Raw genomic sequence first — 72,089 nt, forward strand, 5'->3', positions numbered from 1 at the left:
CTCTTCACCTCTCCAGACCCCACTCCATCAACTCCCCCTGAACCCCTCTCAAGGGAATAGGAAAAGTTCTTATCAAAGGGATGCCGAGTGGGTGTCTCCAGCCTTCTTTGTCTAGATGTGACACATGGCCATTTCTACCCTATGGCCCTTGGGGAGCGTCTTAGTTATCTAGGCCTACTGTAGATCAGATTTCACACAGGGGTGGCTCTAAAGAACAGAAATTTATTGTTTCACAGTTCTGGAGGCTAAAATTCCAAATCAGGTTCTCAGCTATGTGGATTCCTTCTTTGTTGGTAGCCCTGGGCATTCCTTAGTTCCTTGGATTGTAGACAACCTTCACATGGCTCTGTCTGCCCTGTGTGTGTGTGTGTGTCTGTCCATTCTGCTGTTTTTATAGCTCAGAAGGGATGAAATTTAGAATCTCCCTACTCATGAGTTGGATTTGACTCAATGGCAATGGGTTTTCTACTCAGGTATGAGCTAATTAATATAACAAAGAAACCCCTATTTCCAAACAGGCCCATATTTATAGGTACGGTGGCCAAGATTTCAATATGTATTTGGGGAAGGGGGCACAATTCAATCCGTAATAGGAGGTAAGGAGCTATATAAACTTGCTACTTCCTTGGACCCCATCTAGAAAGCAAGGAACAAATCTTATCCACTTTTAGCTATTCCCAAAATTCATCTGGCATTTCCACCCTGCGTGGTCTGTTTTGCCCCCAGGGGCTCACCTGTGGGTGATGGGCAGATACAGGGTACTGCCCTTAAGAATTACCAAAATCTTGGTCTCTGACCCTCCTTCCAACTACACTGTTTCTTGTATCACGTATTTATCTAGTCTTTCATTTAGGGCTGAGAAGTTAGGAAGTGCGGGTTTAGGCTGATCACACATCCCTCCAAATCTTTCTCATCTATCACTGGGACCTGTGTCTTTTGAAAATCTAAAGGTCTGGCTCTTCTGTTCCACAGCTCCATTATATCAGCATTCTCTCAAAACACCTGTGGCCTGCTGCCTGAATGAACGAAGGCTTTAGAAAAAAAATTGCAGTGAATATATCAAAATATTATCCCATTGTACATCATGAAGGAGCTCTGGTGTGCAGTGGTTAAGTGCTCGACTGATAACCGAAAACTCGGCGGTTCAAACCCACCAGCTGCTCCACGGGAGAAAGATGTGGCCATCTGCTTTTGTGAAGATTTACAGCCTTGGAAACCCTATGGGGCAGCTCTACTCTGTCTTATAGGGTCGCTATGAGTCGAAATTGACTCAACAGCAATGAGATTTTTGTTTGTTTGTTTGGTTGGTTTGGTAGTTTTATTTGGGGGACAATGGCTGGAGTGAAAAGAGCAGGAGTCTGGCTGTTCCTATTGTCTCACTCACATGTACTGGTCCCTAAGAAGCAGCTCTGAAATCTGTGGAAGAAGCCTTCCTTGTTTGCCAGACGGTGATGCTCCATTCCAACGTGCCACCGGAGCTGGAGCTGAAACCGTGGAAAAAAGGAGGGAGGGAGATTGCGCTCCCTCGCGCACCCGAGGCTGCCTTGCCACACCATCTGGAGCCAGAAGGGGAGAATGGGGCTGAATAAATATAAGGTGTAAACGCACAGAGCGTAAATGCATGAAATTGGCAATGACTAATTCATCATCTCACAAATCTGTCTTTACAAAGAGAAATAAAAATAAAGTCAGTTTGAGCAATATGGAGGGCACCCAGCTCTCCCGAGAATAGCTAATGAAAGGGGGAGGGGAAGGAGAGGCTCTTTGGAGGATATGCAAATTTAGGAAACTGGCAGATTCAGATGACACTTCGGGTTGATTAGTATGCTGATTGGTGTGCTTTGGGAGCACCAAGGAAGCAATCTATTGTTTTCTTAAAAATAAATAAATAAAGCAAAATAAAAGAGCCCGATGCTTTCTAGGTGGAAGCTGTAGCCTGGCATATCAGTTATGCCTTTGTGAATGGTGAGAAGTGCTTTGTGGGAATGCTTTCTGCCGTCAGAAGTGTCTTAGCTGCAAGCCTGACTTAAGATATTTTCTTTAGGTACTCCTTCATTCAACAAAGGTTTAGCAGCACCTACTCTGTGCCAAGCACTGTGTTAGGTGCTTAAGACACAAAGATGAAGCAGGCACAGTCTCTGAACTTGATGGACTCAGGGTCTAGTAAGGGAGAGATCGTATGTTATGTTCTATGGAAAAAAAAAATAATAAAATGGAAGGAGCATGAAAATACAAGGATGTCAGCCAAGTGCTGTAGCACGGGAGAAGGAAATTCATTAACACAGCAGAATAAGTTGATGATGGGGGCGGGGGAGGAGAGGAGTTGGAGGGACTTCATAAAGAAGGATGACATTTGAACTGAATTTGAAGGGTGTGTTGAATTTTTCTAGATGGAGATGCAAGGAAAGAGTACTCAAAGCAGAAGTAACAGCAATAAGCAAAGGCATGGAAGCATGAAAGTGCTTAGCACATTTTCTGGGACTGGTGAAGTATCTGGTAAATAGTGCTTCTTGAGCTTACTCACCTGAGAGTCATTGCTGGCTTGGCTAGCAGGGCAGGACGCTGGGGCTCCTCAGAGCTCAACAGCCATGATGGGGCAGGAATGGCCATGATGACAGCAGAGCGAGGGCCCTATCAGTACACTGAGAACGTTTTCCAGCTTTCTGGACATCTGAGTTCCTGGGGGATGATGAATGCCACTCTACATTTTAATCTTCCTGCATTGCCCCTAAAAGCCCTATAGACCATTTAGGAGAGAAAATGCTACACCCTAGTCTACAAGTAGGAGTCCCTCTGTGGCAAAAATTGTTCAGTTCTTGACTACTAGTTGAAAAGTTGGTGGTTCGAACCCACCTGGAAGTGCCTTGGAAGACAGGCCTAGAGTTCTGCTTCTGAAAAGTGATAGCCTTGAAAACCCTATGGAGCAGTTCTATCCTGCACATGTGGGGTCACCATGAGTTGGAATCGACTCAACACTAACAACAACAACAGCAACAGTCTACAATGAACGAAAGAGTCTTGGAGGAAGTACAATCAGATTGCTCCTTAGAAGCGAGGATGGCGAGCCTTTGTCTTGCTTACTTTGGACACATCATCAGGAGGGACCAATCACCGGAGAAGGGCATCATGTTTGGTAAAGTAGAGGGTCAGTGAAAACAAGAAAAATCCTTCGTGAGATGGACTGACATGGTGGCTGCAACAATGGGCTCAAACATACCAAATATTGTGTGGATGGCTCAGGACCAGGCAATGCTTCTTTTTTTTTTTTTTTTTCACATAAGGCCTCTATGAGTCAGAGCGGACTAGACAGCAACTAACAACAACAACACTACATTTTAATCTTCCCGCATCTCCTAACAATCTATCAGTAGACTGACAACATTTTCCAAATTTCTGGACATCCGGCTTCCTGGGGAGATAGTGAAGGCCACCCTGTATTTTAATCTTACCACATCTCCTCCTAAAAATCCTATAGACCATCTGGGAGAGGAAATAAAATGCCTTAGACAACTGCAACTTAGCTAGGAGGAAAAGAAGTCCACGCACTTCCAGTTACGTGTGAGTTGAGAATTATTTCCCTGAGTTGAGCAGTGCTTGGAGCTGAGCCTAGACAGTGCAGGGAAAACCGTGGGGGCTAATGGGAGAACAGAGCGTGCAGAAGGGGTCTAGCACCGACAGAGTCCAGAACAAATCAACAAGGCTCACCCAGAAGGAGAGAGACCCTTTCTTAGTGGGAATCTCTGAGAGCAGGTTTGAACTGTAGTGTGTGAGCAAAAGGAAAGGGTTTGGACCGTACGCAGCACCAGAGGGATAGTCTTGGGAAGGCATTGCTTCGGAGGACAGAGAGGAAAGCACCTGGGAATATGCAGTATTCCTTGTAGACAAAACCTGATGGTGAAGGGAAGTAATTGGCCGATAATAAGGGCCCTTCTGAATCAGCTCGTCTTGGTTTGCCCAGGATGTTCTCAGGTATTGCACTGAAAGTTCTGGGAAATCCTTGAGTCCCAGACAAAGCAGGAAGCTTGGTCTCCCTACTTCTGTAAAAAAAAAAAAAAAAAAAAGGAAGGTTGGAGGAAACTAGATCTCAACATGTTATTGTTGTTGCTCTTATTGGATGTTGTTGAATCAATTCCAATCCACAGTGGCCCCATAGGATTTTCTTAGCTGTAATCTTGATGGAAGCAGGTTGCCAGGTCTTTCTCTAGTGGAACCACTGGGTGAGTTCGAACCACCAACCTTTTGATTTGTATCTGAGTGCTTAACTGTCGTGCTACCAGGGGTCCTAGATCTTATCATGTATGTGCCATACATTAAAAACAAAACCAAGCAAACACACAAACAAAAATACCCTTCACTGTAGGAACAGAGAGGGAGTCTTTGAATTGAGAAACCAGCAAAGCCATCCAAATGCTTTTCTCTCCCCTCCACCAACAGCCATAGAAACCACTGCTACTATAGCATTTTCATGAATATAACATGCGCCTTCTACGTTTGTTTGCCAACCACGCCTTTCCCCTGTGAAGTATTTTTATAAGTGCAGCTATGCCAATGTTTTTTTACATGTTGCTATAAAAAATTAGCATAGACCCTTATGAAAATACCTCGCAGGGGGAGGGCTTGGTTGACAAACAAATGCAGAAGGCACACGGTATTTGCGTAAAAACACAGTAACTAGCTCAGGGAAGCCTAATACATTCGAATATCAAAAAAAAACTTTCAAAAAATTTATAATAAAATGAGAATAAAAATATTCCAATAGACAAAAGAACCCCAGAGAAATCTCACCAAGAAGCAGAGGAAAACCCATGCATGACAGTCTAACTTAAATAAAAAATATATAAGCAATTGCAGATATAAAAACACAGCATCGAACAGAAATACAAACTCATAGAAAAATGTGAAACTAAAATTGACAAAAGCTTTGCCAAACATGTTCATTGTGTCAATAAATATAAATGGACTTGTTTGGTATATTAAACTGTTCCTTTTTTTTTTTTTAAAGAGAATTGGAGCAAGTACTGCTGCCTCCTTGAACTAACCCTTGTCTAAGGAATTCTTTAATTTATTGAGTGAGGGTATTCTATAATTCTGGGGAGGAAAAGACATTCTTAGGATGGCAGGAAGTGGCCTTGCGTGATGTGAATATTAGAACCACAGCCTTGTTTTTCACTGAGCTCATAAAACGAGACACACCAGTTAAAGTGAGACTGGGGTGCATTCTTCACCTCCCTTAATTTCATTACTATGTTTTTTCTCTCTCTCTCTTTTTTTTTTTATAGCATGTGTTTTCAGTATTGTAATGCATGCTTATTAATTGAGTGCATTTAAGTTTTTAGTTGGTAATATGGGTTTTGAAATGTATGACCTGGTAATACAAGCCACCAATTAGGTGAGTGGTACTGTGGCGCCATCGATCTGTGGTATGACAATACACAATGAGAGCTAGGTAAGTAATTTATTGTGGGCGCCTTTCCATTAGGTTACATGGTAACCTTGGGTTTTCTTAATATGGTACAGACAAACCAAAACGAACCCAACACGGCTCCCTAACTATTACACGGGAAAGCCACAATTACATTTGCAAGCCTTTTCTGACAGAAATAAAGGGAAGAAAAGGCAAACATTTACAAAAATAACATATGCAGGAAGCATCACCTAATAGAATGCTTAGCCTACACAACAATGAGGCTCCAACTTAGCTCTGCTGAATTTCACACATTTCAGAAAGGACCCACCTTGACGCTAAATGCATCAGAACCGGACTAACACCATACCTCCGAGGTCCAGAGGCCTAAAAGGTGACTGACGTACCATTAATCCAATAGTAACTAAAGAGCTCATTATACGAAGCCTAGTCCTTCTGTCAGCACTTGCCAATCACCACAGGCCCCTCGAGGATTTACAACACATAGGAAAATCACATCAGATGACAAAATGGTAGACAATCACACAAAACTGGGAATCATGGCCTAGCCAAATTGATGCTCAAATTTTGGGGGAGACACAATTCAATTCATGACATAGCATGACTATAATTGGCCAGGCTAGGTCATGTATCCACCCTTGGAGTGGAACAGATAAAGTCAGCCTTACTTGAGCCAAATGACCTGAGAGTGAAGGAATGGTGATCCTCTAAAGAAAAACCAGAGGAAATGAAATGCACGGCTTCTTGGACCTGTACTTGGACCTGAACTTTGGAAAATCAATCCTAAATTTAAATTCTGGCTCTGTTGTTTACAGTCATGAGACCTTCGGCAAGGCACTTTGCCAATCTGAGGCTGAGATTTTCCTTCTGTCAAAAGTAGCAAATATTAATATCTCTTGGAGTTCCTGGGTGGTGCAAACGTTTAACATGCTTGGCTGCTAACTGAAAGGCTGAAGTTTTTAAAGACTGAAGGCACCTCAGAAGAAAGGCCAGGCGATCCATTTCCAAACTATCAGCTATTGAAAACCCTAAGGAGCACAGTTCTACCCTGACACACATGGGGTCACCATGAGTTGAAATTCACTCAACAGCAACTGGTTTAATGTGTCTCTCATTGTTGTTAGTTGCCATCGCGTTGTCTCCTGCTCATGACAACCTTATGTATAACAAAAAGAAATGTTGCCCAGTCCTGCACCATCGTTTTGATTGTTGGTATGCTCAAGTCCATTGTTTCTGCTATTACGTCGTATTTTGAATGTCTCCCAATCTAAGTGGCACATCTCCTAACAATCTATTGGACACTATTCTATTGTGATCCATAGGGTTTTCGCTGGCTCAATTTTGGAAGTAGATCACCAGGCCTTACTTTCGGGTTGCTCTTAGTCTGGAAGCTCCACTGAAGCCTCTCCACCACTGGTGGCATAGTTTCCAGCATCACAGCAACAAGTGGGCCACCACAGTACAACAAACTGACAGGCAGGTGGCGGCTGTCTCCCATAGCTGTTATAATTGGGTCTATGCTTCACCCGTATATGCCAAATGTAAGCTTTCCCCTAGACACTGGCCTCAGGCTCTGTGGTCCCAGCATAAATCTACTCAGGAAATGACAGGAGCTGAGCTAGGTGATGCCTAAAGAGTTAGCATCCTCCCCAACCTCATTGTCCCTGTGGCACAATGTCCCTGTGGTACAAACTCCGTCTACATTGCAATCACTCCCCCTGGTCACCTGGAATTATTTTCATTCTCTATCTGGCAAGGCGAGAGTGTAGATTCACCATCGTTCAGCAAGGTGACAGCATATTTAGCAACATAAGGGAACACTTCTCTGTAAGCTCACACTAACGGGGAAATCTTGTGTTGCCAACATCAGGAGTTAATTAAAGGTCTATCACTTTCAGTCAAGCTGATATCTCTTTGGAGAGACCCACCAAAGATGTTAATTACATAAACTTTGAAGATCCAAGTTTTAATCATTTTTGTAACAATAATAACTCAAAAGGTGAAAGTTAGCATTCTGGTCTGTCCACTAAGCTTTGGCAAAGCATCCATACTCGCGTCAGGGGTGTAAACAGACGAGACCTTCCCAGAGCACGGCGCGTACCTGCCACCCAGGTCAAGGATACACAACAGCCGTTAGTGCCAGTGGGCTTCAGAGCGCGGCTGCTGCTTGCAGAAAGAGCATCACAGACGTGTGCACACGCTTTCAACTTCTTCCTCATTGATACTGGGGCATTATACATGCAGAATTTGTAGAACTGTGTATTCGGACATATTTACTGATGTAAAAAAAAAAGAAGAGAGGCTTTTATTCATCGATGTTTCCCTAGGAGAAAGCATCCTAATTGTTTGCACTTCTCTGAGCCACTTATGATGGCGCTGAGCCCACCGCCCCACCCAGGGCATTCCTAAGCAGTAAAAGACCCTCCCTTAATAAATTTCTCTGCTGTTTTCATCTATAGCAGTAGAGACATTTATTTTGATCCGAAATGGAGATAGGAGAGAATGTTGGCCTACAGAGCAGGAAATGTCACACTCTCCCCACAATCCGCGACACACCACATCTTCACTGATGACTGTAGAGGTCCTCTCACCCAAGTTAGACACCCAATACTGAGACTGCAGGACCTGAGGTGTTGCAAACAATTAATGGTTAATGTGCTTGGCTGCTAACCAAAAGGTTGCAAATCAGAATTTCAAGTCTACCCTGAGGCACCTTGGAAGAAAGGCCTGGTGATCTACTTCTGAGAAATCAGCCATTGAAATCCTTATGGAGCACAGTTTTACTCTGACACACATGGGGTCACCAGGAGTCAGAATTGACTCGATGGCAACTGGTATTTTTTTAGGACCTAAGGCAGAGGGAACCATATGTACATAAGTCTACTCCTTGTTCCCCCTCATCCCCCATCCCAGACTGGCAGAAACCTAATGGAAAAATCTAATCTTCTCAAAGCTGTGGTGGTTCGTGACAGTCTTGGGTAAGACGGTCACAGGCTTGAGACTGCCTGGCTGATGTATGTTTTATCGAGAACAGTAATGACCAAAACAAACAAAAATACAGTCAGTGAAATATAAAGCATGCACAAATATTGCTATCAAACTGGTTTCCACCACCCGCACACGAGTGCTTCAACCCATCAGGCACAGCACTCCCCCTAGTTTGGCAGCACAGACAGGCCGCATCGCTGGGATCAGAGTGACGTAGTTCCGAAGTGGGAGGGAGGAAAGGATGAAGTCAACGTGGATCACCTTGATAAAAAATAAAAATGCATGGCCCCGGTTAAACTCTGACAAATCTACATGAAGGCTGTTCACATCACAAAATGTTGAGGATATAAAGAGAGGATGACAAAGGCAGAAAAATATGACTCAGTTTAATACAATTTTTTTAAAAAACGTAGTTCACAGTGGAAGGATGTGACTAGTGTCTCCCAGGATTTTTGCTCAGAACTCTCTAACCCTGATATTAAAAAAAAAAAAAATAGTGCCATCGATATTAGCTGCTGTCAATTTGGCCCCTGACTCATGGCGAGCCCATGCACAACAAAACAAAATCCTGCCCAGTTCTGCGCCATGATCAGTTGATGATTGATCCAAGTTAGGACCATTGTGACCCAAAGAATTTTCATGGACTGACTTTCAGAAATACACCACCAAGTCTTTCTCCCTGGTCCATTTTAGTCTGGAAGCTCCGCTGATACCTATTCAGCGTCATAGTGACACGCAAGTCTTCAGTGACAGAGCGGTAGTGACCGTGCATGAGAGGCATTGGCCAGGAATGGAACCTGGGTCTCGTTCACAAGGAAGGCAAGGATTCTACCACTGAATCACCAGCGCCTCTCATTAACTCTAGAACCCCTTTTTCTTCTTCTTCTTTTAAACCATAATCTAGCAGTTTTATTTGTATAGGCTGTTCCTCCTCTCTTCCATCTTATCCTCCTACCAAACACTCACTGCCTGGCAGTCCCACTCCAAGCATGAGCTCCTCCCAGAGGGTCTTAGTCATCTAGTGCGGCTATCACTGAAATACCATAAACGGATAGCTTTAACAAAGAGAAGTTTATTCTTTCACAGTTCAGTAGGCTGCAAGTCTGAATTCAGGGCATTGGCTCCAGGGGAAGACTTTCTCTCTCTGTCAGCCCTGGAGGAAGGTCCTTGTCATCAGTCTTCTCTCTGTCTGGGAGCATCGCAGGGGAGGAACCTCAGGTTTAAAGGATGTACTTCGCTGCCAGCGCTGCTTTCTTGGTAGTGTGAGGTCTCCATGTCTCTCTGCTAGCTTCTCTATTTCATATCTCAAAAGAGATTGGCTTAAGACACTATCTAATCTTCTAGACCTCATCAATATAACCGCCGATAATCCATTTTAGTACATCATAGTGATGTACAACACATAGGGAAATCACATCAGATGTTAAAATGGTAGACAACCATACAATCATAAAAGGGAATCATGACCTAGCCAAGTTGACAGATATTTGGGGGAGACACAATTCAACCCATGACACAAAGAAAGGCCCCCTAGGAAGGCACAGAATAGGGGGTATTGGGAGTCTGGATGCCCTTCCACCTCATTTCACTAAGAGCTGGGTGGTTGGGCAAATAGGTAGACAAATGGAGAAAATACCAAAAGTTTTGTCTCTGTCTTACTTTTCTTGCCCTTGAAAAGTAACTTGCTCTGATAAATTAAAGGCTGCAGTTGTGAACCGAATCCCCTATGTGGCAGCCCGGCGGCCTGACAGCTTTTGATGTGTTTCGCTCACTGCACGAAGAAGGCTGCATTGAGAAGGATGGGAGGAACTACCCAACACGGGCATGATCCCTCTGAAACGGAAATGAAATCAGGGAAAAGAGGTCTAAAGAAATCTAAATTTACACCAAGAAGAGAAAAAGGAGAAAAAGAAAAGAAAAAAGTTGGAGAGTGAGCCTGCATTTTGAAAACTGAGGTTCTATGGCAAGTGCCCCTAGTGGTTCTGTTCTATTTCAGCAAAGGGTGGTTGAGGAATACCCACTGCCACCGAGTTGATTCTGACTCATAATTGAGGACTAGGCACTTCTAAGTCTCTGCTCAAACATTCTGCCGAGTAATCCCCACAGGACTCCACCAAGCAATGTGCCGTTTCCCATTTTACAGACGAGAAAACCAAGGCGAAGAGGCTCGTAGGAGCTCCACAGCTAGGGAGGGACAGAGGTACGGGTTTCATCTCAGATTCTCTGGAGCTAAATATTGCCTTCCCTCACCACATTGCTACCAGTCAGTTCTCTCTCCCCATCACAAAAGACAGAAACCCAGTCCAGAGAGGCTTAAGGAAAAGACGCAATTTGTTGACTGGAATGATCGAAAAGCCTATCTTACTCAGCCATCAAGAGAAATGAGGTCCTGATGCATGTTATAACATGGAAGAACTGAAAACATTATGTTGAGTGAAATATGTTAGACACAAAGGGACGATATATCGTACGATCCCACTTATTTGAAATATCTAGAATAGGCAAATGCATAGAGACAGGAAGTAGATCAGAGGTTGCCAGGGTCTGGAGGGAAGGGGCAGTGGCGAATTATTGCTGAAGAGACATTGTGTTTCTGTTTGCGGTGATGAAAGACGTTTGGAAGTTGCGGTGGTGATGGTAGCACAACGTGGTGAATGTAATCATTGTCACTGAATTGTACATGTAAAAAAATGTTGGCAAGGCAAATGTTTTGTCATATATACTTACCACAGACACACACGAAAAATCTGGTCAGAAATACATGGATCTAAATGCTCAAATGATGCTATGAAGGCTGTCTCCATTTGAACCTTTACTTCTCTCTCTCCCTCTCCACTCCCACTCCCATCTGTTCCCCTCTGTGTTCTCTTCATTTTTAAGCAGGTTATCTTTGTGTGATGGCCCGAAGCAACTCCATGCTTCCAATCTATGACAGCAATTTAAAAGGCACCTCAGAAGAAAGGCTGAGTGATCTACTTCTAAAAAATCAGCCATTGAAAACCCTATGGAGTACGGTCCTACCATGACACACATGGAGTTGCCATGAATTGGGGCCAACAGGACTGCAGCTGGCTCTGGTTTTGATTATCTTTCCAATAATAGGTCCAATGGGATCCCAGAGTGAAGTCACCTGGCTGGCTGGGGTCACGTCCTCTCTGGAACCAATCACTCAGACAGGCTAGGGAATGTGGAGGTAGTGGTTCTCCAGGGAAAGTTGTTATTAGACATAAAAAATAACTTCATAGATACCTTCAGAGCATGGTTTGACTTCTAAGCTCACCCACAACCTTCCTTGTGGAACCCTCATTCTTGGAGCTATTCCTCTGAATAAAGCTCCAGAGGTTGTTTTAATGTGAGCAATCTCCCAGGAATCATCGCTGGGTACATTTGACCAAGATCCAGGCAAGGCTTTTGTATTAGTCACCTTTTCCCTTATTTCTATGGCAACTGTGGGGCTGGGAGGCTTGTTTCTACGTGGGCAGTGCTGTTTTTATCTGGCACCACTTCATAGCTATTTAGCGAGAGCCAAATTCAGCTGCAACTAAATTAATGGGCCGAGGAGGAAATTCAGGACCAGCAAAATCACTGTAGGGAGAAAAAGCAGTTCACGTCAGTACCAGTCCCCCAGTGGCTCCCAAGCTAAAGGGAGGAAGAGCATTCCTCCACCCTCTGCTCCACCCTTAATTTTCTGAAACTCAAGACAGCCGAGAACCACAGGAAGGAGGGCATCTGGAGAACATCTCTAAACTCAGAAGTAAAGCAGCCCCCCTTGGGAGATAACCGGGGAAGTGGTTTTGCAGCCAGACATAGCAAAAATTAGTATCCATTTTTTGAGTGTTTATGTGCCGCGCACCGTGCTAAGGAATTATGTATTAGTTATTCATTACTACTGCAGACCTCTGGTGGTGCAAATCATTTACAGTCGACTACTAGCCTAAATGTTGGCGGTTTGAACCCACCCAGCAATGCTGCAGAAGAAAGCCCTGATGATCTGCCTCCTTAAAGATTACAGCCAAGAAGACCTTATGGAGCAGTTCCACTCTGTAACACATGGGGCCACCATGAGTTAGAATTGACTCAACGGCAATGGGATTTTTTTTTTTGTTGTTTGTTTGATTCAGTACTACTACTCCCTGTCACCACTGAGCCACCTCTGACATACAGCAACCCTACGTGTGTCAGAGTAGAGCTCTGCTCCATAGGGTTTCCAGTGTCTGATTTTTCAGAAGTAGATCACTAGGTCTTTCTTCCGAGGTACCTCTGGGTGGACTCAAACCTCCAACCTTTCAGTTAGTAGTTGAGCGCGTTAACTGTTTGCATCACCCAGGGACAATTTACCCATTGCTGCATAACATATTATCCCAAAATGTAATGATTTAAAACAATCCGCATTTATTGTCTGAGTGTCTATGGGTCAGGAATCCCACAGGCTTAGCATCAGGGCCTCTCATGGGCTACAGTCAAAGTGTAGTCTCTCAACATTCAACTGGGGAAGGATTTGCTTCCAAGCTCACCCACATGCTTGTTGACAGGCTTCAGCCCTAGTGGGCTATTGGATTGAGAGTCTCAGTTCCTTGTCTGACTGTTGACAGGAGGCTGCCCTTGGGTCCTTGCCACATGGACCCCTCCACATGACACCTTGCTTCATCAGGACAAGCACAAGAGAAGTGCCAGAGAGAAAGAGAGAGCTGGCAAGATGGAAGTCACAGTCTTCCACAACCTAATATTGGGGTGACATCCCATCCCTTTTGCCACATTCTATCCACTAGGTCCAGGCCATATGCAAGTGGAGGGAATTACACAAGGGAGTGAATACCAGGAGGCAAGCCATCACTTGGAGACTGGTCAGAAGATGCCTTCCACAGCTTGGCATACATTTCAAAGTGCCAGCTATTCTCAGTATCCTCTAGTACTCAAGGCCCCATAGTCCATATCCATCCCTCCTCTCCAGACAAATCCGAATGCAGAAATAAGCCTCTCTCTGGGGAATAAAAATGAATCCCCTTACACCAAAGCATCAGTAACAATTGAGACGGAATGTTTATTCTCCACTGTAACGTTCCCTTGGTGAAGGACTTCCCCAGACAATATTTAGCCCCTGTCCTCACCATTTATTTCATCTACCAGGTGGGAAGTCAGGGAGATGACACTGGTTCAGACCTGTCCCCTCTTTCCCTTCACATCTATCTGCCTTCTGGAGAGAACACTTGGTCCACTTGCTTGGCCACTTAGCACAGCTCTGCCTTTCTGAGGGGGATACTTGTAGTTTGGATACCCCAAAACCCAGTGCCATCAAGCCGATTCTGACTCATAGCAACCCTATAGGACAGAGTAGAACTGCCCCGTAGAGTTTCCAAGGAGCTCCTGGCGGATTTGAACTGCTGACCCTTTGGTTAGCAGCCATAGCACTTAACCACTATGCCACCAGGGTTTCCGTAGTTTGGGGAGGTAAATTCAATTCAGTTTTAAGAAGCCCTTCATCAGTCTTAAGCCAAGTCCTCTATCACAGCTTTTGTCAGTAATAAAGTAGCATTTTGAGCTCCATATCTCTAATTCCTGTCTTTCCCTCTCAACCAGTGCAGGAGTCAGATGGGGCTACCTACCAAGAGCAACATGAACTGACTCAGGTTTAAAAAGGGTCCCTTTGTCTGCTCTGTTGAGAATTGGCTGCAGGGGGCAATGGTAGAAGCAGAGAGAGCTGAGGGTGAGCCAGGCAAGAGCAGGTAGTGGTTGGTCCAGGTTAGTGAGAAGCAAGGTGGTGAGAAGTGAAAATATTCTGGGTATATACTGAGGGTAGAACTAACAGGATTTGCTGATTGGAGATAAAATGTGAGAAAGAATGGAGTCAAGGCTTTGTGACTTGTGCAAATGAAAAGATAGATTTGCCATGAGGGAAGAACAAGAGCTGAGGCAGGGATTTGTCAAGTTTGAGGTGCCTATCAGACATTGTGGTAGGCAGAGTAATGACCCCCCCCTTAAAGAGGTCCATGTCCTAATCCTCAGAGCCTGTGGTTATATTACCTCCCATAGCAAAGGGGGATTAAATTTGCAGGTAGAACTAAAATTGCTGATCAGCTGACCGTAAAATAGGAAGATTATCCTGGGTTATCCCGGTGAACCTAATGTCATCACCAACACCAAAAGACCAAACCCATTGCTGTCAAGTCAAGCAGCTCATAGTGACTCTACAGGACAGGCTGTATAGAACTTCCCCATGGAGTTTCTGAGGAGCAGCTGGTGGATTCTAACTGCTGACCCTTTGGTTAGCAGCCAAGCTCTTAACTACTGCCCCACCAGGGTTCAGCGTCCTTAAAAATGGAAGTGGGGAGCAGAAGAAGAGTCAGTATCAGAGCAGTCCAATGTGAGAACTCTACTGGCCACTGCTGGCTTTGAAGATGGAGGAAGAGGCCTGCTGGCCAAGGAATGTGGGCAGCCTCTAGAAGCTGGAAAAGGTAAGGAAATGGATTCTCTCCTAGAACCTCCAGAAGGAACCAGCTCTGCCAACACCCTGAATTTAGCCAGTGAAACCTATTGCTCACTTCTAACCTCCAGAACTGTAAGACAATAAATTTATTTTGTATTAAGCCACTAAGTTTGTTTGTTACAGAAGCCATCAGAAACTAATACGGACATCCAAGAGAACGTCCAGTGCTGTTTGATAAGTAAATGAATAGTATAAAATAATCATACAGTGAGAAATAGAGGCCAGGCAATGATGAGAGATAGAAGGAGAGAGATTTATTATAAGGAATTGGCTTGTGCAATTGTGGGAGCTGGCAAGTCCAAAACCCCTAGGTCATGCGACAGACTGGAAACTCAGAGGATGTCTATGTTACAGTCTTGAGGCAGGATTCCTTCTCCTTTGGGAAACCTCAGTTTTTTCCTTAAGGCCTTCAACTGATTGGATGAGGCCGACCCACATTATGGACGTAATCTGCTTTACTTAAGGCCAACTGATTTAAATGTTAATCACATGTAAATACCATCATAGCAACATCTAGACTAACCAACTAACTCTTTGCCATCGATTCCAACTCATAGTGACCCTATAGAATAGAGTAGAACTGCCCCATAGGGTTTCCAAGGAGTGGTGGAGTTGAACTGCCTAGCTCTTAACCGCTATACCACCAGGGCTCCATCTAGACTAGTATTTGTCAAACAACTGGGCACCACAGCCTAGCCCTGCTGACAAATTAATCATCACACGTGCCTACTTCATTTCTGTGCCCCACGACTAAACGGATACAAGTATACATTTGTTGAATGAAAGAATGAGGGCACTCAGTAGTTTTACAAGGGAGAGAAAGCAAAAGAAAATGAGTTGGGTTAGATGCAGAGAAAGGCAACTCATAAGTATTGATCATCTGCTAGAGGTGTCGACAAAGGATAATCGAAAAACGAGATTCAATGACACACAACCAAAAGCAGGGCCTGAAGAAAAATAAGTTTCATGTTTATACCTGTCTTAGCTTCTTAGTGTTGCTATAGCAGAAATACTACAAGTGAGTGACTTGAATGAACAGAAATTTATTTTCTCACAGGTTGTTGTGGCTAGGTGCCATCAAGTCAGTTCCGACTCATAGCGACCAGGTTAGGAGGCTAGAGGTCCAAATTCAGGGTACCTGCTCTAAAGGACAACAGCTCCGTCTGTCTCTTCTGGGGAAACTCTGCCTCATCTTCTGTAACTTTGTTCTTGGCATTCCTTGGACATCTCTATATGATGTCTCCCTTTCACCCATTTTTGCTTGCTTGCTTTGTGCCTGATTTGTTCCTTTTATATCTTAAAATTGATTGGCTTAAGACATACCCTACACTGATATAGCCTCGTTAACATAAAAAGAAAGCCCTATTCCCAAATTGGATTACATACACAGGTATGTTGTTGTTGTTAAGTACCATTGAGTCAGTTCTGACTCATAGTGACCCTATGTACAACAGAATGAAACGCTGTCTGGTCCTGCACCATCCTCACAATTATTGCTATGTTTAAGCTCATTGTTGCAGCCACTGTGTCAATCTACCTCATCAAGGGTCTTCCTCTTCGCTGACCATCTACATTATCAAGCATGATGTCCTTTTCCACGGACTAGTCCCTCCTGATGACATGTCCAAAGTATGTGAAATGAAGTCTTGCCATCCTCACTTCTAAGGAGCATTCTGGCTTAACTTCTTCCAAGACAGATTTGTTTGTTCTTTTGGCTGTCCATGGTACATTCAATATTCTCCACCAAGGGCGTAATTCAAATGCATCAATTCTTCTTTCATCTTCCTTAATCACTGTCCAGCTTTCACATGCATATGAAAGAAAATACCATGGTTTGGGTCAGGAGCACTTTAGTCCTCAAAGTGACATCTTTGCTTTGTAACACTTTAAAGATTTGCCAGATGTAATACATTGTTTGATTCCTTGACTGCTGCTTCCATGGACTTTGATTGTGGATCCAAGTAAAATGATATCTTTGACAATTTCAATATTTTCTCCATTTATCATGGTATTGTTTATTGGTCCAGTTGTGGGGATTTTTGTTTACGTTGAGGTGTAACCCATGCTAAAGGCTGTAGTCTTCGATCTTCATTAGTAAGTGCTTCAAGTCCTCTTTGCTTTCAGCAAACAAGGTTGTGTCATCTGCATAATGCAGGTTGTTAATGAGTCTTCCTTGAATCCTGATGCTGAATTAGCTTCTTGGATTATTTGCTCAGCATAAGATTGAAAAGTATGGTGAAAGGATACAGCCTTGACACACACTTTTCCTGATTTTAAACCACACAGTATCCCCCTGTCTGATTCAAAGGACTGCCTCTTGGTCTATGTACATGTTTCACACGAGCATAATTAAGTGTTCTGGAATTCCTATTCTTCACAATGTTATTCATATTTTTTTATGACCCACACAGTGAGTGCCTTTGCGTAGTCAATAAAACACAGGTGAACATCTTTCTGGTATTCTCTGCTTTCAGCCAAGATCCATCTGACATCAGCTATGACATCTCTTCTTCCCTGTCAATGTACTGCTGCAACCATTTTTAATTATTTTCAGCAAAATTGTACTTGCATGTGATATTAATATTGTTCAAAAATTTCCACATTCTGTTGGATCACCTTTTTTGCAATGGGCACTTCTAATAGTTTAGCCAAGTAGCTATCTTCCAAATTTCTTAGCATAGACAAGCGAACACCTCCAGTGCTGCATCCATTTGTTGAAACGTCTCAATTGGTATTCCATCAATTCCTGGAGACTTGTTTTTCACCAGACCCTGAAGGCGCAGTGGTTAAGAGCTCAGCTGCTAACCAGAAAGTCAGCACTTTGAATCCACCAGCCACTCCTTGGAAACCCTCTGGAACAGTTCTACAGGGTCGCTATGAGTCAGAAATGACTCGATGGCAATGGATTTGCTCTTGTTTTTCACCAATACATTCAGTGCAGCTTGGACTTCTTCCTTCAATACCATCAGTTCTTGATCGTATGCTACCTCCTGAAATGGTTGAATGTAGACCAATTCTTTTTGATACAGTGACTGTGTGTATTCCTTCCATCTTCTTTTGATGTTTCCTGTGTGGTTGAGTATCTTTCTCACAGAATCCTTCAATATTGCGACTTGAGGCTTGACTTTTTCCTTCAGTTCTTTCAGCCTGAGAAATGCCCAGTATTGGGTTATTCTTCCCTTTTGGTTTTCTTACTCCAGGTCTTTGCATAGTTCACTATAATACTTTACTTTGTCTTCTCAAGCCACCATTTGAAATCTGTTGTTCAGCTGTTTTAACTTATCATTTCTTTGATTCGCTTTAGCTACTGTACGTTCAAGAGCGAGTTTCTGAGTGTCTTCTGACATCCATTTTGGTTTTTTCTTTCTTTATTTCTGTCTTTTTAATGACCTTTTTCTCTCTTTATGAATGATGTCCTTGATGTCATCCCACAACTCATCTGGTCTTCTGTCATTAATATTCAATGTGTCAAATCTATTCTCGAGATGATCTCTGAATTCAGGTGGAATATACTCAAGGTTGTACTTTGGCTCTTGTGGTTTTGCTTTAATTTTCTTCAGCTACAACTTGAACTTGCAAATGGGCAATTGATGGTCTGTTCTACAGTCAACCACTGGCCTTGTTCTGACCGATGACATTGAGCTTCTCCACAGTCTCATTCCACAGATACAGTCAGTTTGATTCCTGAGGATTCCATCTGTTGAGGTGTAGATACAGAGTGGTCAAAAAAAAGTATTTCCAAAGAATAGGTCGTTGGTCTTGCAAAATTCTATCAGGCAATCTCTGGTGTCATTTTTATCACCAGGGGCATATTTTCCAATACTGATCCTTCTTCTTTGCTTCTGACTTTCAAATTCCAATGACCAGTAATCATCAATGCATCTCGATTGCATGTTTGGTCAATTTCAGACTGCAGAAGTTGGTAAAAATCTTTAATTTCTTCGTCTTTGGTCTTAGTGGTTGGTATGTAAATTTGAATAATAGTTACATTAACTGGTCTTCCTTGTAGGCATATGAATATCATCCTGCCATTGACAGCGTTGTCTTCAGGATAGATCTTGAAATGTTCTTTTTGACAATGAATGTAACACCACTCCTCTTTAATTTGTCATTCCTGGCATAGTAGACCTTATAATTGTCTGATTTGAAATGGCCGATACCAGTCCCTTTCATTGCAATCTATCTTCAAGCATTCCATTTCATTTTTGACAACTCCCAATTTTCCTTGGTTCATATTTTATACATTCTATGTTCAGATTACTAATGGATGTTTGTAGATGCTTCTTCTCATTTTGAGTAGTGCCACCTCAGCAAACATAGGTCCAGAAAGTTTTGCTCCACCCACGTCACTAAGATCAACTCTACCTTCAGGTAGCAGCTCTTTCCCCATTGTACTTTGAATGCCTTCCAGCCTGAGGGATTCACCTTCCAGTACTATATCAGACAATGTTCTACTGCTGTTCATAGGGTTTTCACTGGACAATTTTTCAGAAGTAGATTGCCAGGTTCTTCTTTGTAGTCTGCCTTAGTCTGGAAGCTCCACTGAAGCCTGTCCATTTTGGGTAACCTGCTGGTATTTGAAATGCCAGTGGCATAGCTTCCAGTATCACAGCAAAGTATAAGCCACCACACTACAACAAACTTACAGATGAGTGGCAAACATACACAGATGTAGGGGTTAGAATTTACAACACATATTTTTGGGAGACACGATTTAATTCATAACAATATCCCTACTGAGCTAAAAATATTTAATAAAACTTTTGTGACAGATAGAGAGATAAAATTGTTATTTCATTTAATCCTTGTGTTATGGATTAAACTGAATCATTAATCCATTGTGGTTATGTAAAAACGGGCTCACAGAGGCAACATGACTAACCCAAATTCATGCAGGTGGCATGTCTGGTGTTCAGAATCACAGCTGCCCCTGAAATCTCCATGGGACCAAGACACTGCCATCCACAAGGATCACTGAAGCCACTTAACTCGTACAGGAGGCTCGTTCTGGCAGTTCTCCTCAGCTATTCCAGTAAGTCAGACAAGACCAGGGCAGCTGTGTCAGAAAACATTTCCGCCTCCAGGTTTGAAGATCTATGAGTTCTCTGACCTCAAACCATCAGCACCTCTGAGATGACTCAAAGAGACAGCTACAAGCTGTTCCAGCAGAAAGAGGATGCTTCTGGGAAGCTCTTTATTTATTTTTTTTTTCCTTAAATCTTATATCCTAGTGTGGTTTGAGATTGCCTGCTAATGTAAAGGTTGGCAGTTCAAACCCACCCAACCGCTCATCAGAAGAAAGGTGTGATGGCTGATGTTATATGTCTACTTGGCTAGGCTATGATTCTCAGTTGTTTGGCAGACACTGGACCAGTTGCGCTTCCATAAGGTAGTGGAATGGAATCACTTTCCATGATGTGATCAGCCAATCAGTTTAAAGGGGAGTCCTTGGGGATATGGCCTGCCTCCAGAATATAAATAGATGTTCTGGCAAAGCTCGCTCCCTGTCTGTCTCTCGACCCTGCACTCTTCTCATTGCCTGACCTCCTGTTTCTGGGATGTAAGCCTGCAGAAGTCTCTGGCCTGCCACTCGATCTTCTCACTCACCTCACTTGGCACCTAAATTCAAGCCACACTGACATGTGCACTTACCCAAACCTGATGTTTACTCCTTGTCTCTCCACCTGTATACCAGCTCCTACTTCTTGCCTTCACCTAGTGCTTCTGACTTAGCCCTGAAGACTCCCTGGCTACCCAATTTCTCGGAACCACCTCCTTCCTCTCGCTCTGTCAACCTGCATGGCCCTTATCACTATCCAAATAATGTCATTATCATTAATGTGCATAAATATGTATCTGCCCTCTGTCTCTTGAGGCCCTAAAGCAGGACATGGTCTCCCCTATTCTCTGCTGTAAAAGGTTCCTGAGTGGCTGTGACAGTTTGTGCTCAACTCCTAACCAAAAAGTTGACAGTTCAAACCCACCCAGCAGCACTGTGGAAGAAAGTTCTGGCAATCTACTGCCATAAAAATCACAGCCAAGAAAACCCTATGGAGCAGTTCTACTCTTTAACGCATGGGTTGTCATGAGCTGGAATCAACTCAATGGCAACAAGTTTAGTTTTTTATTGTTTATTTTTTTAATTTACTCTCTGCTGTATCTCTGCGCTTAGCTCAGTGCCTGCACACAGCTGTGCCTTTCCCTGAAATCTCATGTTTTCTAAATATTGGTTTAAACAACAAGTGTTGGTGAGGATGTGGAAAAATGGGAAACCTCATACATTTGCTGGTGGAAATGTAAAATGGTGCAGCTGCTGTGCAAAAGTTTGATCGCTCCTCAAAAAATTAAACATAGAATTGCCACATGATCCAGCAATTCCACTCCTAGGTATACACCCGAGGGACTTGAAAGCAGGGATTCAAACAGATACTTGTGCATCGGTGTTCACTGCAGCATTATTCACAGTAGCCAAACGGTGAAAACGACTCAAGTGTCCATAACAAATAAATGTTATCCATGTAATGGAATATTACTTGGCCATAAAGAGAAATGAAGTTCCGATACATGTTACAACGTGGATGGACCTTGAAAATATCATGCTGAGTGAAGCAAGCCAGATACAAAATGGCAAATATTGAATGATCCTTTTATATGAAATATCTAGAATTTGGCAAATGCATAGAGACCAAAATTTATTAGTGGTCACGAGGGGTGGGAGAAGGAGGTGGGGGGACCCAATGCTTAGGGTGCACTGAGCTTCTGTCAAGGGTGATGGAAACATTTGGAAATGAATGGTGGTGATGGTTATACATCACGATGAATGTAATTAATGTCACTGAGTCGTGCATGTAAAAAAATGTTGAAATGGAAAATGTTTTGTTATATATATTTTTACCACAATAAAAAATACATGTTGGTTTATACTTTTTCACACCTCTAAGCTGGGTTCATTGCACAGGTCTCCTGTCTTGGAGGGATATTTCAGGAAATGTTCTCCAGTCCTAATGAGGATGAGGCTCCCAGGGCTCAGGAGGCCACAGGAAAAGGCCTGGATGTGGAAGGAGGTAGAGGAAGAGAGAGATGGAGTTGTGGCAGGGTGAGGGAGGGCTCGGGGAAACTATCTCCTCTTCCAGAGCTATTCAAGGGACCAGTTAAAAACAAAAACTGTTGCTGTCAAATTGTCCCCAAATCATGGCGACCCCATGTGTGTCAGAGTAGAGCTGTGCTCCACAGGGTTTTCAATGGCTGATTTTTTCAAAGTAGGTCACCAGGCCTTTCTTCTAAGGTACTTCTGGATGGTCTTGAACCTCCAAACTTTTGGTTAGCAGCTGAGCATGTTAACCATTTGAACTACCCATGGACAGCCTTGGCCTAACCACTCCCTGTCCAATGACAGTCTCTGCCACCACCAAGGACAACAGCCTCCCAGACTCTCTCTTAATTACATTCCAGAAAGAATTCTGCCTGTAAGGACCAGGACATTATCAGACTGGGTTTGTGATGCATGACCGGTCCCAAAATAACATCCACACCATTGTCCCACTGGAAGGCTCTGTGCTGAGTTTCATTATTTTGGTGTCACTGTCTGCAGTCTGCTACTCCTTTCCCACTCTTGCACCCCCGGCTAACTCTCAGCAGGAAGGCTGTGAACTCGATTCTTAATTAAGTTCCTTTGCTGCCAAAAATAACTAGGCCTACACACACACACACACACACACACACACACACACACTCACACGGGTTCTTCTGGTCTTTTTCTCTGTGCCCCTGGAAGGGCTGGATTTGAAGAGAGAAGAGGCTACAGAGAGCGCCGATTGCGTGTCAGGCCTGCTCTGCCTCCTTCTTATTCCTTTTCTTGACCGAGCCCCATTCCAGGGCCATGGAGGGATAGAGTTTTGGATCATGATGGATTTGGGTTCAAACCAAGCTCAGCCATTTTCTGGCTGTGTGACCCTGAGCATGTCACTGCATTGCTCTGAGCCTCAGTTTTGTTATCCATAAGCAAGGAAGTTTATACCTACGTGCCACTAAGTAGAAACCCAATAAAGTGATCCTGTGAGGTGGTCTTGTTGATCCCCATTTTACAACAAAGAAAAATGACTTGGAGGTGGGCAATGATTGCCCCCAAGCACAGTGTGCTAGGGATTCTGACCAGGCTTGCTGGTCCTCCATCTTCCTAAACTCTGATCTGTTACTCAGCTGTTTAAAATTCTTTAGTGTTTTTGACCAAAATCATGGCTGATCCCACCAGGCCCCGTGGGCTGATTCCTCTTTCCTGACCTCTCCTCCCTGAAGCCTTAACTCCTATCCCCCTCTTTTATCACTCTCTGATCAGCTCCACTGGCTTTTTTTCAGTTCCTTGAATGTGCTATGCTCCCTGCTGCCTCAGGGCCTTTGCACGAGCTCTTCCGTCTGCCTGGATGCTCTTCCTATATAGACACCTCCCTCCTCTTCACCTAACATCACCTCACCCCTCATCTTTCAGCTCAAACTCCCCTTTCATGGGGAATCTTCCTCACCTTACAGGGCCCCAGGGTAATCCTTATACTTCTCTGTATGTATGGTTGCTTAAGTATATAGCTAGATATTGAACTGTGTCTCCTACAAACATATGTTGAAATCCTAACCCAGGTACCTATGAATGTGACCCTGCTTGGAAATAAAGGTTTTTCTTTTGTTAGGTCAGTAAGGTCATACTGGAGTAGAGTGGGCCCTAAAACTAATCCATTCTGAGTGATGTCTTATAAAAAGGGAAAACAAACACTGAGAAAGACACATGCACAAAAGAAGAGCCCATGTAGGAACCTTCTACAAGCCAAGGAGCGCAAGGAACACCCGGGGCCATGGACAAGGAAAGACCTTCCCCTAGATTTGAGGCCCTGATCTGAACTCCTCTCCTCCCAAACTGTGAGACAATAAATTTCTGTTCTTTAAAGCCAACCATTTGTGGCATTTTGTTACAGCAGCACTAGGTAACTAAGACTGTATGTAGTACACGCTGTTGTTGTTAGTGACTGTCAGGTTGGCTATAACCCACAGTAACACCATGTATAACAGAACGAAGCATTGCCCCGTCCTATGCCATCTTCATAACCCTTGGTATGAGTGAGTCTGTTATTGTGACCACTGTGTCAGTACATGTCGTTGAGAGTTTCCTTCACCTTCACTGGCCCTTCACTTTACCAAACATGATGTTCTTCTCTAGTGATTGATCCCTCCTGATGATGTGTCCAAAGTAAGCAAATCGAAGTTTCAGACAATATTCTGTTTTCACTGGTTGATTTTTGGAGGAGATTGCCAGGCCTTTCTTTTTAGTCTACCTTAGTCTAAAAGCTCCACTGAAACCTGTCCACCATGGGTGACCCTGCTGGTATTTGAAATACTGGTGACATAGTTTCCAGCATCAGTCACACACAAGCCATCAGTCCGACAAACTGACAGACGGGTTATAGATATAAGTATGTAAGTATACGTGTATTGTCTCCTTACACACGAAATAAAAACAAACTCATTGACGTTGAGTTGATTCTGACTCATAGTGACCCTATAGGACAGAGTAGAACTGCCCCATAAGGTTTCCAAGGAACAGCTGGTGGAGTCAAACTGCCAATCTTTTGGTTAACAGCCGAACCTTAACCACTGCGCCACCAGGGCTCCTATCTCCGTATACTTTTCACTATTTGTAATTAGCCTGTGAGATCTTCAAGAGCAGACCACACATATCTTGTCCGCCATTTGACCCCTAGGGCTACAGCTGTGCCTGGCCCATAGCTGGGATTCAATATAGTTGGCATGGGAAGGAATGATTGAAAGGAGAAATAAATGCAGCTTCGTACCCTCTGAAAGCAAATAGCATGGCCTTGGCAACCTCCCAGCCGTCAGATGGGGCCTCTGATCAAAAGGGTTCGGCTCCCCCATCACGAAATGGCTCAGGCCTCTGCCCTGCAGAGAAGCCCCCACGGTAAGACCAAGAAATAACTAATTAATAAGCAGCAGACACTCTGGAATAATATAGCTTGTTGTGCAAATGCAGTGCCTCAATGAGGGAGATGTGAGGTGACTTCTGCTCCCCCTAACAGCACCCGGCAATTTCTCTGCCTCTCTCCACCTCTTCTGATCCCCTCCCCCTCCAGAGTCCTGGGTGCTGGCAGGAGGCTCTGAAGTCAGCCGAGGAGATGAAGTTTCCTCCTTTTTTCCTTTCCCTGAACGAGGGTGAGCTGGTTAGGCTGGCCTGGGGAGGCAGTAGCCGGGCTGCCGCTCCCACAGTGCCAGTCTCGGAAGAGTGGTGGGATTTTGGCAGTGGGATGGACACACCAAGTGGAGGAAATTGTGTGCCTGCCAAGGGCTTCGAGTCCTTAGCTTTTAGGGCTTTGTTGCTTTTAGAGCAGGGCAAGGGTTTCTATGTGTGTTTTCCCTATTGAAAAAATAACATCACATCAGGGAATTTTTAGAAAGTAGATGGAGAAAATCCCCTACAAATCTAGGGCCCTAGGGGTGCAACACTGCGTGTTTTACTGTTTTTGCATAGCTGAGATCTCAGGTCAAATCCTTTTTGCTTTTGCATGTTTTTCCTCATTTGGGATCATGTGTAAGCTTTTCCCATGTGGCTCCCTGGGGTTTCTAACTACCTGTGTCAAAGGCTGTAGAATATTGTAGAATGTGCCTTCCTTCACCTTTGGGGGCAGCGTCCTGCATCACCTCCCAGCCTCATCCACAACTGTGATGGTTACGGTTGCATGTCAACTTGATTCTCAGTGCTTTGCAGTTATGATGTAGTTTGGCAGCTATGTAATAACGTAATCACCTCCATGATGAGATCTGCTCTGAGCAGCCAATCAGCTGAAAGGGAATTTCCTTGGGGTGTGGCCTGCATCCAATATATGTGGACTTTCTGACAAAGCTCGTTGGCTTTTGCTAGCTCTGGATCCTGCATCTGGCCTCTGGTTCTTGGGACATGAGCCAGCAGCCTGTGAGCCAGAGGCCTGCCGTCTGACCTGCCAGTGTTGGATTCTTCAGCCCTACAGCTACGTAAGTCAGGAAAAGGCTCCAGACTTGGGACTTACCAGCTTCTATAGCTGTATGAGCCATTTCTTGATATAAATCTCTCTCTCCCTATATATATGAGTGTGTGTGTGCGTGTGTGTGTGCATGTGTGTGTATAAGTATATATGCACCCTCCACTGTCTTTGCTTCTTTAGAGAGCCCAGCCTAAGACAACCACCACTCCCAGTCCCCCTAGCCCATCCTCCTCCATGCCTGCTGCATGCTGGCTCTGCTACGACCAGCATCTGGTGTACCACATAACTGAGCAAATGACAGAAGCTTTCTGAGCCTGGTCTTTAGACTGAAGGACAATATGGGCTTCAGTGAGGATTAACCCAGTGCAGAGTCTCTGCTTTAGAAATCCCTGGGTGGAGCAAATGGTTAAGTGCTCAGCAACTAACAAAAGATTGTGGGATGAAACCCACCCAGAGGTGCCTCGGAAAAAGGTCACAGCCATGAAAATCCTACGGAACACAGTTCTACTCTGATACATGTGCAGTCACCATGAATCAGAGTTGACTCAATGGCAATTTTTTTTTTTTTTAATTAGTCTCTGTCTTAGTTACCTAGTGCTTCCGTAACAAAAATACCACGGTGGGTGGCTTTAAAGATCAGAAATCTAGTTTTTCACAGTTCTGGAGGCTAAAAATTTTAATCAGGGTCTCAACTCTGTTGATTCCATAGAACAGCCTCACTCCTCGTGTTATGGATTTAGTTGTGTCCCCCCAAAATGCGACCCTGTTTGGAAGTAGGGGTTTTCTTTCGTTATGTTAATGAGGTCAAACAGAGTAGAGTGGATCCTAAACCTCATTACTTCTGATTTATAAAAAGACCGAATAGACACACAGTCAAAGACAGATGCCAAGTGAGGATTATCTACGAGCCCAGGAATCAAGGAACACCAGGACTACTAACAAGGCAGGAATTAACAAGGCCAAGGCTCTGACTTGGACTTCTAGCTTCCAGAACTGTGACAAATAAATTTCTGCTCTTTAAAACAACCCACACGTGGTATTTTTGTTACGACAGCCCTTACTAAGATGCCTAGTTTCTGGTGATTGCTGTCAATCCTTGGCATTCCTTGGCATGTCTCCCCAACACCATCTCCTAACCCCTATGTGTGCCTGTGTCTATTCTGTTCTTTTTTATAACTCAGAATGATTAGGTTTAAGACCCACACTACACCGGTATGACCTCATTAACATAACAAAACCAAACCCATTGCCTTTGAGTAGATTTCAACTCATAGCAAGCCCATAGGACAGAGTAGAACTGTACCATAGGGTTTCCAAGGAGTGGCTGGTGGATTCGCACTGCTGACCTTTTGGATAGCAGCCGAGCTATTAACCACTGTACCACCAGGGCTCTGACATAAGAAGCCCCTATTCCCAAAGATCATATTTATAGGTACGAGGGTTAGGGTTTCAATATGTATTTTGGAGGGACACAATTCAATTTATAAGTCTCCCAGTGTTGCCATAACAAATTCCCACAAAGTTGGTGGCTTCAAACATCCGAAATTTATTCTCTCACAGCTCAGAAGTCTGAAATCAAGTTGTCAGTAAGTCTGGTTCCTCCTGGAGGCTCTGAGGGAGAAACTGCCCCATGCCCCTCTGCTAATTTCTGATGGCTCTTGGCAACCCTTGGCTTAAAAATGCATCACTCCAATGCCTGCCTCCGTCCGCACATGGCGCTCTTCTCCTGAATCTCTCTGCATCCTCTCCTCTCCTAAGGCACCAGTATTACGTGTAGGGCCTGCCCTTATCCAGGATGGTCTCATTGTGAGGCCCTTAACTAGTGACATCTACAAGAACCCTATTTCCAAATAATATCACATTCTGAGGTTCTGGGTGGACATGAATTTTTGGAAGACATTATTCAATCCACTGTGCTAAGACAATACAAGGGAAGTTATTAACACTGTCTTAGGCTAGGTTCTCTAGAGAAGCAAAACCAGTAAATTGTATAAATATATATAGAAAGAGAGATTTGTATTAAGGAAATGGCTCACAGGGTTGTAGAGGCTGGAACATCTCCAGTCAGTGGGTCAGGCTGGAGGCTTCTCCTGATTGGTGTAGCTGCAGGGGCTAGCGAACCCAAGATCTGTAAGTTAGACAACAGGGCTTTGGCTTACAGGCTGCAAAGACCAACAAATCCCAAGATGAACAGACAAGACAGCATGTAAGCTGCTAGCTCACGTCCTAAGAACCAGAGGTCAGATGAACAGGAGCCAGCAGCAGAATCCAGAGCCAGCAATAGCCCATGAGCCTTGCCAGAAAGTCTACCTCTATTGGACGCAGGCCACACCCCCAAGGAAACTCCCTTGCAACTGATAGGCTACTCACAACAGATCTCATCACAGAGGTGATCACATTACATGAAATCTCAGCATGGAAGTGATCACAACATCATAGTACTACCAAAAAACATAACTGAGAAACCATTGAGAATCATGCCCCAGCCAAGCTTACATACAACGTTAACCATCACACACACCAATGCATGTTGGCCACCACCAGTTCTAGCAATGGTAAGTGCTCACCAAACACTGAGTGAATTAGCTGACCTTCTACTGGGGTTACTTATCCACAGGGCACAGTTGGCATGCACGTAAGACCCATGATATACTTACCAAATCAAACCCATTGCCATCCAGTTGATTGCAACTCACAGCAACCCTACAGGACGGAATAGAACTGCCCCATAGGGCTTCCAAGGAGCACCTAGCGGATTCAAACTGCTGACCTTTTGGTTAGCAGCCATAGCTTAAAAACCAAAACCAAACCCACTGCCATTGAGTCAATTCCGACTCATAGCGACCCTATAGGACAGAGTAGAACTGCCTGATAGATTTTCCAAGGAGCGCCTGGTGGATTAGGGACCCATAAAAATGTTCCAATTTATTTTAAAAAATAACACGAAAAAAGTGAATATTATTTAGCCTGGATTATATTTGCCTTTCGAAGTTCCTGGATGGTGCAAATGATTAAGTACTCAGCTTCTAACTGAAAGGTTGAAGGGTTGAGCCTACCCTAAGGTACCTGGGAAGAAAGGAGTGGTGATCTACTTCCAAAAAAATCAGCCATTGAAAACCCTATGGAGCACAGTTCTATTCTGACACATATGGGGTGCCAAGGGTCAAAGTTGACTCAACAGCAGCTAACTCATGGGTTCATATTTGTCTTTATACCAATGCAGTCATAGAATATAATTTTTAATAGTTGTTATGGAGGAAGCGGAAACCCTGGTGGCATAGCGGTTAAGTGCTACGGCTGCTAACCAAAGGGTTGGCAGTTCAAATCCGCCAGGCGCTCCTTGGAAACTCTATGGGGCAGTTCTACTCTGTCCTATAGGGTCGCTATGAGTTGGAATCGACGGCACTGGGTTTGGTTTTTTGGGTATGGAGGAAGGGGCCCAGGAAGGTGAAAGAACTTGGGGCCCTGGAAGGCATAACAGGGCCCTCACTCCTGTGGGCGAGGACCGTGTGAGGCTATTTGCTATGTTGTCTCATTTCTTCCTAGGTGCCATTATTCCCATTTTTCAGGCGAAGAAAGTGAGGCTCTATGGAGGAGTTGAACTGGGAAAGGCTCTAGTCCAGTCCCCAGGAGGTAAACCCAGCAAGGACAGGAGACCTGCCCGAGCTGTGCCTCCAGCCTGGCTTCTCCTGAGATCTCATGCTTATTCTCCTAAAACTTGTCTTGCTAAGATGGTACGTGTCTCCCTAACCCAACACATCCCACTGGCTGCTTTCTCTGGAAATTTGCTACCTGCTCTGTGGGAAGCTATGTCCTTGCTGAGCCCTCAAGAGCCTCCCCTGGGGGCAGGTGTGCCCCCAGATTACCCAATAAGCAAGGTGCACACAGGCTTACTTGTACGTACTTACTTATCTGTGGTGAACAATTGCACTTGTTTTTCACCACAGCCACATACTTGGTTCATACATTTAATTCCAATGAAAGGGCTGGGAACTATTTTACAGGCAGAAGGCATGAATGAATTATTCAAATGCACTTAAAATCCATTTTAAAAAATCAAGAGCTGATAATGAGGCCTGAAAGAGTGTTCCTGAGCTCTTCCTGACAACTCCTTCTCTTTGATTTCACCTGCGAGGAGGCTGCGGCAGGAGCCCAAGATGGAAGGAAGCTCCACAGAGATAAACAGCACCGACTAGAGCTAACGCTGCCCTTTCACTCAACACAACCCGGAAGGCAGAACTCCAACCTTCAGAGAGAGCAGGCAAGATGATTTTCCATTGTAAGGCTGACAAATTTTTAAAATTTTAACAGGGACACCTTTTTCTTATCGTGCATAAGAAAGAAATTAGCTCATCCAACCTATTGTTTTACATGTAATCTTGCCACAGAGAGCTAAATTTATATAAAGAGTGAGTCAACTCAAAGAAAAATATGATGCAAATGGTAGGATATGAAAGTACTGGCTGCAGTGTCAGGAGCTGAAGTTACGGAAGCACTGAGTTCACTTGATATCTTTGGGGTGAGTGGGACGAGGCCGTTGGGAACTAGCCATCACCTGGTTTGTGGGTGCAGGAGGCCTGAGGTGAGGTTTGCCAATACTGCTTTTTAAAGAGATAGAATGTGTCCTGTATTGAATTGTGTTCCCAAAAATGTGTGTCAACTTGGCTAGGCTATGATTCCCAGTATCGTGATTTTCTACCATTTTGTCATCTGATGTGATTTTCCTATGTGTTGTAAATCCTACCTCTGTGATGTTAATGAGGCAGGATTAGAGGCAGTTAGGTTAATGAGGCAGGACCTAATCTACAAGATTAGGTTGTATTTTGAGCCAATCTCTTTTGAGATATAAAGGAGAGAAGTCAGCAGAGACATAGGAGGACCTCATTCCACCAAGAAAACAGTACCAGGAGCACAGGGTGTCCTTTGGACCTGGGGCGTGTTTTCAGCTGACCCCATTGGTTGACATAGAGGCCCTTCCTACAGGAAGGACCAGCCCAGGGCAGGGCAGGATGGAATGTCATGTTCCCATTAGACAATAAGATAATAGTAATAACAGTGATAGCAAATATTTAATAACTAGCTTATTATGTGCCAGGCACTGCTCTTTGCATTTTATAGACACCCCATAATTTGTTCCTCATCCAACGTAATGAAGCTGACACTCTTATCCCTTTTTTTATAGCCGAGGAAACTGAGGCTCAGAGAGACAGGGCAAGCTGCTCAAGGCCCCACAGCTGTGGCAGAGCAGGGATTCCAGCCCAAATCTGGCTGATTCCAATGCCCAGAGTCTGATGAACAAGCTGCAGGCAGTGACGCCACAGCCTGGGGGCAGGTTGGGCAGGTTTGGTTTGGCTCACTCGATGTTTCTTTTCTAATGAGTTGGCAACATCTAAGGATTGTGAGATTTCACATGAAAATCCACAGCCCTGACTTCTCTGAGCAGAGGTTGGTAGCCTGTCCTGACCTCCCCATCCGGAGACCTGCATATGGTTTGCTCTGCACTTCTCCACAGGCCCCACATGTAAACTCATGTCATAAGCTCTTTAAAAGAGACCTGGCGGTGGCAACTTATTGTTCAGTGCTCAGCTGCTAACTGAAATGTTGACAGTTCAAGCCCACCCAGCTGCTCTGTTGGGGGAAAGAGACCTGGCGATCTGCTCCTATAAAGCTTATAGCCTAACTTTCAAGAACAACAACAATAAAATAAAAGAGATGATACATTTGAAAAGAAAAGTTTACAGCCTAGAAAATCCTATGGGGCAGTTCTACTCTGTCACATGGGCTGGATATGATTTGAAATCCACTCGACAGCACTCAACAAGATTCTTTTACCAAATGCATCTTCATAGCTTCCTGATTAATTTACATCAGAAACGTTCGTCCTTTTCAACACTAGCCTGTATTACCAGCTTGATTCCTGTAAGATGGGGGTGATGAGGATGAGATTATGTACTTCTTGGGATTGTTCGGAATTTTCAGTCATTCACTCAGGACATTTTATTAATACCTACTACGTGTCAGGCTGAGTATTGTGTGTGGGGGGGGGGTACCATGATGAACAAAGCTGATGTTATTCTGTTCATCACTGTATTCCCCACAGGTACTACTCAGCCTGACACTTTGTAGTTACAGGGAACCCTGGTGGCACGGTGGTGACGAGATCGGCTGCTAACCAAAAGGTCGGCAGTTCAAATCCACCAGCCATTCCTTGGAAATCCTATGGGGCAGTTCTACGCTGTCCTGTAAGGTTGCTATGAGTCAGGATCCACTCCACAGCAACGGGTTTTGTCCCTACCGAGCTCAGATTTAAGCAGGGGAGAGAGGCAGTAACATAGCTGCATGGACAAGCATATAATAACACATGTAATAATACATTGTGTTGAGCTGTAAGAGAGAAGGGGAGACTATGTTAGAATTGGAGGCTAAGGCCAAGGGAAATGGGGGGCAGGTAAGGCCCCAGGTGAGAGCAGTTTTGTGAGGTCTGCCACGTGGAAGCAGAGCTTATGCATGCCCCTCCTCAGTTTACTCATCTGTGGAATGGGGGTAGCAGCATTTCTACCTTGCAAGCCTCTTTGACGGCTAAATGAGGAATCGCCAGCAGGGCGAGTGTTCAAGGAGCACCAGGTGTCTGTGTGTGAGAAGGGCTTGTGGGTGCGGGTGGGTTTGGGTGTGAGCAGCCCTGGCTCTGGCGAAGACCTTACTGAATTGAAATCCCAGCTCTGTTGATTGCCAAGTAGTTTATCTCGGAATAAGGCTCACCCTGGGTGTATAAAGGACCTTCAGCCCAGGCACCCCAGACCAGAAGCAATGCCAGCTGCAGAGGGTGGGCACGTCTGGGGAAGCGCACCCCGGCCTTGACCTGCAGGCACCGAGCTGGGCCTGAGGACAGAGGGATAACTCAGTTGTGCCGTCGAGGGGCTGGCGGCCCAACGGATGGAGACCTTCCCACACCACATGGTTAGTGCGGTGACCAGGTCTTCACTCTGGGTCCAGGAGACACTGAAGAATAGAGGATGTACGAAGCTCCATTTGCACAGACCTTCACCCAGGAAAACACCTTCGCATCAGAGGCAGGGGGTGGGGGGCTGATGAAGTGGGGATGGGCTAGTGGCCGGGGCGCCTCGGTGGCGGAGGTTGCTTCAGCCTGCGCAGGAAGAAGAAGGCAGGCTCCATGAAAGAGGAAGGGATTGAAAAGATCTGTGAGCTTGGCCCGCCGGGCAGATGAAAAGACATTCAATTCACTAGGCAGAGAGGAGGGAGGGTGACCGGCAGGAGGGCGCAGCCCCACAGCAGGCCGCGGTCTGCGCGGATGGGAAGGACGCGCGGCCTGCTGCCTGGCCGGCCCGAGTTGAAGCCTGTCCAGAGTAGCTGGGCTGTCAAGCTCTGTCCGCCTGCGCCGCAACGACCCTCCCCAGGAGGTGGTGCAGGGCCCGGCTTCGCAGGGCCATGGGCGGCCGGGGACGTCTGCGAGCACACGCTGCCCCCTGGTGGCCAGGCGGCTTCCTGTGCAGCTCGCCGGAGCAGGGCCCCTTTGTTTCCCTGTTCCATCGGCTGCCAGGGCTTTTGGGAGTTTCTGGAACGTCGGAGGCTGCAATGCCAGGGCTGTGCCTTGGAGCCAGGGGAACCGAGGTTCGAATCCCAGCACGCCACTTGCTGGCTACAAGACTTAGCCTCCCGGGTCCTCCCTCGCTCGACCCTGCTGAGAGCCTCAGTTTCCACCTATGTAAAATGGAGACGGGGGAGAGCATGCCAGTCTTACGGAATTGTTGGAGGAATTGTGCTCTTGCACAAGTAGCTCAGATGCTGTTGGAGGCCTTCTTGCTGCTACCTCCTCCCCGCCCCAACACATACCTCCCAGGTCTCGCATCAGTGCTAGGGTCTATGGCTTATCTTCACTCTGATTATGTGATCCAGCTCCTTAGCAAGTTCCATTAAGAAATTTACTCCCACACACCCTTTTGTGAGCTCAAATAGAGTTTTAGAGGAAATTTGAGAGTTGGCAGGTATGAGGGGTCTCTGGCACACGGAGCATAGAATCCCACCACAGCTCTGGCCTCCCCTCCTAGACCTTCTCTTACCTCATTCTCCCAGCCTCTATCACCTTCCCCCCTTGTCTGGGAACCAGTGGTTAGGGAACACCTTTTGTTGCTTGGACATGCCCTTGGGAGCTTGTGCTACATCCCCAAACATTGTTCCCAGGCAAATTCCGTATGTTTTCACCTTGGCCTGTGGGAAGGATGTGGAGGTAGATTTACGCAAATTTTCTTCTTTCTCGTGACACGTCTGCCATTTATTTACCCTGGAACTATCTTTTCCTTCTTCAGCTTGATCATTGTGTATCCCACCTGATACAGGGGAGAGAAAGAAAGAGAAGGAGGACGAGGAGGAAGAAGAAAGAAGGAAAGAAGGAAGGGAGGGAGGGAGGGAAAAATGGGCGGAGGGAGAGGATAGACAGAAAAGAAGGAACAGAGGGAGGGAGGAAGGAAGGAAGGCAGAGAGTATTGTCCCTACTTCTCTCTCCTTGTCTCTTGTTCTCGTCCCTTAATGTCATTTATGTGGTATAGTGAATAAACCAAAGGTTATAGATGGTGGCTAAAGGCCAAAAACTGCCTGCAGATATGATTGACAACATTTAAAAATCAAGAGATTTCACATAAAAATATAGATTTCCATTTCCTCTTGAAAATGGCACCTGATCTACCTTCTAACAGAGTGACTGCAGCCCATTTTCAACAGGGCTTCAGCTCTGCAGTTCCCCACATGACCCGCCTTCCCACTTCATTCCTCATTACCTGTCCAAGATCTCCCAGCATTTGTATTTGAGATCCCTTCTGCAGCTGAGAAAAGCATGTGTCACACGCTGGTGGGCTTGGCCGTAAAGGAGGCATTCAGGGGACTCCAGAGTGCAGACGGGGGTGGTGAGAAAAGCTGGGATTTAGACAGTCTTGTGTTCAAATCCAAGGTTAGCCATGTATAAGCTATGTGTGACCTTGGGCAAATGGCTCCCTCTCTCTGAGCCTCAGTTTCCTCCTCTGTGAAACGGGCATAGTCATGCCTACTACCTAGAACTATGTTAGGCTTAAAGCAAATGAAGTGTTTTAAGCCAACAGTCCTGGCTCATAGGAGACCCTCAGTAAATGCCAGTCTCCCTGCCCATCCCAGCCTCCGTAGATCCAGGGAGCACAGGACTCACTGGGGTTGGCTCCTTTCTCTACCATGACTCCCAACGCTAACCAGGGGACCATATCTTCAGAAAGCCTTGTGAAAGTCCACACTTTCAGGGAGTGGTAGTGGGAGGAGCCCTAACCTGGGAGTGAGCAATTAGAGATTCATCCAACCCCAACTTTGCAAAGCAAGCTCTTTCCATGACATCGGCAAGTTGTTTCATTCTCCTGGCCTTGATTCCACTGTAAGAGCCATGAAAGGCAGCAGGAGCCCCATGGCTGGAGTCCCCACCATGGCAGAAGGGAGCTGACAGGTTGTTAGTCGCTGTTGAGTCACTTCGGCTCATGGCGACCCCATATGTGCAGAGTAGAACTGTGCTCCTTAGGGTTTTCATTGGCTTTGATCTTTCAGAAGCTTGTCCGCCAAGGTGCCCCTGGGTGAACTTGAACCGCCAACCTTTTGGTTAGTGATCAAGTGCTTAACTCTTTGTACCACTCAGGAACACTGATATATACAGAGTGCTTCCCAAATGCTGGGCACTCCATTCATGTGTGGTGAGACTGTGCCCATTATACAAAAGGGTAAGCTGAAGCTCAAAGAGAGGCATGGACATGCCTGAGTCACACAGGTTGGATAAAGCAGATTGGAATCTGAATCCATGACTGTCCCTGCAGAGTCTTTCATTTTTCCCCGGACAAGCTGCCTTTGGAGGTGAAGGACAGAGCAATCCCAGAGAACAGCCTCTAGATCTCAAATTCTTTGGCCCAACTCAAACTGTTGAAGCTGCTAGAATAAGTCCAGGAGCAAGGATTCTGTGTGGCCCTAGTGTCCATACGAGAGGGGGGTCTGGCTTTGGAGGAATTGGTGTCTGGAGGGGAAACCGGTACATTTGACAACATCCTTCCTTGATTCTGAACTGATCCCTTAGGGCATACACCATGAGTCTATGGGAAGCCTCCCTGTCTGTCAGTCATTCATGACCTCATTCACTCACTCACTCACTCACTCACTCACTCACTCACTCACTCACTCACTCACTCACTCACTCACTGTCTCCTCCATTCACTCACTCACTCACTCACTGTCTCCTCCATTCACTCACTCACTCACTCACTGTCTCCTCCATTCACTCACTCACTCACTGTCTCCTCCACTCACTCACTCACTGTCTCCTCCATTCACTCACTCACTCACTGTCTCCTCCATTCACTCACTCACTGTCTCCTCCATTCACTCACTCACTCACTGTCTCCTCCATTCACTCACTCACTGTCTCCTCCATTCTCTCACTCACTCACTGTCTCCTCCATTCACTCACTCACTCACTGTCTCCTCCATTCACTCACTCACTCACTGTCTCCTCCATTCACTCACTCACTCACTCACTGTATCCTCCACTCACTCACTCATGCCTCCATTCACTCACTCACTGTCTCCTCCACTCACTCACTCACTCACTGCTTTCTCCATTCACTCACTCACTCACACCTCCCTTCACTCACTCCTCCATTCACTCACTCACTCACTTGAGTGCCACCAGTTCCCAGACAGAGGTGAACAGCAGGGGGCAGAGCCGAGAGAAAAAGAGAAAAAAAGCGTAGTCCCTGCCTCCCTGGAGCTGACCCATGTGCGAGGAGGCAAAGTATGACACTATCAAGTGGCCGTGAGTGCTAAACAGAAAAAGAAGCCTGGGGCAAGGGGTGGCCATCCTTAGGAAGTGGGAAGGAGAGTATCTTTTAGGTAGTGTAGGAGGAGCAGGCCTGTCACAGGGACATGAATGGAGTCAAGGAGCCAGCCTGTGGGGAATGGCATGTGAGGCTGAGGGAACAGAAAGTGCAAAGCACTGAGGAGTGGTGATGGGGCTGGTTCCTGGAACGGGGGAGGGGGCAGTGTACAGGATGGTATTATGGCAGATGGGGAGGCCCTCGTAGAGGGCCAGGTAAGAACTTGGGATTTTATTCCCAATGAAGTGGTAACATTGGAGAGCGCTGAGCAGGACAAAGATAGCATTCAAGGTTTATTTTTAAAGGGCCACCAGGGCAGCTGCCTGATGGTGAGAGTGAAGCAGGAGGCCCCAGGAAGCCGGTGGAATGGTCCAGGTGCTGGGATTGGCGGGGGGGGGCGATGTGGTAAGGACAGGGGGTCATGGTGTGGGGTGAGCAGATGTCAGAGTGGAGGTCAAGCGGCTGGTGTTCCTGGCTGACTGCTTGCAGGGCAGGAGAGGATTCTGGATGAGGCCAGGGTTTGGCATGACCCCTGGAAGGATGGGAGGACCCCCCACGGGAGTGGAGAAGCAGGGCCTGGCGTGGCCTTTGCACCGCCAGAGGCTGGCCACTCCCTCGCTGTCTTGCTCAGCCCCGGGGACAGCACTAAAGATGGGAATCCTGAACATCTGTTTATCTTTTAAGAAACTGAAAAGGAGAGGCAATATCGGCTTGCTATGGGAGTGACTGCCTTAGCTTATGGGCTGAGATAGTGTCTATCCCAGGAGCACTCGCCAGGCTCCAGCCTCCGTGTGGTCCCTGCAGAACCTCAGTCAGTCCTCGCCATTGTGATGTAGGGGTGCTGCCTCCCCATCTTACAGATGAGAAAAGCCACTCTCAGAAATTGGAAGTGGCTGCCTGACTGTGAACTTCTGAGCTGGGTGGCCTCTCTCTGGGGCGGACAGTGCTGGATACCCAGAGCTTGACCCTACAGCTTAAGTAAGATGACCTCCTAAATCTGGGTGCGACGCAAGAGTGTCCCCTGAGCCTTGCTGCCCCTGCTGCAGCCCAGCACAGGACAGTCTCTCCCCAGAGGGGACTTCTGGGTGCCTGTCAGACTGAGCTGCTGCAGGTGACAGACAAGCCGCTCCCATGGCTCAGTAACACGGAAGGGTGCTGCCCTGTCCTCCACACTGCACCCCAATGAGGACTTGGCACCTCCTGCGTGAGTGCGTGCATGTGTGTACATCTGTGTGAGTGTGTGCATGTCTGCATGAGAGTATGTGAACATGCATGTATGTGTGCATGCATGTGAGTGTGTGTGCATGCTTGTGTGTGTTCGTCTGCGTGTGGTGGGCTGGAAAGGCAGAAGGGGAGTGGTGGAAAGGTGCCTTGACTACAGCCTAAACGCCAGACCTTGCCAGGTAGGGAAATTTCTTCCCAGAGCCAGAAACCGAGGCTCCATTATTGAACCTCCCTCCCCACTCTGTGAGAACATTAGAGTGAGGCCCGGGTTTTGCTCAGCACTGGTGCCAGGGCCTTGTATCCACTTAATATAAACTTGGAGCTCAGTAAAAGTAAGTTAAGTGAAGAGGTGAATGGATTGTTTGTTTTGAAGCACTCTACATTCACTATGTCCTTGAACCTCTCAATAACCCTCTGTGGTCTTGATTCCAAGTCTCATTTTACAGTGAGGAAATCAGGGCTAGGAGAGGGAAAAACTGAGCCCAGGGCAGCCCACCTGGGCTCTGTTCTCTTTCCATTGCCCTCTGCTGCACTGAATGTAGGATCCAAGGTCCTGCTCCCCACCCCACTCACTGGGTAGCCTTGGGACAGTCACTTGCCTTCTCCGATCCTCAGCGTTTTTGTTGTTATTGTTGTTAGCTGCCATTGAATTGGCTCCAACTCATGACAATCACATGTACAATGGAACAAAATGTTACCCAGTCCTGGGCCATCTTCGTGACTATTGGTATGTTTGAGTCCAGTCGGACAATATTCTGTTGTGATCCATTGAGTTTTCACTGGCTAATTTTTTTTAATTTTTAGAAGTAGATTGCCAGGCCTTTCTCCCTAGTCTGTCTTAGTCTAGAAGCTCCGCTGAAACACGTCCACCGTAGGTGACCATGCTAGTATTTGAAATACCGATGGCATAACTTCCAACCTCACAGCAACACACAAGCCACCACAGAACAATACCACTGAAAGATGGGTAGTGGGACCCTCAGTTTTATACTCTGTAAAATGGAAAAATCATAATACGTATCTCAGAGGATTATCACAAGATGGGAGGAGACCATAAACACAACTGCACAAACTATCATAGTAACAGCAGGTGCAGGCATTGATTTAAACTTTTATCTCATTTAATCATCACAAAGCCTTATGAAGTCAATACTACTATCCTCCCCCATTTTAAAGCAAACCAAACCCGTTGCTGTCCAGTCGATTTTGACTCATGGTGACCCCGTGTGTTACAGAGTAGAGCCATTCCCTTGGGTTTTCTTGGCTGTAACCCTTACAGAAGCAGATTGCCAGGCCTTTCTTCTGCAGTGATGCTGGGTGGGTTTTAACCACCAACCTTTAAGTTAGTAGTTGAGCACAAACCGTTTGCACCACACATGAGGAAACGGAGGCTCAGAGCAGTGTGGTGCCTTGTCACAGCCTGCAAGTGGCATAGACACTTGGTCTACACGATAACCTGCTGAGTGGCCATTATTATTATCCACACTCTTGAAATCAGTGCTCTTTGGATTTGAGGTCATTAAGGTTTGAGCCTTAATCTTCCCACACATGCCCCTGGACAAGGGTTCCTTGGTCCTAAGGGGCTGAGAAGCTGCTGGTTTAATGCTGAGGCTGGGAGCGCCATCTCTATTGTCCCCGGAGCTGTGTCTTGGCTGTGGCAACACTGCCCTCCAGTGGTCAGGATGCAGCATAGCATCTCACATTGCCTCTGCATGTTCCGATTAAGAGCTATGATCTTAATAGGTGCAGGAGTCTGCTCGGTGATTAGAGCTCAAAGATCTCCCATGTGCTGTACAATTAATCCCAGTCCATGCACTCCCCGCGTGGGCAGTAAGCAAGTGTATGAGTAGGGGCTTCTGGAGACTAGATGCTTCGCTGAATCAGCACTTTCAACCCCTGTGGCAGTGGCACGCTGGGTGGTGAAAATGGTTTGCAATCAACTACTAACCCAAAGTTTGTTCAAATCCACCCAGCAGTGCCACAGAAGAAAGGCCTGGCTATCTACTTTCATAAGATCACAGCCAATGAGAACCTTATGGAGCACAGTTCTACCTGACACACATGGGGTCGCCATGAGTCAGAGTCTACCCAACAGCAGCTAGTTTGGTTTCTTGGCAATGGTGTGCTGGAAAACTGGCGTTCCGGGGGGAAGAGCCCTGGTTTACAGCACTTGTCAATTCCCATGGTGCAAATTCTGCCTCTATGCTCCATTCCAAAGAACCAGTGTGAGGTCACTGAACAGAGCTGGGAGGAGAGGCCCAGCCAGCCCCGCTCACTGCTGAGTGGGAAGCTCTCTGAGTTCATTTTCTGGGGGCCACGGAGTCTTCAGGTCTCACCAGGCTTGGGGTTTAGCTTTCTCAATATTTCTCTGTGCTCAGACATACTTTCACATGAACTATGTTTTTTGTTTCCTTTGTTTTACAAAAAAGAGATGCTGCCTCACACCTTTCTCTGCAACTTGCTACTTTCATGTAAAGATCACAGGTGTCTCTAGGTCAGCACAGACAGGTCACATGGTCTTGTAATAGGTGCCTAACAAACCACCAGAGGAAGTACTTTGTCTGATTCTACCACCCCCCCACCCAGGAACATTCCAGCACCTTCTTCTTCTGTCTCCCCAATTCAGTGTTGCCACATACCTCTTTGTACTGCTGTTTTTATATCTTGTTGTTGTTAGTTGCCATGAAGTTGTCTCCAACTCATGGTAACCCCAGGTATAACAGAACAGAACATCGCCTAGTCCTGTGCTATCTTCACAATCGCTGATATGCTCGAGTCCATTGTGCTCTTTGCTCTCTTGTGCGTGGGGTTGCCGTGAGTTGGGGCTGACCTGAACGCAGGCAGCTAACAACAACAACCTGTATCATTTTTCTCTTGGCTGTGGTAACAGACAATAATTATTTGTTCCTGTGGTAATAGTAGCATGCTGTTTTTATTACAGTGCCTTTATAAAACCCCAAACTCGCTGCTGTCAAATCAATTCGAACTCACAGTGATACTACCAAATAGAGCAGAACTGCCCCCCATAGGGTTTCCAATGAGCAGCTGGTGAATTCAAACTGCTGATCTTTTGGTTAGCAGCCGAGTTCCTAACCACTGTAGCACCAACCAAAAACCAAACCCAGTGCCACTGAGTTGATTCCGGCTCATAGCGACCCTGTAGAACAGAGTAGAACTGCCCCATAGAGTTTCCAAGGAGAGCCTGGTGGACTTGAACTGCCCACCCTTTGGTTAGCAGCCGTAGCACTTAACCGCTATGCCACCAGGGTTTCCCCTGTAGCACCAGGGCTCCTCAATTCTTCTCCTTTTCAAGAATATCTTGAATTTGGGGGGCATTGGCTCTCTCATAAAAACTTTAAAATAATTCTATCCTTTTCAAAGAATACAGAGATGCTAACTGCAATTGTATTCAGTGTTTATGCTAATTTGGTAAGAATTAGCATTTTATATCTAAAGCTTCTCTCTGCATATTAGGTCTTATTTTATGGCTTCAATAAGATTCTGTAGCTTTACTCATATGGGTTCTATACCTTTGTTAACTATGTTTCTAGATATTTTATAACTTGTTGCTGAAGTAAATAATTTCATTTTCCTTTTTTCCCCTCTTTCATCTTTACTTTCTAAATGGTTATTGCAAATGTACTTAGAAATACCTTGGAATGGGATTGCTGGGCCCTATTCTATATGCAGCTGCCTACCTAAAAGTTGTCAGTTTGAGTCCACCCAGAGGCACCTGAGAAGAAAGGCCTGGCAATCTGTTTTCAAAAAAATCAATCATTGAAAGCCCTAAGGAGCACAGTTTTACTCTGACACACATGGGGGCGCCATGACTTGGAGTCAACTTGCCAGCTACTTTTTTTAGCTATGCTAATGAGGTCATCATGGAAGAAGGGTGGATCCTAAACCTAATCCCTTCTGAGTGGAGTTTTATAAAAAGAGCAGAATAGACACAGACATACACAGACTAAGAGACCATAGAGAGATCCACCTACAAGCAAGCCAAGGAACATCTGGGACTAGTGACAAAGAAGGACAGCACCCTGTAGCTGATGCCCTGATATGGACTTGTAGCCTCCAAACCTGCGAGACAACACATTCCCATTCTTTAAAGTCACCCACTGTGGTATTTTTTTGTTGAGGCAGCACTAGGAGACTAAGGCAGAGCCCATTAAAGTTCCCTCTCTCTTTCACCCCTTTGATTACGCTAAGTCTGATTATTCATTGACACTCACATCTATCTGTTTTCACTTTGTCATCCCTGAAATTCAAAGAGCCCTGGGGGCAAGTTCAGAGGCTCCTGAATCGGAAGGCAGTGATGCCTACCCCTGCGCCAGCTGTCCACACGGGTGGGATCCGAGTCACCCATATCACTCTCCAGGCGCAGGTTTGCTTTCAGAAACGGAGTAAGTGCAGAGCTGGCTCACGAGGCAGATAATCAATCCTAGTGACAGCAATTACCTCCTAATTATCCCCTCTTGTTTACAGGCCCCTGAGAGACAGATGGGAGATGACATCCCAGCTGCATCAGGCTGTTGTCCTTGTCAACTCACATCCCCTGAAATGGCTCCTCAGGTTGCCATTGTTGGACTCAGAGAAAGCCTGCTGGTGTGGTGGCTTCAGGAAGAATGGATTTTCTCCCTGCCTGCTGCAAGAAACTGGAAGGATTCAGGGTCAAAAGAAAGGCCTGGCGATCTACTTCTGAAAAATCAGCCACTGAAAACCCTGTGGAGCACAGTTCTACTCTGACACACATGGGGTCTCCATGAGTTGGCATTGACTTGATGACAACTGGTAAAAAAAAAATCATTTTGGCTGCTACTCCTATGGTTCTTCAGTCATTCATTTGTTCACCCACAGACTTACTCATCCGTTCTTTTATTCGCCAGTCACTTGGGGAGCAGAGTGTCTTCTAAGTCCTCCAAGTGAGATAAAGAGATGGAACCTTGGCGGGCTCTCTGCAAGGAGTGTTTGTTGACTGCATGAGTGAATGAATGGGTCGCTATCAAGGCAAGGTCCTTGTCCTTGAATGAAAGATAAAACCATAGCAATGAGCGCTATCATGAAGCAGGCAGGGCAGGAATCCCACTTCTCCTGTTGTGGTGGAGAAGCTGAGGCTGAGGGAGGCTGGAGAATCCAGGCATTGATTCAGACAGAGCGCTGTAGTGACACAGGTTTAGGTATCAGAGTTGTGCGCTCATTCTATGTCGAGTGACTTTAGGCAAGTTATTTAACTTCCCTGAGTCTCTGCTTCATTATCTATAAAGAGAAGTGAGTAAAGTCTGTCTCCTGGGGCTGTGTGAAGAGGTTCTGCCCGAGAGCACAGGTGTGTGACCACCAGCATGCTTGCCTGAGGCAGATGCATTAAGGAGAGTGGTTGTCCTTGCCCTGTTCTAAGCTGAGGGGGACCTGCTGGGGTTCCTTTGACTTCCTCCCCAGGCAGGCATTTGTCTTTCCATGGGATGAATCATGGTTGGTAGGACCTTCTCTGGGACTAGGTTTGCCTGCATCTTTATATGCAGAGAATCCTCTGTGTCCTGAACTGATAACACTGTTTCCTGTTCTCCCTGCTGATTGGCCTTTTCTCAATTTTTATCTCCATCATCGTGTCACTTGGATGTTGGAAGGGTACGAAAACCTAAACACTACCTCCCACTAAGAGGAAATAGCTCCTTAGAGTAATGTCTAGTTCCAGGTCTGGGGCAGGAAATATACAAGATGAGCCTGGGAAAACTTGGCGTGCCTGGAAGTAAGGTTGCTTCCAAAGACTTCTAGAGTGAGAGAGGAGCCAATTTGAACACGCCCTCTACAGTACAAGAAAAAAAACAAGAACAACATTGCCGTCAAGTTGATTTTGACCCACGATGACCCCGTGTGTTACAGAGTGGAATTTCTTCGTAGGGTTTTCTTGGCTGTAATCTTTATGGAAGCAGATTGCCAGGATTTTCTTCTGTGGTGCCACTAGGTGTGTTGGAACTGCCAACCTTTAGATTAGTAGAGGAGCATACATTGTTTGCTCCATCCAGGGAACACCACTGTCCAAAGATGGGATAGTTTTAGCATCAGAAAAAGTAATGGCTGTGATGAATTGAAATACAGTAAGTATATAAAATCTATGAAGTCACAAAGATGTGACTAGTTATTTTGGAAGTTGCTAGGGCACCAGCTCATTCTTCTGTTAACTGATAAAGAAAGAAAAGGAATAGGACATTGATTTTGCTTTTCCTATACAGATCATGTTTCAGGGTAATCTAATAGTTGATAAGGAAATGTTCCTCCTTTTAGAAGAACCAAAGCCCCCAAGTGCAGGAGGAATGATAGAGTTGGAAAATCAACCTTTCATGATACCAAATAAAACACTAGATCTTGGCAATGATCATTGTTGTTGTTGGGTGCCGCTGAGTCAATTTCGACTCATAACAACCCCATGTGACAGAATAGAACCACCCCATAGGGTTTTCTTGGCTGTGATCTTTGCGGAAGCAGATTACCAGGTCTCTTCTACGGAGCCACCGGGTATGCTCAAACCAAAAACCTTTCTATTAGCAGCTAAGCACTTAACCATTGCACTACGAGGGCTCCTGCAGCAATCATTAATGGCTGATAAAACTTTCAACAGGCAGATTACTGTGGTAATGAATACTTGGGGTATCAGGCTGACACTACCTGAAGCCAGCGAACAATTTTCACATCACTGAAGCTGGGACACAGTTAAGACGTACATAGCACCACCGATGGAGAATTCTTCCCCAAAATAACTGGACTTGAATCAAGCTTCCAGAACTATATTTCCAGGACATGTGTGGGAGAGAGGAACTTGTAAACAACATCAATCAATCAGCCAAAACCATAAAGTGAGAAATTCTACAGGAAAAAAAATGGCTCAATTTCTTTGAGAAATTAATGATATGGGGGGGAGGGGAGGAAGGAGAGAGAGGTGAACAGTTACAGATTAAAAGAGAATTAAGAGATATACCCAAAAATGCAATGCTGGATCCTTTATTTGGACCCTGATTTCAACAAACCAACTGTAAAATGACATTTCTGAGACAGCTGAGGGGAAGTGAATATAGACTAGGTATTAGTTTTTTTTTATTAGATGCTATCTGGGGGGCAGTAGTGGTTCAGTGGTAGAATTTTCGCCTTCCATGCAGGAAACCCAGGTTTGATTCTTGGCCAATGCACCTCATGTCTAACCACCACCCATCTGTCAGCGCAGGCTTGCGTCAGGGGTCAACTCAATGGCAACTAACAGAAACAACAACAGAGGCAAGAAAGCCAGGCTTATTTGTAGAAATTTCAAGTAGTTTAACCCCCAACTAATGGTGACCCCATGCACAACAGAATAAAACGCTGCCTGGTCCCGCACCATTCCCATGATCTGTTGCAGACTGGACCATTGTGATCCATAGGGTTTTCACTGGCTGATTTTCAGAAGCAGATCTCCAGGCCTTTCTTCCCAGTCCATCTTAGTCTAGAAGCTTCTCTGCTGTTGTTAGCCTCATCATAACATCAGGTTCTATTAAGTAAATACTGTTTATTTTGTTGAATGTGAATGTGACAACACTATTTTAAAAAGTGTTTAAGTGACAGAAATTAATACTGAAAAAAAGCCCAGCTTTCTGATTGGACATTACCTGACCCACAGGTCCTTCTTCTGTGGTCTTCAGGCCAATAGCAGCACCAGCACCACACGGTGGGGAAGGCCAGGGATTTGAGCATCTTCTTCAGCACCTGCCCCTCTTTATGCCCCTCCCTCCATACCCCTTTCATTTCACTGCCTATGGATGTCTAGACTCTACTTCTTTCCACCTCTCCCATCCAGATCACCTCTGAACTGAACTACCCACACCCACTAATGTTTTCCTTCTAATTTATTCAACACAGCAGCAGCCAAGAAGGCCATTTAAACTTTGGAAGTGTGCATCAGAATAACACTCGCTGCTGTAACAAACTCCAAAATTCTATGGCTTAGCCCATAGAATTCTATGTATGCCTATGTCACTGTCCAGTGTGGCTGTGGTCCTTGTTGGCAGGAGACTTTCTTCCATGGGATAATTCAGGAACACTTTCCAACATGTAGTTCTACCCTCTTAATTGATGTTATTAGCTGCCATTTAGTCACCCCCTGACTTATGGTGACACCATGCCCAATGGAATGAAACATTGCCCAGTTCTGCACCATCCCCATGATTGGTTGGAGATTGGACTGCTGTGATCCAGAGGGTTTTCACTGGCTAATTTTCAGAAGTAGATCACCAGGCCTTTCTTCCTAGTCTGTCTCAGTCTGGAAGCTCTGCTGAAACCTGCTTAGTATCCTAGCAACACACGAGCCTCCACTGACAGATCGGTGGTGGCTGAGCATGAGGTGCATTGGCTGGGAATCAAACCTGGGTCTCCCATATGGAAGACGAGAATTCTACCACCGAACCACCCATGACCTCTCCACCTTCCCCTAGGACCTCAATATTCCCTGCATCCTGTGGTAGAAGAGAAAGAGCGTCCCAAAGAGGTACAGCTGATTCTTAAAAGCCCCACCCCAGCGATGACTCCATATTATTTCTGCCCATGTTTCATTGGTGAGAACTAGTCATATGACCACCACTGGATGCAAGGCAGCATGGGAAACGTAGTCACCAGCTAGGCAGCCATATCTCTAGAAACAGCGCTGTACATGCAACTCCACATGTAGAGGGTGACTGTGTGTGGAAATATATATAAAGAACTTAGAACCATGTCTGGTACATAGCAAATGCATAACAAATGTTATTTATTTTTATTTAAGTAACATCCACAAATTCTTTTAAAAATTCAAAAAGAATAAAAGAGTATACGATAAAAATTAATTCTCCCTGCCACCCAGTCCTCCAGCCCCCTCATCAAGGAAACCAATGCCATTGGTTTCTAGCACATTCTTCCAGTATATGTAGATGATGTGTATTTACACATATATAAATATACAAATATAAATACATCATTTTTAAACAAAAAAGATATTATACTGTATATGTGCTTTATTCCCATTTAACAATATATTTTGCATAGGTAGACCTGCCACATTGATTTTACCAGTGGCATAGTTTTCCACTGAATGGCAGAAACAACTTATTTAATTGATCTTCTACTGATTGGAAAAAAGTTTATGTGATTACATTTTTTTCCTATTTGATCAAAAGAAGAACAAAATAATACTCCCCAGGCTGCCAACCTTTGAATATGAAGAAGAGATTGTTAGGTGCCATTGAGTTGATTCCGATGCATAGTGACCCTATAGGACAGAGTAGAACTGCCCCATAAGGTTTCCACGGCTGTGACCTTCGAAAGCAGATCTCCAGGCCTGTCTTAAAGGTACCTGTGGGTGGGTTCTAACAGCTAAGCTTTCAACTAGTAGTTGAACACTTAGCCGTTCGCACTGCCCAGGAATCTTTTCAGATGTCTACGCTGTGCTAGGAGCCCTGGTGGCACACTCGTGAAGCACTTGGCTACTAACCAAAAGGTCTGTGGTTTGAACCTACCAGCCACTCTCCAGAGAATGATATGGCAATCTGCTTCTGTGAAGACTTACGGCCTTGGAAACCCTACGGGGCAGCTGTACCCTGTCCTATAGGGTAGTTATGAGTCAAAATTGACTCAACAACAACGAGATGGGTACTCTGTGCTAAATTTAAGGACACAGATGAATAAGACTCGGTCCCCATCAGTAAGGAGATACTGTTGAGTAGGGGAGAGGGAGATATAAACAAAAAGTGACAATCAGGGATACAATCTTGGTTATTTAAGGGCACAGAGGAGGAAGCACTAACGTGCTGGAATAATTCGGGAACTCTTTCCTGAGAAGGGGACATTTGCATTGGGTCTTGAGGGATAAATAGAAGCTCAGCACTTGGATTATGCAAAGGGAGGCTGTTCAGACTCCAGGTAACAGGATGTTCAAGGATCGGGTGGGCTGCTGAGCTTAGTCTCTAAGTGCGTCTTTTTTAAGTTAGGCTTCATGAGTTCAAATCCCACCTTCCCACTTATCGTATGACTTCAGGAGAGTTGTTCAAGTTACAAACCATTTCCATGTCTTAATCCTGTCATTTATCGAATGGAATTAGCAATCTTGTCCTCAAAGGGTTGTTATGAAGATAACATTAGATAATATTACAAAACAGGTTTGCATACTAGACTTTGGAGCCACTCAGAGCTAGGTTAGAGTGCCTGCACCTCGGCTTGGCAACTGTGATGCTGGGCACGTTACTTTACTCTCTGTGTCTGTTTCCTTACCTAAAAAATGTGAGTAATAACAATACACACCACAAAGATAAATAGTGTATGCAACAGGCGGTGGTACCATCATACACTCAAGGTTAAAAAAAAACAAAAACAAGTTTCGTTTAAGAATGTCCTTGATGAGCAAGAATACATTATCAATTTTAATGACTCTTAACTCAAGCTGCACGACTTTTGGACATTCTTTGTGGTGAAATGAGAAGTACACATGAAGTCATTTTGGAGCCCGCTGAGGCACAATGTCAGTCTTGAGGAGAAGTACTTAAGCAATTTCTCAAGCTGAACTAGCTGTTTTTCTGTGGATGGCTGTTTCTCTTGAAATCACAACTGACACACTATTGCTATTCAGACTTTAGTATTTGGTAGGTATTTTCTTTCTTTCTCTCTTTCTTTTTTTTGCAGTTTTCTAAAAGAAAGATTTATTTGACAAATTTCACTTAGTACAATACACCTAAAAGGAAATCACAATGATTTACAACAAGGCCTCAGAATTTCACACAAACAGCAAGATCAAAATCCTAAAATATTGGTGTTGCATCTCATTTTCCCCATTAACTATTTAAAAAAAAAAATAAAGCTGAAACTCATGTGCCTTACAAGTTATTAAGAGCTATGTGTTTATTTACAGGCCTGGTGGCTCAGTGGTTAAGCATTCGGCTGCTAACCAAAAGGTTGGCAGTTCGAATCCACCAGCCGGTTCTTGGAAACCCTATGGGGCAGTTCTTCTCTGTCCTGTAGGGTCGCTGTGAGTCGGAATTGGCTCAATGGCATTAATCACCATCATCATCAAGGTAACATAAATCAGACCTTCAACATATCTATGTCCCATAGTTTCTCTGTCTTTTTTTCAGGGCCAATTTGACTTCAACAAAAGCCTTGCCACTCGGTCTGCCTTCTCTGGTGTAGATGAAAGGAAAACCATGAGTCCCGTTTTGGATTTTGCAGTCAGAAAAAAAAAAAAAAAAACCCTGCACTTCCTCAGCTGAGTAAGGCCAGGGCAAGCCCCGGACCTCCGGCACGAATCCCTCTCCGCCTTCAGCGCCAACGTCACCATCCCTCAGGGGTCCTGGTGTTGAAGTATGACTGCACAGACCACTTTGGCATGGCGGAGCAGAAATCGGGCATTTTCTTAAAAGTGAATGAAGTGAGCTTGTCATTTCAAGGGAAAAAAACGATATTATTTGTTGTCAATGATAAAATTTGATCTTCCCAGTGAAAATTAGGATTCAGGGAAATCTGTATCCACCGCCATGGGCTCGACGAGTTTTCGGTAACTGAAGACTCTTCAGTGAATGGGGTTTTTGCCATTTTAAAATGAAAGATGCGTGACTGGAGGGTCTGCACGACTCAGGGAACAAATGTTTCCAAATGACCAATGTGTAATGTTACAAGATCATACGTGGGTGAAAGGTCCTTCCAGGTGCAAGACAGACCAATGGATTGTAACGTAGCAGTATGAAAAGTTCAATGATATGTTTTCGATTCCACATTGCAGATAACCTGTAAGAAACTACGACTTAAGGCAGCAGTGTAAACAGATACATCCCCACCAATGTTCATAACAACCAGAAAGTGACAACCTAAATGTCCATTAACAGATGAATGGGTACTCTACACATTTGCCTATTCTAGGGATTTCCTATGTTGTTCTTGTCTGCTGGCGAGTTGATTGGAACTCATATCGACCCCATGTAACAAAGTAAAACTTTCCTCAAAAGCTTTCTAGGCTGTAATCTTTATGAAGATCCTGAAAGCTTTATGCCACCCATGTCATTAAGGCCAACTCTGCTTTGAGGAGGCAGCTCTTCCCCAGTCATATTTTGAGTGCCTTCCAACCAGAGGGGCTCATCTTCCAGCACTATACCAGACAATGTTCCGCTGCTATTTATAAGGGTTTCACTGGCCAATTTTTTCAGACGTAGACCGCCAGGTCCTGCTCCCTAGTCTGTCTTAGCCTGGAAGCTCTGCTGAAACCTGTCCACCAAGGGTGACCCTGCTGGTATTTGAAATGCTGGTGGCATAGCTTCTAGCATTATAGCAACATGTAAAGAAAGGTGATCTGACAGAAGGAAGAAATTATGGAACAAGATATTAATACTAAACACAAGTAAAATTTTGCTGAAGATCATTCAAAAGCGGTGTTGCGGCAGTATATTGACGGGGAACTGCCAGAAATTCAGGCCGGTTTCAGAAGAGGATGTGGAACCAGGGATATCATTGCTGATGTCAGATGGATCCTGGCTGAAAGCAGAGAACACCAGAGCGATGTTTACCTGTGTTTTATTGACTATGCAAAGGCATTCGGCTGTGTGGATCATAACAAACTATGGATAACACTTTGAAGAATGGGAATTCCAGACACTTAATTGTGCTTGTGAGGAACCTGTACATAGACAAAGAAGCTGTTGTTCAAACAGAATGAGAGGGTACCGAGTGTTTTAAAGTCAGGAAAGGTGTGCGTCAGGGTTGTATCCTTTCATCGTACTTATTCAGTCTGTATGCTGAGCAAATAATCTGAGGATCTGGGCTTTATGAAGAAGAACGGGGCATCAGGATCGGAAGAAGACTTATTAACAACCTGTGATATGCAGATGACACAACCTTACTTACTGAAAGTGAAGAGGACCTGAAGCACTTACTGATGATTGATGATGATCAAAGACCACAGCCTTCAGTATGGATTACACCTCAACATAAAGAAAACAAAAATCCTCACAACTGCACCGAAAAGCATCATTATTATTTGTATTATTGTTATTATTGCTATTGTTTTTATTATGAGTATTAAATGCCAGGCCTTGCAGCCTGCACTAACGGCCTCTCCCTTGAAGTGGCCTCTCTTCATGCTGACAGCAGAGGGCGCCATTGACTGACAAAGTTGCCCAGAGGCCTTTAGGGCAGCCAGCCAGCCAGCCTGGCTAATGCCACATTAAAAACACTTTTGGGATCAGGTTTCCTAGCTTGGTCTGAGGGCACTGGAGAGGGGAGCAGGGTATACCTCGAGGATCCCAAGTCATAACTCACCTTGTAATTCCTCAGACTTATCATGGCCCTCCTTACCGTGCCTGGCCTGCCATCTTAGGCTTTTCTAACAAAACCCACTTTTGGACACATTTGTTTCTCTCACCTCTTACCAAGGCCCGGTGGAAGCTGATCTGAGGAAGTCCTGCTTCTGTCCGTCAACGAGCTGTTGGGCTTCTTTCTCCCGGGGTCTTTTGGCTCCAGAGCACCACAGAGATCGGGGTTTGAATCCTGATTGTCCACTCACATGCTGTGGGGCTCTGGCCATGCAGGGCCACCACTCTGAGCCTCAGTTTCCTCATCTGTGAAAAGGGAAAGGTTTCCTCTGAGGCACTGTGAGTGACAGTGCTGGCCACTTCCTGGGGCTATGTCAGTGGTGTGTGTCTTCCTTCTCCTCACTTGGGAGGAACAGTAGGCTAGGGTTTCCATGCAAGCGAGGCTTTAGGGAGTCCACCTGCAGTAAAGAGACACGTGGAGTCCCTGGGTGGCTCATAGAGGTAAGCGCTCAACTACTAGCCAAAAGGTTGGTGGTTTGAACCCACCCAGAGACACTTCAGAAAACGGGCCTGGCAGTCTGCTTCCGAGAGGTCCAAAACCCCTTGCTATCGAGTTGATTCTGACTCATAGCAACCATACAGAGCAAAGCAGTACTGCCCCATTTTTTTTCTCTCCCCACCTTTCTGCTCCCTTGTAGCCATCAACGATTGTTTCTTTCTGTGTGTAAATCTTTTTTTTTTTTTTTTTGGACTTTAGATGAAGGTTTACAGAACAAACTAACTTCTCATTAAACAGTTAGTATACATACTGTTTTATGACATTGGTTACCAACCTCACAACATGTCATCACTCTCCTTTCTTGACCTTGGGTTCCCTATTACCAGCTTTCCTGTCCCCTCCTGCCTTCAAGTCCTTGCCCTGGGCTGGTGTGCTCATTTAGTCTCGATTTTTTTTCATGGGCCTGTCTAGTCTTTGGCTAAAGGGTGAACCTCAGGAGTGACTCCATTACTGAGCTAAAGGGGTGTACGGGGACCACACTCTCGGGGTTTCTCTAGTCTCTGTCAGGCCAATAAGTCTGGTCTTTTTTGTGTGAGTTAGAATTTTATTCTACGTTTTTCTCCAGCTCTGTCGGGGACCCTCTGTTGTGACCCCTGTCAGAATGGTTGGTGGTGGTAGCTGGGCACTATCTAGTTGTGCTGGACTGCTTCTGGGGGAGGCTGTGGTAGATGCGGTCCATTAGTCCTTTGGACTAATCTTTCCCTTGTGTCTTTGGTTTTCTTCATATCTCCCTTGCTCCTGGTGGTGTGAGACCAGTAGAGTATCTTAGATGGCTGCTCACAGGCTTTTAAGACCCCCGACGCTACTCGCCAAAGCAGAATGTAGAACATTTTCTTTATAAACTATGTTATGTCAGTTGAGCTAGATGTTCCCCAAAGACCATGGCCAAGGCTATAATCTTTACCGAAGCAGACTGCCACATCTTTTCCCTGCAGCATGGCCGGTGGGCTCAAACCTCCCACCTTTCAGTTAGCAGCTGAGTGCTTTAACCACTGTACCACCAGGGCGCTTCCCGAAAGTTCACAGCCTTGAAAATCCTGCGAAGCAGTTCTACTTTGCACACATGGCAACTGACATCAACAACAACAAAGCAATGCCTGGTGACAGGCTGGCTCATGACTTCAGCTGGTGGTGACAATAATAACTGATAACCCTTCAAGTTTTCCACAAAAGTTTTCACATGTATTGCTTAATCCTTATGAGGACCCTGTGAAATATGTTCTATTTTGACACCTGTTTCACTGCAAAAGTGTCAAGCTGGGTGGGGAAGCATTTCTTCCAATGGGGGATGAAGGGCCATCAAAAGCCCTTATCGTTAGGATGGGACGTCATTGCCGCTGACTGGTCTGTGTGGGCGGCTGACGGGGACTCCATACGGTTTCACAGGCAGCATTTCATTTAATCCTCACAGCGACATTATGAGGTAGGAACACATCTACTTCTATTTTACAGATGAAAAAACTAAGGCTGAGAGAAGTCAAGGAACTTGCTAGGAGGCGGGCGTTCCCTCGCTCCAAAACTCATGCTCTTGACCACTAGCGAATAAGCAAAGAATAATAGTGAGGACTGGATGGGAGGACCAGGGAGTCATGCTCCTCAGAAGACAGGGCCCCTCCCTGACCTGCCACATGGCCCTCTGAGCTTTGGGGTCTCCGCCGGTGCAGAGGAGAAAGCACTGTTCCTCTTGCCAACTTCTTAGGGTTATTTTGAAGCTCATTTGAGAAAGTAGGCGCAAAATTGTTTCCTAAATCGAATTGGAGGGCAAGGATCCCAGCGGGGATTTCAGCTTGAGCCCACTCTGGAATTCAGACAAGCCTGGGCCTGTTTGTAAATGCCTGGGCAGGCCCTCCAGGAGGCAATTTAGGGAGTTTTTTTGGTTGTTTGTTTTTCAGTGGAAGAGACTGAGGAAGCGGTTTTGTGTACCAAGTCTGGGAAGGGTAATGGCCGGGAACCCCCGGGAATATCGTCCTGCCAGCTCAGCCATGGAGCTGCTGCCTCAGCCTGTGGGAGAGGGGCTATTCAAGGGGCCGAGGGACTGTTTGCACCAGGGGTCCCTGAGTTGGGCAGCACCTGCAGTGTTAAACGTGGGCCCAGGGCACAAAGTGACTTAGCAGGCAGTGTGCCTTGAGAAGAGGCTGGATAGAAGAAGAAAGGACAGTGTATGTTCCTGTGAGACCCTACAGGGCTGAAGTGTGTGTGTGTGTGTGCGCGCGCGCGCGCACGCAGAGGGGGCGGGGCAAGACTCAGAGGCCTGTATAGGTGGATGGCACAGGCTGCTAACACGCAGTTATCACTGTCAAGGTGATGCCATCTCAGGCCTGTGGAAACTTGAAAGGACTGTTTACAGAGGTAGTGCAAATAAATGATTAGTTAATGCGTTCGACTGCTAACTAAAAGGTTGGAGGTTTGGGTATGCTCGGAGGCACCTCAGAAGAAAAACCTGGCAATCTCCTTCCAAAAACCCAGCCATTGAAAACCCTATGAAGCATAGTTCTACTCTGACACACATGGGGTCGCTGTGAGTCGGAGTTAACCCGGTGGCAACTAGGACATAGGGGTTGGCTTGCTTTTCATTTCTAGGAATGAATTCAGAAATGCATAGTGACTTCTTGGCTAGAACTTTGGAGACTGGAACTATCATTAATTAGGTGAATGTCTTTGCCCCCATTGTAGTGGAGTATGGAATGTTGGCTTTGGAGTCAGCTTCACCCCACCTTTACAAACAAGGTGGCCTCACCTCTCTGAGCATTCTTTCCCTCACCTACAAAATAAAGACATGTACTCCCAGGTCCTTGAGGCTGTTTAATGAGCAATGATGTGAATATGCCTGACATGGTAGGTGGTGCTCGCAAATCTTTTTCCTTCCTTCCTTCCTTCCTTCCTTCCTTCCTTCCTTCCTTCCTTCCTTCCTTCCTTCCTTCCTTCCTTCCTTCCTTCCTTCCTTCCTTCCTTCCTTCCTTCCTTCCTTCCTTCCTTCCTTCCTTCCTTCCTTCCTTCCTTCCTTCCTTCCTTCCTTCCTTCCTTCCTTCCTTCCTTCCTTCCTTCCTTCCTTCCTTCCTTCCTTCCTTCCTTTTTCTTCCCTTTCCTTTCCTTTCCCCACCCTTCCCTTCCCTTCCTTATTCATTCATTCACAATAACCCACAATGCCTGAGAGTTATTTTGGCAATGCTAATGGTCAAAGAATAGGCAGTGGTCGTTCAGTGGTAGAATTCTCACCTTCCATGCGGGAGACCCAGGTTTAGTTTCTGGCCAGCACATTTCCTGTGCAGCCACCAGCTGTCTGTCAGTGGAGGCTTGCGTGTTGCTACGACGCTGAACAGGTTTCAGTGGACCTTTCACACTAAGACAGACTGGGAAGGAAGACCTGGTGGTGTCTATCAGAAATTCAGGCAATGAAAACTCTGTGGATCACAATGGTCTAATCCAAGGCTGAGCAGTGTTTTGTTCCATTGTGCATGGGATTGTCATGGGTAAGGGACGATTTGACAGCAGCTAACAACAACAACAAAATGGTCAAAAATGCGTTTACTCCTTCCTAACCAATCCACAGCCACTGTGAGGGTTAGAATCAAATGGGCATTCTAGAAAGAACCCTCTCTGTGCACGTGGTAGACATGTCATCAATGGAGCCAGACTGTCCCTTACGAGGGGCAAGATAGGCCAGTAGTCTCCGCGGATATACCTGCTTTTCATCAGTTCACCATTAAACCTGATTCTTGTTCCATTTGGTTATCATGGCTGGCTCTCCATCCATCTATAGTTTTCACACCCCCATGTCATGGAGAGGCAGTTTGGTGACTTGAACATAAGAGAAGTCAAGCTTCTGATGAAAAAAGAATGTGTGTGTGTGTGTATGTGTATTGGTGGCAGGTGGGGAGGGAAGTGCACAGATTGTGACCAACCAGGAATCTACTTAGGGAAGATGGGACAAAGTAGGAAGAATTGTGCCTTTTATGTTTGTCAAAAATTGTGGGCAAAGAACTTTCCATGAATAGTCACACTATGGTCCCTCCTAAAAGCCAGTGCCTCGGCCATATAACACCATGTCTGCCTAAGGCAAAGGCCTGGGGGATACAAGGGGAGGTGAGGGCCGTGGGCTTGAGGGACTCGTTGTCATCTTTAAATGCTGATTACTCTCGTTGTGGTACTGTCTATGCCATATGTAAAAACAATGGTGACAGAACAGTGAAGTAAAGAGCCTTGGGCAGGGTCCTCAGCTACATTCCTTCTCTCTTTCCAGCCAATTAACGCTCTATTTAAAGAGCATAATTGATGATACAGAAAAAGAACAATGAGGATGAAGGATGACGAGGAAATCTGACTATCCTTCTGTCCATTAAAAAAAAAAAAAAAACCCGTTGCCGTTGAGTCGATTCTGACTCATGGTGACCCTAGAGGACAGAGTAGAACTGCCCCACAGAGTTTTCAAGGAGCACCTGGTGGATTCGAACTGCTGACCTTCTGGTTAGCAGCTATAGCACTTAACCACTATGCCACCAGGGTTTCCTCTGTCCATTCAGGGAGAGCGAATCTGAGGGTGGCTGGGAGGCGGCAACTCGGGGAGAAGCAGGAGGAGGGACCAGCATTGGCAGTGAGGCTGCCCCAGGCTGGGGACCAAGCCAGGGGTTCTACATGCCTCACCTCATCCCTTCTTCAGAACGGCCTGTAAAGCATGAGGCAGCATACGGTGGAGCTGAGAACACAGATTTTTAGAACTGGATAGTTGTTGTTGTTGGTTGCCATTCAGTCATTTCCAACTCAGAGCAACCCCACATGACAGAGTAGAGCTGCCCCATATGCAAAATGGGATAATAGAAGCAAGGATGGTAAGACTTCGTCTCACTTGCTTTGGAAGGACATCATGCTTGGTAAAGTAGATGGTCAGCAAAAAAGGGGACGGATTGACACAATGGCTGCAACAATGGGCAAACATAGCAACAGTTGTGAGGATGGCACAGAACCAGGCAGTGCTTCTTTCTGCTGTGCATGGGGTCACTATGAGTCGGGACTGATAGAGGTCTGCTGTGACATTAAGTAAGATAAGAGCATCAGGGAAAACTCAATAAAGAGCCAGCTATCATCATTAATATTTACAGTTGAGGAATTCAGGGTTGACGACTGGGGGTTCTTTCTGCTTCTCCCTGTCTTCTCCACCCACGATTCTTCCCAACCAGTCACCAAATCCTATTAAGACTCCTTTGTAAATACCTTCCAAACTCATCCACTCCTTGCCATCCTCGCTTCCTGTCCTGGTTCGCTCACTCATCACTTACTTGGACGATTCACAGCCCCTGACAGATCTCCCTCCTGCTGTCTCCCATTCCAGTCTAGCCCACCCCCTCTCTCCATGTGAAACCGGAAGGGTCCATCACAGAGATCTGACTACACACTCTACTGAAAACCCTTTAGTACTTTCCATCATCTTCTGGACTGAACCAAAGGGTCTTGGCAGGGAAGTGGCAGTTGCCAGGAATTGTTTGGTTGAAAATGACTGAAACCCAAGTTAAATTGACTTAAGAAAATAAAAAGGGGCTGGAAAGTGAGTCGGTTCTGGTCCTCCAAGAAGCAGATGCCAAAATGGAAAGAGAAGTGAAAGAGATTTATCGGGGGATACACCTGTGAAGGATAAAGGGGGAAGGAGCTGGAGGAAACAGAGATGCAGGTGTGATCCTGTGCAGGTGAGAGGGAAGGAAGGAGGGTTCAGTAGGAAGAGTCTTGGGCTGCAGTGCAATTTTCTTAAAAAGTCTTGGCCAGGCCAATGGGGGATGCTAGAGCCAAAGTCACCAGAGAGAGAGGGCCCAGAGGAATGGGCAGTACTAGAACCCCAGGTGCTCGATAATTTGCTGGGAGTTTGCAGTGGTGGATACAGAGAAGCTGTCGGTCAACTTTGGCCTCCATATCAGGAGATCTGAGAGGCCACCAGAGGGAGAGACTTGTGGGCTCATACAAAGTCCAGAATTGGAGTTGCTTTAGGCATGGCTGTATCTAGGCTTTTCAGATGACATCCCCACAAACTTTCTCCATCTCATGGCTCTGCTTTCCTTGGTATAGGCTCCATTTTCAAAAAGGCTCTCTCCATCTGGTGGTAAGACAGCCAACAGCAGCTCCAGGCTCACCTCCTCTCAAGTGCAAATCCAGCAGGGAAGAGTTCACCTCTTTTGTTCCTGATCATTTAAGCAAATATCCTGTGAATAGCTCTCATTGGCTCTCATTGGGTCATGTGCCCATCTCTGAACGAATCACTGTGGCCAGGATTATGCTGTGCCCTGATCGGCTGGTCCTGAGTTCCCTGCCAACTCCTGGAAATGGAGGCAGAGTCAACTCCATCCCAATCACATAATCTGAGAGTGGGGCAGGGGTGATTTCCCAGGAAGGTGAGAATTCTACGTCCCCCCATAAGATATTAAAAAAAAAACAAAACTAGTTGCTGGCAAGTTGACTCCAAATCATAGTGATCCCATGTGTGTCAGTGTAGAACTGGGCTCCACAGAGTTTTCAATGGCGGATTTTTCAAAAGTAGATCACCTGGCCTTTCTTCTGAGACACATCTGGGTGGACTCAAACCTACAACCTTTAAGTTAGCAGCAGGGTGCGTCAACAGTTTGCACCACCAAGGAACCATCGAACATTAATAACAGTTTATGAAAATGAATGAATGAATGAACGAGCTGGTGAATGATTGGAATCCACTAATTTGAGGGTGAAGACAGAATGAAAAATGCAATGACAAAACAATTGACAAATGGCAGAAGAATTTAAATTATTAACTACAATGTTTCCCCAGCTGTCCCTCTCATTGTTCTAGAATAAAAGGATTTTTATGAGATGGGAAAATAAATTAAAAAGCCACATGAATGGAGAGCAATGGCCCAGAGAGCCAGCATCCCTGGAGGACAGGCTGGAGCATCAGCAGCTTCCCGGTGGGCTGTTCTCAACTCTGACAAGCTGGCCGAGCTCCCCACGAGCATCCCAGCCTTACAGACTGGAAAATGTACTGATGTCATGTCTGCAGTTGCCCTGGATCCCCAGGCCCTTCTGTGCCTTCTGGAGAGGCAATTGTGAAACTCAGTCCAGGTAGTACAAAAGGCCAGAGGATGAGTGTGGTTCAGGAGTGGGGCTCTTAGACACCCCTTCCCCGCCGTCATGTCTGGGGACCAGGCAATGCCTCTGCAGGCCTGCATAGCACACCAGAAACTACCCCCGTGCCAAGCAGGGACTTGCTCCTGCCACCAGCATGTCGGAGTTGGAAGCGGTCTTGTCAGTTTCCTTTTGGGAAACTGAGACCCAGAGAGGGGAAAATGGCTTACCCAAGATCGCATAGCTATTTAGCAGTGTCATGTCATAGCGGTTATAGTTGTTGTTAGTTGCCTTTGAGTCCATTCTGACTCATGGTGACCGCATGTGTGCAGAGCAGAACTGCTGCATAGGGTTTTCAAGGCCTTGACCATTTGAAAGCAAATCGCCAGGCCTTTCTCCCAAGGTGCCTCTGGGTGGGTTCAAACCACCAACCTCTTGGCTAGTAGTCTAGCACTTGACCATTAACTGTCATATTGGAGCCTGAGGAAAAAGGAGAACTGGGTAAACTGATCTTGTCTTTATTTTAAAATTTGGTATTTTGTTCATTGAGAATTTTGGCATTGATTTCGACTTAGGAAAATATTTATCTCGATTACTGAGTTTTCTTGATGTCCACTGAAATTCTGCTCCAGAGGTGAGGAAAGCACTCACCTGTCTCCATTTTGGCACCTGGGTACAGTTTGGACCCATAGTCCCTGGTTGGCTGGGTTACTGCCCTTTCTCAGACAGCAGCACAGCACACGCTTCTGGGGAGAACTGGGCTTTGTGTTGGGTGGACCTGGGTCCCCATCCTGGCTCCAGCATCCCTACCCTGGTGACCTTGAGAGGTCACTGAACTTCTGTGAGTTTCAATTTTCTCTTCTAAAAATTGGGAAGTCCCTTGTTGGTGTAACCAATATTTGTCAGGATTCTACCTCATTACTGGCCCAGTGCTTGGCCCTGGATGTGTAAATGAGCATGACCCAGACCGTGTCCCAAGGAGCTCAGAGTCAGTGGGGAGACAGTCACTGCAGGTGAGTGTGGAGGGTGGTCCTGAAGCTTCCCTGAGTGACCCTGAAAGGGGAGAACCACTGGAAGAGGAGTCTGCTGGGACACCAGCAAAGGAGGATGCTCCGGGCAGAAGGAATAGCATTTGCAAAGGCCCGGGGCAGTGGTGGTTCCGAGGCAGAATTCTCACCTTCCACGTAGGAGACCCGGGTTCCATTTTGGCCAGTGCACCTCATGGGCAACCACCACCCATCTGTCAGTGGAGGCTCACGTGTTGCTGTGACACTGAACAGGTGTCAGAGGAGCTGCCAGACTAAAACTAGGAAGAAAGGCCCGGTGATATATTTCTGAAAATCATCCAATGAAAACCTTATGAGTCATAGATAGCAGCCTGATCTGTAGCCAACCATGGCAGTGGTGCAGGACTGGGCAGCATTTTATCCTGTTGTGCATGGGGTCACCATGAGTCGGGGGCCAAGTGAAGTCAGTTAACAACAAAAACAGAGAGGCAAGAAAGCTAGGCTTGTTTGTGGAAATTTCACGATTTTAGTACAACGTGTAAAAGAGGATGAGGCTGAGAGAAAGATGGGGTCCCACTGTGAGCAGGCAATAACGGGAGTTAGGATGATAACATCTGGGCTCATAGAGCAGAATACAAGGGGATGGCTCACATGAATGCACCAGGGCGGAGCCAGGGTGTAGCAGGTCTGAGTCCCCATTTTTGTTGTTGTTGTTAGTTGCCATTGAGTCAGCTCCAACTCATAGCAACCCCATGCACCACAGAACAAAATGCTGCTGCCTGGTCTTCCACCATCCTCATGATCGTTGATATGTTCCAGTCCATTGTTGCAGCCACTGTGTATTCTGAGTAACTTCCAACCTAGGGGGCTCATCTCCCAGCACTCTGTCAGACAATATTTTGTTGTGATCCATAGAAATTTTATTGACTGATTTTTGGAAGTAGATTACCAGGCCTTTCTTCCTAGTCTGTCTTAGTCTGGAAGCTCTGTTGAAACCTGTCCATCATGGGTGACCTTGCTGGTATTTGAAATATTGGTGGTGTAGCTTCCAGCAACATGGCAACACACAAGTGACCACAGTACAACAACCTGACAGATGGGTGGTGGGAGTCAATATTACTATCTCCCTTTTTTCTTTTCCAGATGAACCCATATTTGCTGCTCAGCCTGCAAGTGGCCAGTCTGTACATCTCAGATGATTCACAAGGGGCTTTCTCCAGGATATGCTGCCCCCCCCCACCCTTCTGCTCAGAACGCTCCAGAAATCTGACCTTTTGCCTCTTCCATCCTCCGCACTCTTCCCAGCCACATTCCCCGACTCCTGGGCGTGAGATAAGGCTGCTGTCTCCTGTTTCCCTCTCTTCTGTCTGGCCGGCCCTAGCCGGCGGGTATGGTCTTAGTTTTCTATATTTATAGCGAGGGGGCTGGGGGGCGGCAAGCAGGGGGCCGGGGTCTATGGAAGCCGCCCGGCCACGGGGGGTATTTAACTTTCGGCCCCGCTGGTTGTAATTCTCGGGGCAGCCGAGCTGGTCGGGATCAGGTCCCTCCGGCTGCGATGACAGGCCTTCAGCGGGCACTGTAATTGCCGAGTTAAAACCACTCATTTTCTTCCTGGCGAGCAGTAGTTAAAGAGGTGCTAGCAGGCAGCCTGGTTGTCTGCGGCCAGGCTGATCAAAGCTTCCAAGGCATCTGTTTTGTCTCTGCTTTCTTTCACCACCCCCTCTTTGAAAAAAAAAAATGGGGAAAAAGTAATTTATGAAAATGAATACCTGTCCTTCTCCGGAGGCTAAAAGGGGGCCATGTATTAGGGATATTCAGTGTGTACTGAGTGATTTTTACACTTCGGCCAGTTTCAAAATGAGAAAATTGGAGCTAGAGAATGCTCCTGATTTGTCCACTCCCATTAAATCTCTCAGCGGGGTTTTGGTAAAATGGGGCCGGACTTTTCACACCCTGAGGATTTCCTGGAGAAGATTAAACTCTCCCCACCTCCGACCCGTGATTGTGTCCTGTCCGCTTCCCTAGGTCTCCTCAGGCTCCCTCAGTCCCTTCTCCTCCCTGTTTTCCTTGAACCCAGGGCGAGGGCTGCTGGGAGTCAGGTTGTCTAGGACTCCAGCATCACCCAGGCTGGTTTCTCTTGCTCTCTGGGTCCCGGAGCTTTTGAATCTTCTCTTCCACTGACCGTATAAAAAGGTTTTCAAATAAAAACTACGAACAGTCTTCTTGCACACCGGTGTTCCCTTGCAACATTATCCACAATAGCGTATCGGTGGAGACAACCCAAGTACCCATCAGCAGATGAATGGACAAACAAAAGGTGCTACATCCACACAATGGAATACTACTCAGCCATAAAGAGAAAGGAAGTCTTGACACATGCTCCCACATGGATGAACCTTGAAAACATCATACTGAGTGAAATAAGTCAGACGCAAAAAGGATGGATATTATATGATGCCACTTATGTGAAATATCTAGAATAGGAAAATGCATAGAAAAGAAAGTTTATCAGCAGTTACCATGGGCAGGCAGAAAGGGGAAACGGGGAGGGAGTGTCGCTCATGGGGTATTGAGCTTCTGTTAAGGGTGAAGAAAAAATTTGGAATGAAATAGCGGTGGTGGGTGCACAACATTGTTGTTGTGTACTTTTGTCAAGTCGATTTCAAGAGTTTTCAAGGCTGTGACCTTTCAGAAGCAGATTGTCAGGCCTATCTTCCGAGGCTCCTCTGGGTGGGCTCGAACCACCAACCTTTAGGCTGGTTGTCAAACACTTAACCATCTGTGCCACCCAGGGAATCCTTGCACAATGTGGTGACTGAAATTGTCACTGAAGCCTCGACTTAAAATGGTTAACATGGCAAATTTTTTGTTATATATATTTTACCACAATAATTTTTTTTTTTTTTTTAATGCACGCCTTACCCCACATTTCTCACTTGGTTTTTAAAAAGAAAGAGGATAAAGTCGTGTAGACATGAGAAAGAATTATTCTGAGAAAAGGTAAAGAAGACCCTGCTTTAAGTTTCTCAGGAAATGGAATACGTTTTAAAAGAACAACTTTAAGAGAAAAAATTAGTTCTTTTAAAAACACATGTGATGTCTCTAAGCCGTGTTGAAGTGGGAAGAGTCCTCAATGGCTGTACTCCATTCCACAGGCCTGAGGCCTTGGTTTCGGTTTGTCACTTGAGCACAATATTTTATTCACACAGCCCCTGATGTGTTAAAGCCTCACTGTCCCATTCCAGGAGCTGAGAACACAGAAGGGACGAAGGTCCGGGCACAGTCTGAAGGGCTCCTAGTCCAGCATTAGAAGCTCCTGTCTCACATTCCTTTCACACTCCCTGTCCCCAGGTTCTTCCACTCCCTCGCGCCAAGATTCCACTAAGCCCCCAGTAAGTGCCTGATAAGGACCAATTGATCTCTGGGGGATTTCCAGGTTGGGCACCTTTAAGGGTTCAGTCTCCAACCCCCCTGCAAGCCTCCCAGTCCCAACCCCCTCTACCCACTCCCCACTCTTGGTGTCCAGAGTCCCTCTGGGAACTCAGAATAAGATAAACTCAGCCTTCCCATGTGTAAAGGGAATGTGTAAATTTGAATCCTCACCGTGATCCTTTGAAACATTAATGCCCCCATTTCACAGATGGGGATAACCAAGCATCTGAAAGAGGAAGAGGGCTCCCAAAGCCACATGGTTAGTAAGTTGCAGCATGCACATCTGGGTGGCTCTAAAACGGATCTCCCCGCCGCAGGAATCTTCTCACAACCCAAGCCTTAGAACCAACAGACCTTGTTTGGATGCTGACTACGACCTTGGGCAGATCAGCTCTCTGCCCATCTAGCCTCTGAGTGTTTGGAAGAGCCACAATAAACAGGGCCTCAGAACAGTCCAGAGCCTGACAAACTGAAGGTCTGCAATAAATGCTCTCACCATTCCATTGACGGGTTTTGGCTGAAGGAGAAAGGGTTGTGTCTTCTTGCTTAAACCAAAAAAACCAAACCTGTTGCTGTTGAGTCAATTCAGACTCATAGTGACACTATAGGACAGAGTAGAACTTCCCCACAGAGCACCTGGTGGATTCAGACTGCCAGCCTTTTGGTTAACAGCCGTAGCACTTAAACACTAGGCCCTGCTTAAGCCACATGATTTTCTTCTTCCCTCCCGCTGGCTGGATGGGAGCCTTGGAAAGGAGAACAAACCACTCCAGCTGTGGACGTGGGGATGCCCAGGCTCTGGTTCATGGTGATTTCATTGCTGCCCTCTCCCAACAGGCTTAGGTGCTCCTTAGCATAATAATTTGCATACTTGTTTGGGATATGTGGACTTTCTTTCTGGTTCTCAAACACCTGAGGAAAGGGAGTATATGCTTTCTCACTCTTTAGTAATTCTGATGCACACGCCAGAACCCACGTTGCATGGGTGAGCCTACTGCAGTAATTTCTTCAAATGGGTTTAATTCTCTTCTGGAATGAACTCTGTGGTGTGTCAGCTTTCCATTCATTAGACTCTGGGCCTCTGCCTCAGAAAGCTGAGTAGGACTGCATGGAGACACCCCTCTGCCTGACACGCAGCCCAATTGCAGTGGATTTGGGGGCCACCTTCCTCTTCCCCCTTCAGCATCTCAGCAAACCCTTGTGGGTTGTTAGATTTTCAAGAACAATTCCCAGCCATGGGCCAGCCTTAGCTAGAATGGGAGAAAGAGACTGAGCACGTACTATATGCCAAGCGCTGCACCGAGCACTTCACAAAGTAATTATTATATAAAAATTGTGCAATTTATTTTAGTGGTTACCATGTGCCAAACTGGAGTCCCTGGGTGGTGTTGGTGATCTGCTTTCAAAAGGTCACAGCCTTGAAAACCATGTGATTCTACTCTACACACATGGGGTCACATGAAGTTGCCATGATTCGGAGCTGATTCGATGGTGACTTACAAGAACAATTGTGCCAGGATTCCAGCTATATAGGTTGCATGCACTACTTATCTTTGAGATGTGTATTGTTATTATCCATACTTTTTAGGTAAGAAAATAGACACAGAGAGTAAAGTAACTTGTCCGGCATCACAGTTGCCAAGCCATGGTGCAGGCACACCAACCTAGGTGTGCATGGCTCCAAGTCTAGTATACAAACCTACTTTATGATATTATCTAATGCAATCTTCATAACAACCCTGTGAGGAACAACAACAACAACAAAAAAAACAAATCCACTGCTATCGAGTTGATTCCAACTCATAGCGAGCTACCCTACAGGACAGAGTAGAACTGTCCCACAGAGCTTCCAAGGAGCACCTGGTTGATTCGAATTGTGGACCTTTTGGTTAGCAGCCGTAGCTCTTAACCACTATGCCACCTGTGAGGACAAGATTACTAATTCCATTTTATAAATGAGAGGATTAAGACACAGAAATGGTTTGTAACTTGGGAAACTCTCCTGAGGCCATACGATAGGCGGGATTTGAAGTCATGAAGCCTAACTTAAAAGATACACACTTAGAGACTATGCTCTACAGTCCACCAGATCCTTGAACATCCCGTTACCTTGAGGCTAAACAGCCCTCCTTTGCCTAATCCAAGTGCCCAGCTTCTGTTTATCCCCCAAGACCCAATTCAAATCCCTCCTCAAGAAAGAGTTCCTGAATTATTCCAGCACATTTGAGCTTCCTCCTCTGTGCCCTTAAATAATCAAGATTATATCCCTGATTGTCAATTTTTATTTGTATCTCTTTCCTGTACTCGACAGTGTCTCCTTAATGACGAGGACCAAATCTTATTTGTCTGCATGTTCTTTGATTTAGCATAAACACCTGAAAAGATCCCTAGGTAGTACAAACGGTTAAGTAAGTGTTCAACTATTAGCTAAAAAGCTGGTAGTTCGAACCCATCCAGGGACACCTTGGGAGAACAGACCTGGTTATTTGCTTCCGAAAGGTCACAGCCATGAAAACCCTATGGAGCAGTTCTACTCTGCACATATGGGGTGAACATGAGTCAGGTTTGACTTGACAGCAACTAACAACAACAACAGACACCTAAATATTTATGGAATGTAGAGATTAGCTTATTTTCTTCAACCACTTGGAGATTTCAGAATTTATTACTTGGTATATCCATATAACAAGTATTTTATATATATATATATATATATATATATATATATATATATATATACACACACACACGTCTCTGGTGGCACAGTAGTTAAGAGCTCAGCCGCTAGCCAAAAGGTCAGGAGTTCAAATCCACCAGCCACTCCTTGGAAACCCTACTCTGTCCTCTCGGGTCACTATGAGTCTGGGAACGATGCTGAAACCTGCTCAGCACCCTAACAACCCAGAAGCCTCCACTGACAGATGGGTGGTGGCTGTGCATGAGGTGGGCTGGCCGGGAATCAAACCTGGGTCTCCCTAATGCAAAGTGAGGGTTCTACAGCTGAACGACCCCTGCACTATGTATATATGTGTGTATACATCAGTGTTCCTCAATCGAGAGTCAACATCAGGACCACCTATGGGATTTTAAAAAGGTAGATTCCTGGATCCTCCCTGAAACCTATCAAATAGTGCACTGCCATGCCTAATCTCTATTCAGGACCCCATCACACACCTCTGATAAGTAGGCTCCGTCCGCCTTACAGTAGAGGTGAGAGTATAATCGAAATACAACCAGTCAGAGTCCTTCCCTGGAATTTTCTGCTGGAATCATGGAGAAGACTCTACTTTGCGCTTCTAGTCATGGAGCTCACAGCAGCCACACCCCCTGGCACGTGGAGAAAGCCTGTCTGCACCGGAGAAAGCGAGAGAGAAGACAGAGGCGGCAGTGCCCAAGCACCCCAGGGCCAGCTTGACTCCTGCCCTTCTTGGCGTTTGATTGCGTGAGCCGCACAATCCCCTCCTTTTGTGAAGTTAGCTTGTACCTGGTTTCTGTCACTTGCAAATGCTAGTGTGCTGTGCATATGTGTTTTAGGTGGGATGCATACATTTTAATGAATGACAGTGTTAATGATACTTTTTATATAAAAAGAAAAATACTAAGAAAGTGATACTCATACCCTGACCCAATGATATATAAGTGACATGTCGCGCCTGCCACTCCTTCCATGAATTCAAGCCCCTAGCAAGGATACCATTGAGGCTGTCACAGCCAGTGTGTGTAAACAAACCAGTGGAGAGAGTGTCGGGTGATTTTAGAGTTTCCCAGCCACCACCATGAAGTGGAATCCAGTTTTCTGAAAGCCAGGTTCTTGGGGAATGTTGGAATCCTACTTTGTCAAAGAGGAAACAAGGAACAATTGGGGCATTGTAAACACTGGCCGACAAAAGATTTGATGGATTGAATAAAATGATCTTCAGGATTGGATACCCAAAGCCAATTTTATTGTTTTTAATGGGTGGTTTAAGGGATTTAAGAGGCCCTGGTGGTGCAATGGTTAAGTGCTTCACTGCTAACTGAAAGATTGCGGTTCCAACCCACCCAGCGGTTCTTTGGGAGCAAGATCTGGCAATCGGCTTCCGTAAAGATTATAGCCAAGAAAACCCTATGGGGCAGTTCTACTCTGTCCCATAGGGTCAATACCAGTCAGAATTGACTCAACGGCACCTAAGAACAACCAAGGGGTTTAAGGTGAGTCCTGGAGGTTACAGGTGGTTCAGCCGTAGAATTCTGACCTTCCATGAGGGAGATTCAGGTTCGATTCCTAGCCAATGTCCCTCACGCACAGCCACCACCCATCTGTCAGCGGAGGCTTGCTTGTTGCTACGATGCTGAACAGGTTTAGTAGAGCTTCCAGACTAAGATGGAGTAGGAAGAAAGGCCTGGAAGATCAGCCAATAAAAGCTCTATGAATCAAAATGGTTCGATATACAATGGATCATGGGGATAGCACAGGACCAGGTATCATTTCATCCTTTGTGTATGGGATCACCATGAGTTGGGAGCTGACTCGATGACAGCTAACACCACCAATAATGACAAGGTGCTTCCTGATGGTTCCTAACTCATAGCTTTACTTGTTGACTTCATACCCACTAAACTCAGCTTCCACAGTAGAATAGGTCATCTCTCAATATTGTTTTTCGAATAAAATTAGTTACTAGTGGCCTTTCAGAAGATGTTACGAGTCATCCCCTCCCTCATCTGCCCTCTCCTGCTGCTTTCCCCGTAATCTGTGTTCACCTGTTACAGGGAATGCATGGACTTGATTCATTAAGTCATCGTGTATCTCCTCCATGGCAGGCCCTGTGCTGGGTTCTGGGGAACAGATATGGATCAGAAATAGCTCCTGCCCTCAAGGAGGTCAGACCCCCTGGTGGGAGACAGAAAATAGACGATTTGGATACAGGGTGCCATGTGCTGGGGCAGAGGAGCCTGTAAGGGAAGTCCAGCACAGAAGAAGGTTCACTAGCATTATCAGCAGGTCAGGAAGGTTTGACAGAGCAGGGCAACTTTGACCTGGGCTTCGATGGATGGGCAGGAGTTTACCACATAGAGAGAGGAGGAGAAGAGCACCCTAAAACTGCAGTCAAGTATTTTCCAACTCGACTTCAAGAATTATGGCCCTGGATATACACCTCACAGTAAAGGGGTCTTTTTTTCTTACATAAAAATTTGGAGGAGAGAAGAATTTATATCCCTCTTAGAGATTTGTGGGGGCCTTCTCCTAATCTGTACAAGTGCCTTTTGAGGGAAGGAGAATCTGGTCAAATATCTTGTGTCTAAAAGCCGCAAAAATATACAGAGCAGAGCTCAGTCTGACATATAAATGTATTCACAGCTCAAATTCCTCACCCTCTGACTGCCCGTAATTTATTCAGACAGCTTCAGCTGAAACCATTCTCGCTTAGTATAATATTCTGGAAAGGTGTGCTAGAATTTTCTTCTTTTTGCAGGGTTCTGTTCTTTGCTTGCCAAAAGAGCTTATATCCCTTGGCCCCTGGCTTCCCTGAGCTGGGGAAGGCGGGGGATGGAACCAGTCCTCACTGGCAGGAAAAGAAAATGATTTCTACGCTTCTAGATGTTTCTTTTCAATTCAGTTCTGCTTCATGTGTCTGGTGCCTCAGAGTTTACACAAGGCTTTCATTCATCCTTTATAATGACCTTGTGATTTATCTTATTTTACAGGTGAGGGAACTGATGCTCAGAACGGGAAGAAGAAAGGACAGAAGAGAGAAAGAGAAAGACTTAATGGGCTCTTACTTTTGCTGGGTGTGTTGTATATACGAGATCTAATTAAATCCTCAAAACAACCCTCCCTCGTTGTCGTCCAGTCGATTCCGACTCATGGTGATCTCACATGTGTCAGAGTGGAACTGTACCTCACAGGGTAGTCAACGGCTGATTTTTGGAAGTAGATCACCAAGCCTTTCTCCCGAGGTGCTTCTGAGTGGACTTGAACCTCCAACCTTTCAGTTAGCAGCTGAGCGCATTAATCATTTGCACCACCCAGGAACTCCTAAAACAACCCTCTTGTTACCTGCTATCCAGTCAGCTCCCTACTCATGGCTACCACATGCACAAAGGGATATAACACTGCCCAGTCCTGCACCATCCCCATGATTGGTAGTAGATCAGACCGCTGTGATCCATAGGGTTCTCACCGGCTGATTTTTGGAAGTGGGTCACCAGGCCTTTCTTCCTAGCCTGTCTTAGACTAGGCATTCTGTTGAAACCTGTTCAGCATCATATCAACCCAGAAGCCTCCACTGCTCATGAGGTATGTTGGCTGGGAATTGAAATCTGGGCCTTAAGAAGGAAATACTGAGGCCTTGTTTTACACCTGAGAAGACAGGCTCAGAGAGGTGAAATAACCTGTCAAAAATCAACAAGGCCTACATATGCCCCCAGGTCTTGATTAAGCCCTTCTTTTCTGGGATCAAATCCTAAGGCCTTTGGACACCATCACAGTGCCTCCATGAGTCTATCCTGAGGACCTACTATGTGCTTGTCAGATGGAGAGTAGGAAGAAAGGTGAAATATGGAGCCTGCCCTCTAAGACCCCTGATCTTGGTAAGGAGCAAGAGCAAAGTGAGGCATTCCAGAACAAGGACAGGAATGGAATAACGGTTAGTACCCTTTTAAAGTCCTGGCACAGGCCTGGCACTCACTGGCCAAAGCTTTCCATCAGTCCTCTCAACAACCAGGGACGTAGATGCAAATTCTACAGCTCAAGGGATTTACGCACAGCTGCCTGGTTACAAAGTGCAAGCTCTTAACTGCCATGGAAAGCCAGTCTGCTCAGCTCGAGGCCTACTTCTGCCACTTACTAGCTATGTGTGCTTGAGCAAGTTACTTCACCTCTCTGTGCCTCCATTTCCACAGCCATAAGATGGGGACAACACTGGTAATGAACTCAAGGCCTTGTTGTGACGATTCAATTAAAAAAAGACATGCAAACCCTTAGCCCAGGGCCCTGCCACATCAAGGTCAGCTGCATATGCCTCTGGGATGGCGCCCCGGCCCAGGTCGGAAGACTTGGTGAAACCCCTTGGACCAGTGGCACAGAGGCCAGCTCCTGCCTTCTCGTCACTCTGGGTGTCATACCTGTATATTCATTAGCTACAGTCTGAGAATGGGAAAAGCTGACTCACCTGGAAGGTTTGTCTTGGTTTGGGAACCTGTCCCTGAGGAGTGCAAAGTTGATCCAAAGGAGGCGGAGGGAGCTCGGGGGCATTGTCAGCTTTACTCCCATCCCCGACACAGCCAGCCTCAGCAAAGACAGCTGAAGGGAAACCACTGTTTCCTCCTTTCTCGGGACTGGGTGGGCCTGACCCTCAGGAAAGGTTGTTTAGAGATGAGGGAGGCAAAAAGTGTGTCTCAGTTAAATACAACCTAACCTTTAATGGATTCCACTGATAACCCAAAGGTGGAAGGTTAGAGTCCACCCAGAAACTTCTTGGAAATAAAGCTGGGGTATCTATTCTGGAAAAATCAGCCGTTGAAAACCCTGTGGAGCACTGGTCAGCTGTAACACACATGAGGTCTCTGAGTTAGAATTGACTTGATGGTAACTTTTTTTTTTTTAGTCCTCAGTTAAAGCTTCTTTGGAGTCCCTAGGTGGTACAGATGGTTACTGCTTGGCTGCTAACTGAAGGGTTGGAGGTTGGAGTACACCCAGAGGTGACTTGGAAGAAAGGCCTGGCAATTTACTTTCAAAAAATCAGCCATTGAAAACTCTAAGGGGCTGCTATGAGTTAGAGACAACTCTATGACAACTGATTCACTGGCAAGAATCAAGTGGAAGGAGCATTTTCCTAAAGGCCATTTGGATTTGGGAGGCAAGCTCTTGCCGTGGGGTTATTTCTCTTAGGCTCATTTACCTGATCTGGGGATTTATTCCCCTCATCTATGCTATTTGAGGAAAGCAAATATATACTCCCAAGGACGATTCAACAGAAGTGTAATGAGGAATGAAAACACTACCCTCATCATCTGTGTGAGGAGCAGAAAAGAGCACCCTGAAGGCCAGCCAGATCGTGTGCTCATCACCTGGCTGGATTTTAATCCCATCTCCAGCAAACCAGTTGCTGTGGACCCCGTGTGTGTGTGTCACTGTTGAACTGTGCTCCACGGGGTTTTCAGTGACTGATTTTTCCAGGAGTAGATCTCCTGGCCTTTCTTCCAAGCCGCCTACGGGTGGACTTGTACCTCCAAGCTTTTGGTTAGCGGCCAAGTGCCTTAACCCTTTGTAGCACTCAAGGAGCTGCCTCCTAACCACGTCCGTTGGTCATGCCTCTTTCCCCGTCTAAACCCCCCAGTTTTCTTTTCTGTAAAATGGGGGATGAAAACATCACATGGTGCAAAGCTCCTAGCCCAACGCCTCGCCCCTGGTAGCTTCTTGGCAAAGTGTAGTTTCATTCCAGAGGTGTGCGAATACATTTCTGCTTCACTGCAGCTCAGAGTCTCCAGAAACATCCGTGCCCCCACTTGATGCCTTTTTCCACAAAAATGCATTTACTTGTCTATTTCATTACACAAGAATACATGCTTGTAAAAGAAACAAAGCAGTATAAAAGTATCTTTACATGGAGTGTCTAGAATAGGAAAATCTGTGGAGACAGAAAGTAGATTTGTGGTTGCCTAGGGCTAGCAGGGAAGGGAGAAATGGAAGCTGACTGCCAATGGGTATGAGATCTT

This window comes from Elephas maximus, chromosome 2 (genome assembly GCF_024166365.1).
Source record: "Elephas maximus indicus isolate mEleMax1 chromosome 2, mEleMax1 primary haplotype, whole genome shotgun sequence".
NCBI classification, from domain to species: domain Eukaryota; kingdom Metazoa; phylum Chordata; class Mammalia; order Proboscidea; family Elephantidae; genus Elephas; species Elephas maximus.